The sequence below is a fragment of the Tursiops truncatus genome, chromosome 3 (genome assembly GCF_011762595.2).
Source record: "Tursiops truncatus isolate mTurTru1 chromosome 3, mTurTru1.mat.Y, whole genome shotgun sequence".
NCBI lineage: Eukaryota > Metazoa > Chordata > Mammalia > Artiodactyla > Delphinidae > Tursiops > Tursiops truncatus.
This window is the reverse complement of record NC_047036.1, coordinates 132,169,498-132,241,586: the sequence shown is the minus strand read 5'-3', so window position 1 is coordinate 132,241,586 and position 72,089 is coordinate 132,169,498. Positions and strand designations below refer to the sequence as shown.

The 72,089-nt window shown below is 42.0% G+C and overlaps 1 protein-coding gene across 1 annotated transcript; it reads left to right on the top strand.

Moving 5' to 3' along the window:
• The first annotated feature begins 14,643 nt into the window (after positions 1-14,643).
• TIMD4 (T cell immunoglobulin and mucin domain containing 4) lies at positions 14,644-50,508 on the top strand. The gene is made up of 9 exons (XM_019924884.3): positions 14,644-14,750; positions 20,445-20,783; positions 22,963-23,289; positions 24,845-24,928; positions 26,233-26,313; positions 45,148-45,194; positions 46,669-46,762; positions 48,156-48,195; positions 49,118-50,508. The coding sequence occupies exons 1-9, from the start codon at positions 14,693-14,695 to the stop codon at positions 49,188-49,190; spliced, it is 1,143 nt and encodes a 380-aa protein (XP_019780443.1). The 5' UTR covers positions 14,644-14,692; the 3' UTR covers positions 49,191-50,508.
• The last annotated feature ends 21,581 nt before the right edge of the window (positions 50,509-72,089 follow it).

The following is a 72,089-nucleotide window of genomic DNA, read 5'->3' as shown; positions in this document are numbered from 1 at the left end:
TTAATAATTTATTTGTATCTCCACCTATTTCTAAACTGTATTTTTGCATTTTGAGATGGTCATTTGATTTAAGATTTACTGTTCTTCAAAAGCATAACTTTGGTTTTTTTCCACGTTACACTGGAGATGTTGGTAAGGGGATTGGACCTGCTGTATCGGTGGAGGCATGGAGCTCATCTAAGTGAAAAAATATACCTGTTATTCAAGATACTCCAGTGATGGGTTTTGTACTTTGTCACAAGTATTTTTTTATTTGAATATGAAGAAAAAAAAAGTCTTACCTCACAAAAGAGGAACTTTGAGTAAAATTTTGGCAGGAAAGGGTCTGAAAGAACAAGCTTTCTTCAACAATGCAACTCCAGAGGTTTCACTTCTCCATCTTCCTCTTCTCTTCCCAAGCTAGAAAACTCTTAAAATACATAGACCCTGTTGAAAAGTGCTTCAGTATTAGAGTGGGGGTAGAGCTGATGAAAGGGAAGGAGCCAGTTCAGTAACCAGCCTCAATGACAGCGATAAAAATAATCCAGTTCTCTCCCCAAGCATCCATTCTCAAATTGTCTCTGTGCAGTCACATGTACTAAACTTATTCCTCTTGAGTTTCCCATAAAGAATAACTCTTCTCAGAGGGAACCCTCTTGCACTGTTGGTGGGAATGTAAATTGATACAGCCACTATGGAGAACAGTATGGAGGTTCCTTAAAAAACTAAAAATAGAATTACCATATGATCCAGCAATCCCACTACTGGGTATATACCCAGAGAAAACCATAATTCAAAAAGACACATGTTGGGACTTCCCTGGTGGCCCAGGGGTTAAGGATACACCTGCCAATGCAGGGGACATGGTTTCAAGCCCTAGTCTGGGAAGATCCCACATGCCACGGAGCAACTAAGCCTGTGTGCCACAACTACTGAAGCCCATGCACCTAGACCCCGTGCTCCGCAACAAGAGAAACCACTGCAACGAGAAGCCCATGCACCACAATGAAGACCCAACACAGCCAAAAATAAAAAAAGACACATGCACCCCAATGTTCATTGCAGCACTACAATAGCCAGGTCGTGGAAGCAACCTAAATGCCCATCGACAGATGAATGGATAACGAAGATGTGGTACATATATACAATGGAATATTACTCAGCCATAAAAAGGAATGAAATTGGGTCATTTGTTGAGACATGGATGGATCTAGAGACTGTCATACAGAGTGAAGTAAGTCAGAAAGAGAAAAGCAGATATCGTATATTAACACATATATGTGGAACCTAGAAAAATGGTACAGAGGAAACAGTTTGCAGGGAAGAAATTGAGACACAGATGTAGAGAACAAACGTATGGACACCAAAGGGGGAAAGTGGCAGGGGGGTGGGGGTGGGGGGGTGATGAATTGGGTGATTGGGATTGACATGTATACACTGATGTGTATAAAATTGATGACTAGTGAGAACCTGCTGTATAAAAAAATAAATAAAATAAAATTCAAAAATTAAAAAAAAGAAAGAATAACTCTTCTCAAAGTCTCTTTGCCAGAAAAAACAATAGAATAGGAAAGTCAATTGAGGAGATTAATTTGCACTTAAAATTATTTTTTCACTCCCAAGTTTCATTTTCTGAAAGGAATATTTTCAGAGTTTTCTTTTTTGCTCTAAAGTTTCAGTTGTTCAGTTCTTGTATTATGCAACTCTTCTTGAAAAGGGTTGTTGCCCCAGTAACTCCTTGATACACAATGACTGACCTGGGTTTTTCTAACAGAAAGGTATTTTCTTTCTTCAAGGGATGAAGTTCGAACCCATCAGGATTATTTCTATTTGAGGAATGAACTAATCAACTTCCCTCAATTAATCCACTACATTTCCCTATTTCTTTGACCTTTCTTGTGTCACTCTTCCTGATATAGAAGAAGAAATAGCCTTATTCCTACAAAGGCATACTTTTCATGTGTGTTCTTTTTCCCCCTTTTGTTTCATAAATTAAAAAAAAAGTAATCCATGTTAATTGAATGCAAAATAGAAAGTAGCTAAGATGCCAACAGCAATTCCTATCTCAGCAATAATTGTCTAGAAAATATAAGATATAAATCACATTAGCTATATAAAGTATAATGTAGTCATTAACCTAATCAAGGATGCACAAAACCTGTATGAAGAAAAATTTTAAACTCTGTCATGGAACACAAGAAAACCTGATGTACTACGTTCATGGACTGAATGACTTAATATTTATTAAGATATCATTTCTTCCTTAATCAATCAGGTCATTCAAGCTTATCAATAAAACTCTAACAGGATCTTTTTTTCCTCCAATTTTATTGGGATATAATTAACAGATACTATTGTATTCATTTTAAATGTACAACATGATGATTAGATATTTGTATATATCGTGAAATGATTACCACAATAAGTTAAGTTAATATGCATCACCTTACATTGTTAGAATTTATTTCTTGTGATGAGAACTCTTAAGATTTACTCTTTTAGCAACTTTCAGCTATACAATATTGTTAAATTTTGTCACCATGTTGTACATTACATCCTCAGAACTGATTTATCTTATACCTGGAAGTTTGGACTTCTGACCACTTTTACCCATTTTGCCCACCACCCATCTTAACAGGATCATTTTAAGTACTCAACCATTGAATCTAGAATTTTCATGGAAGTATAAAATGTAAAATAGTTTTAAAAAAATTTTTTAATAAGACCAAAGGAAGTGGGAGAGTTTAGAGTCACCCTTCTTAATATTAAGTCCTGATACAAAGCTGATATAAAAAAGAATGTACAATACCACCAACAACAAGAACAAGAAACCCCAGTGCATCAGAGTAAACAGCATAGAACACAAACACATTCACACATATTTACCTACTTGTCTAATATTCTACATAGCTTATGATAGAGATGGCATCACCAATCATTGAAGAAAGAATGGACATTTAGCAGAAGTAGTGAGAAAACTAGCTTACTATATAGAAAAAATAATGTTGAATCCCTACCTCATACCATATATATGATGAACTCCAGAGGAATTAAAGACCAATTTCAAACGTAAAACTATACACTTAATAGAAAAAACATATAGGCAAATATTATAGTAATTTTAGAGTGGAAAAAGAACTCTTAAATAAGACCTTCTCAAGGTAGAAGCCATGAGGATAAAGCTTGATGGGTTTTAATATATCATTATTAAGGTTTTCAGTTCAATGACATATTCAATCGACAAAGTTGGCAGACGGATGATGGAGCAGAAGGAATCACTTGTAATGTTCAAAGATGACAATGCACACACACACACACACACACACAGAGAGAGAGAGAGAAAGGAAACAATTAGAAAAATGGGCAAAGATAAGAGAAGTCAGCACACTGAAGGGTGTGCTGGTTTGACTCGGTTTGGAAAGTAGATGTGGAAATGGATAATCTTATGTGATGTTCTAATTACAGAGATCACATGTGCCCAGGTTGCTACTGGAGCTCAAGTGGGAACTTTGGATTCAGGAAGACTTTTTGGAGAAGATTCAGTCTGAGTGTTAAAGGGTGAACCAGTTAAATAACATTAAGGAATTCTAGACAAGTAGCTCTCTAACCTAGCTGTGTATTTGACTTAAAAAAATACCAGTGCCTAGTTACAGTAAGTGAAGAGATGATTAAACTCACTAGTAATCAAAGAAATCCAAAGGGAACAAAGTAGCACATTACATCTATCAGCATGGAAAAATTATAGAAGGATTGTATTGTTAGCACAGATGTGGGGAAACAAAATTCACATGCACATCCGGTAGGAGTAAAACTGCAGCTGTGCTGGAGAGAGATTTGGCAGTATGTGTTGAAATTAAGTGTGCGACTAGCCTATAATTTAACAATCCCTTGTCTGGATACCTACCCCTAAAAAACTCTTTCTCAGGTCCATGTCAGGACATGTATGAGGTTGTTCATTGAAATGTTTTTAGTGTTAGCCGGGAGTTGGAGGTAAACTAGGTGTTCATCATTAAGAGAACGGATGACTATAATGGGGGATATGCCTACAATGGTGTATTATGCAGCAGTTAGAAACTATAAGATAAATGCACATATGGTAACACAGAGCTCAAGAATACAGGGTTGAGTAAACAAGGAAGCAGAATGAGATCTATAACAAAACATTTTGTGAGTTTGAAACAAAGTATACAAAGCAATACTATGCATCTTTCAAGGATACTTATATATCCAATGACACACAATACATTAAAGAAAAATTGGGGTAAATGTGGAGATATAAGGGAAAATATGAGAAGGCTTAACAGACCTGAGATGATATTGTGCCTTAAACTGTACAATGAACTCAACTCTGCACCTGTGAAAAAATATACATATTCACTCACACAGAGAAGTACCTATTGAGCACCTGCTGGAAGAGGAAAAGTATCACCCAAACCTCACCACACAGAAATAACCATTTTTGCCATTTTGTAGACCTGTGCTCTTTTCTCCTCCTCCTTCTCCTATTTCTGAATCCTTGACTAACAAAAATTAAACTTTTCTGTTGAAACACACTTTTCTTTTTAAAAGATATCATTCCCAATGCTACAAAATTGGCTTTTTTCCCTTCCTAAAAATGACCCATTCTCTTGACCACCATCATCTGCCTTTCTATTTCTCTTGACAAGACAACATCATCAAATAACTTTTTAACATTCACTTCTCAGTTTAGAACGGTTGTCATTTCTTCCAAGTTCTATTAAAGCTGTTTTCTCAGAGGTTGCCATTGGTTTCTTAGTTTTAATCAAGTGGTATTTTCTCTGTTTAAATAAATAAGCATTTATTGCATATATACCTTGATATATAGCATGATGCCAGGATCTAGGTGTTGGGGCTACAGGAAGATTTTAGTGCAGTCCCTGTGTTCTGGGAGGTCACACTCTGTTTGGAAAGTAGATGTGGAAATGGATAATCTTATGTGATGTTCTAATTACAGAGATCACATGTGCCCAGGTTGCTACTGGAGCTCAAGTGGGAACTTTGGATTCAGGAAGACTTTTTGGAGAAGATTCAGTCTGAGTGTTAAAGGGTGAACCAGTTAAATAACATTAAGGAATTCTAGACAAGTAGCTCTCTAACCTAGCTGTGCATTTGACTTAAAAAAATACCAATGCCTAGCCCCACCCCCCCAAGACTAATGAAATCACAATGTCTGGTGTAGAACCTGGATATGTATTGGAAATTCCTCCTGTGATTTGAAGGTGCAGCCAGATCTGAGAACCACAGATCTAGGCTGATAGACGAACGTGAGCAAGGCTAAGGGGGTGTAGAGAGTTAGGCCATGGGACTAGTAAGTGTCAGTGCCTCCAATCCTGGACTGGCTCACTTCAAAAGATGTTTTTAACCCCTCCTTGTTGCTGTTTCCATACCACTGCGGTGGCCTTAGGGTACATGACATTATGCTGCAGTGAAACAGTTTAGTGGTTTAGAACAATACCGTCTTGTTTCTGCTTGCTTCCGTGGAGGGTCATCGGGGGAGGGGTTCCTGCTTGATGTGATTCTCACCCTGGGACTCAGGCTTGTGGAGCTTTCACTGTTTGGAGCCAGTTGCCCTTTCAGGCGAGGGAAAGTAGTGAATTGTACACCAATTCTTATAGGCTTCCACCTGCAGGTGACCCATGACACTTCTGCCCACACACACTGGCCAAATCAAGTCTGGTGGCGGAATCTGACACCATGAGGTGGGGCATGCTCCTTCACCATGTGCCTGAAGTTGGCTGAAATATTTGTAAAAACAACTACCTCTAAGCTCTATGGAATTAAATGGAGCTCGGTTGTCACAGGCAGCCAGCTATATGCATCTGTGGTTCCACAATACAGTGTAACCTGGAAGTAGTGATTTCACTATATTTGGACCAACTAGGAAATCCCCGGGGGAGCTGGATGCTGTACTTTTTCCTTCTTACATCTAATGTGCCCACTTTCAATTTCTCAACCCAAGTTCTGGACTTGCCAGAAAATAAGCGTTGGGTTTCCAACATACAAGCACTTCCCATATTATTCAGATGGAAACCATCTTTCATCTTCAGAGGGTAAAATCAACGTAACAATGACTTTTTGAACTAATCAGAATGAGTATCCACCCAGGCTCCATTTCTCCTTTTCTATTTGTGGAGGTCTCCCTTGTAAGAATGATTTCTAAGGCCTGTTGACTCGGGCCAGTTTCCTCCTATCTTTGTTTCCATTGCTTGTAAGTTGAAACAATATTTCCTAATTCTTTATGATTTCAAACAACTTACCCATAAGTAGTCTCATTTCATCCCCAAATCAACTTTATGGTGAATGGATTATTCAATCTTATTTTACAGATGAAGAAGTTGAGGTTCAGAGAGGTGAGACAAGGTCTCACAGAGATTTTTGAAATATTTGTATCTCCTGACAGCCACCATGGTCTTCTTTCTACTTTGTATGAGTTTCTCTCTTTCATGAGTCAAAATATTCATTCATTCATTCATTTATTCATTGACTCAACAAGAACATGTTATCTGCTGGAAGCAATGGGCCAGCTGCAGGGGCTGCCTATACAGGTCTCTTGTCATGGAGGAGTGTTCTGTTAGAGAAGTTGCTGTTCGTTGCTCAACTAACAGCCTTTCCTTTTCCTAATAGAACTCTACTACTTTTTCAGGAAATGAGCATACTGTGTCCCTTGATCTCAGAGACCCTAAGTCCCTACCCCAGGCTCAGGGGATGTCCCTGATTTGTCTAAACCAGTCATACACTTCTCATAGGTTGGATTTGAGAACTGGTTGGTAGCCTTGTTCTGGATAATAAGTTACAAGAGGAAGACTGCTTAGAAGGTCTTTCCTTCCTCAATGAAAGTCATGGAACAATGATGTGAGAACCCTCTGACTCTCCTTTCCCCTTCCCAAAAATGAACCTGACGTTCAACAGTACGTCAACTCTACTGTGACCATGTTGTGACAGATGAATAAGAGAGAACTGAAAGAAAAGAGCCTGGGTCCTTGATAATTTTGAATCTGTGGGTTGCCTACACCCAGATGTCTTGTTATGAGAGGAAAAAACAAACCCTTTAAGTTTAGGCTTCTGTGAATTGGATTCTCTGTTGCCCACATTTGAATGAATTCCTAAGTGATTCAGCTGACTATTTTGGTGACAAACATACGAATTCTTATTTGTGTTAGAGTTCTTAGTCATTGCTGCTTCACCCCAGCCAGTTCTGAGGGACTGTACCCCATTCATAGCCCTCATTGCTCAAATTGCAAATGGAATGATTGTATTCTGCACAGTGGGGTCTTTCTTCTCATGATCCTAGGGTGCCAACCACAGACCTGCCAGTGAACTACAACCTAAGGCCTGCCATGGGAAATGAGAAATGGAGGAACTGGAGTTCTCTTTCAGGGCTATGGAATTTATAATGGAGAGAATGAGTCAACCAACTCAGAGAGCTGAACTGAGGGTCGCAGAGAGGGCTTGGGTCTGGGGTGTGTGATGTGGACCAGGAACAAGCTGAAGTCATGAGGAAACTGATCATGGGGAGAGGTTCAGAGTTGAGCAGAAAGAGACACCTGAGAGAAGAGCAGAGCAGGTGATGTCTTGGAGGTTCTTGATAGGGTAGGCATTCCAGACCATGAGTGCCCTTGTCAGGAGTCCCCTCTTCTCTGGGGTAATATGAATGACCCTCTGTCCTTGTCCTCAAAGAAGCTCTAGCTAATATACTCGACAACAAAAGCTATATTGTGAGTTAATTTTTTTTAACATTTCCTATCTCTCTTTCCTTGCATAAGTAGTGTGAAAGATAATACTTCTTTACAGGTTTGTGGTTGGGAATATATGTGAACAACGCAGTACTTAGCACATAGCTGCAATTTAATGAATGTTAATTCCTTTCCATTTTCCTAATAATTAGGGCTGTATGGAGGTAGAATGGACTACTTGGAAGAAAGTAGGCAAGCAGACGCTTGACCACATGTATCAGGCTTTGAAAGGATGGTAAATTAATGATCTTTCGCTTGCCTTTCTTTTCCAAGGTTCATGATTCTCCACATCTCTGATTGAATTAGCTTCTCAAGGTAAACCTGTCTATTTTCTTTACCTTGTACTAGTCCCTACAAAGGAGTGGGTTAAAATTATTGGCTATACCCACCCACTCAGATGCTGGACTGGATCCACACAAATTGAGGAATTGTTGGTTCCACAAAGGAAGGGATGATTCTACAAAGGAAGGGATGTTGAGCAGGCAATGACAAGATATCCACTGCAACAGGTCATTCTGCCTTCTGTGCTCCTTCAACACTACCTGAATAGCAGCTACTTGTATAATTAACATTTGTTGGGTGTTCATTATTTGCCTGGTACGCTGCTAAATGCTTTCCATGGACCATCTCATTTAGTACTCAACAGCAATCCAACATGTAGGTACTATTAACTCCATTTTATAGAGGGGTAATTGTGCACAGAGAGGTTAAGTAAATTGCTCATAGCCACACAGCTGGTATGTGGTCAAGATGGAATCCAGGCAGTCTGATTTCCCATCCCACAGGAAATCATAGATAGTAAGGAAGCTGATGCAAGGGTCACTGGGTGAGAGGAAGCTTACTGAGTGGATCCTCATGGTTGACAATAAGCAGGAGAGGCTACCCTTCTCCTACTAAGAGAACCCATAAAATAGTCCCCTTCTCAGGCTAAAGCCATTTCCTGATCTCAAGAATCATAAGCTGTACAAGCTGGAGGAGATTTAAAGATCTTACAACGAGTCAGTTCTTGAAAATGCTCCCAATTGTGAAATTCTTTTTTTTTAATAAGTTTTACTTTCAGGTTCAATTATCATACACAAAAGATAGCAATCAACTATACTTCAATTTAAAAGAAAAAAAAAAGAGAAAAAGATGGGTTCCTTTTTGCCCTCAGGATGGTGCCCATACTCCTTCATGTGGCTTTTCAGGCCCTTGATGATCTGACCCCAGCCTGTGTTCCAGCCTCCTCACTTGGCACTTCCATTTCTTCCTCCTGATTTCAAGTCCAGCCATATTGAAATCCACACACACACACACACATACACACACACACACACACACACACACATGCACCAATCAAAATCCTTGGATCCCTACATGGTCTCATTGTTAGTCTACACATAGACCTGTTTTATTTTTTTAACTTTTTTTTTTGGAGAGAACATTTAAGTTCTGCTTTTATTTTTAAATACTATAATATACACTTTTAAATAGTTTTAATAATGTAATAAACACCTGAAAAGCTGAAATTCTTCAGTTAGTCTGAAATGCCTTGCGGCTATCACCACTGAATTTTATAGGCTCCTCCCTCTGCCTGAAATTCTTTCTACCCCACCCCAATCCTCTCCAATGTCCTTTAGGTCTAGACTTAGAAAATGTCCTTGACTCTTTTCTTCCACCTTTAAGACTGGGCTAGGAATCTTTTCCTAACACTCCCATAGCGTTCCATCCTTTCCCTGTCACATCTTATCAAAATGTGCTTTATTGCCTGTTAACTTGCTTGTCTCTCACTAGGAAACACTAGCCCATGAGCTTATTGAGGACAAGAATGGCTGGTGTAACACTGCAGCCTGGCACATTGCAAGAACTCAATATATAGTTCAGAGGCTGACAATATTTTATTGTTAAGACCGGATAGTAAACATTTTTGGCTGTGTGGACCATACAGTATCTGTTGCATTTACTCAACTCTGCCATTGCACTGTGAAAGCAGCCATAGACAAGAAGTAAACAAATGGGCGTGGCTGTGTTGCCATAAGACTTTATTTATAAGAATGGATAATGGGCCATAGTTTGCTGACCCCTGCTCTAATGATGAAGAAATGAAGAAATAAAAATGAATGAGTGGGATTATAGTTAACCAGAGAGGAATTACTGGCTACCAAAAAGACCCCTTTATCAGGAAACATGTATTCTATTTTCTTTCTATTACTTAAAAGACTTTTATCCTCTGTGGCCTTATCTGTAGAATGGGACCTGATAATAGCGCCTCTGCCTAAAGATGAACCTATCAGGTCCTTAAGGGTAAAATCTATGAACCTATCAGGTCCTTAAGGGTAAAATCTATGAACCTATCAGGTCCTTAAGGGTAAGACAAATCTTATTTGTCTTTACTCCCAGAGCCTAGAGCCTAGCAGAGTTCCCACATGCCTAGGGTATAATAGGTGGCAGACACTAGCTGGGGTGAAGTGTTTGGTGAGGCACGTAGTTGGATCAGGTAATAGTGTAAACTCTTAAGACTGGGAAAACTTTAGTCATCCAGCCAAATTACCACTATGTAGAGGTCCTTCTAGGTTTAGACTTGGGGTCTTTTGATTCCAAATGACAAAAGACTCAACACAAATTGCTGGAGCCCTAAAGGGAATTTACTGGCACATTGATGTGCCTTGATTCAGGGACTCAAATCATGGTTTCTCTATGTCTCCACTTGCCTTCTGCCTGATTGGTTCTCTTAACAGGCAGCCTTCACGCATTGGCTGTACGATGAGTAACATTGGTTTCAGGCTCATGTCCTCACAGTTCAAAGACCAGCGGAAAACAGGGAGAGTCCCTGTTTCTCAAAAGCTGTAGTAAATGTGACAAGACTGTGTATCCTTGGCTTTGTTTGGGTCACCTGTCCATCCTTGAGCCAATCACCACAAATAAAATTAATGCCAACTGCACCTTGTTGACTGAGAAAGAGGGAGAGCAGGTTCTCCAGAGGCAAACTCCATACATAGAAAAAAAAGGTGGCAAACACATGGAGAATCTAGGAATGCTATTGCCCCTCCCTGAAGAATACTATGCTTTAATACAATGATACAAATTAACCATCCAATATTAGGATGTTTGTGAATTCCCTGAAGCCTGTCCACTGATCCCATCTTAGGAAGAGAAGACAGCGAAGCTTAGTTTCTTTTTTCCAGTGTGTGACCCCTTCCAGATACCAAATTACTAGTAGCATTTTCATTTCTAAAATAAGCATATATGTACTTCTTTAATAATAAACTTTATGTATTTTAGAACAGCCTTAGATTTATAGAAAAATTGTTTTGCTAATACAGAGAGTTCCCATATAACCAATACCTAGTTTTCCCTATTGTTAACATCTTCCATTAGTGTGGTGTATTTGTTACAATTAGTGAATGAACATTCATAATTATTATTAACCGAAGTCCAAAAGTTTCCTTAGTTTTTACCTAATGGCCTTTTTGTCTTCCAGGATCCCATTCAGGATACCACATTGCATTTAGTTACCATGTCTCCATAGGCTCCTCTTAGCTGTAAGTTTTTTAGACCTTTCTTATTTTTGATGACCTTGAAGTTTTGAGAAAACACTGGCCAGATACTTTGTAGAACGCCCCTCAGTTGGGCTGTGTCTGCTGTTTTTCTCATAACTAGACTTAGGTTGTGGGTTCTTGGGAAGAGACTGCAGAGGTAAAGCGCCGTTTATCTCACATCTTGCATCCTATCAACATGACTTATCTCTGTTGACGATGATCTTGATTGCCTGCCTGAGGCAGTGTTTGCCAGGGTTCTCCACTGTTAAGTTAGTCTTTTTTTCTCCCTCTCCATACTGTATTTTTTGGGGAGAAAATCACTGTGTCCAGCCCACACTTGAGGAAGGGAGTTTTGCTTCACCTCCTTGAGGAGGGTGTATCTACATACATTACTTGGAATTCTTCTGTGAAGAAGATTTGTCTCTTCTCCCCCACATATGTATTGATTCAATTATGTATTGTATCAGTATGGAGTCATAGATATCTTATCTACTTTGGGTTATAATCCAGTACTACTTTATTTATGTTGTTGTTAAGATTGTTCTAGCTCCGGTCATTAGGAACTCTTTCAGTTGTCTCCTTTGTCCCTTTAACAGCTTTAAATTGTAGATCGCCCCCCACCCCCCCACCCCCCCACCCCCACCCCACCTCACCCCCCCCACCCCCCCACCCCCACCCCACCTCACCCCCCCCCCCCCCCGCCCCCAGCACTTCCCTACTTCCTAGCACTGCAAGATGCTCCAGACAAATCTTAAATATTTCCTGCCTCAGTCCTAGAATCAGCCGTTTTCCCAAGGAGCTGTAGTTCCTTTTGTTGGAGAGTAGTGTTGGAAACTAAGATCTGAGTGCTAGGTGTGCTCAATATGTGCATTTTAAAAAATAAATGTATTGTAAATAACAAATAAATTCTTCTAAGTTATTTAAAATAATCTAGTTATTTTAAAAAGCTTCTTACTAAAAATATAGTGAATTCCTTTCCTACTTCTTTCCATAAAATTCGAACCCCATGGGGTTTTCTTCAGCTTTTTACATCCATATTACTAATAATGGGCTTCTGCTGGTATTGTTTGATCAGTTTGGACACTCACTGTTGACCTCCTGTAATGGCAAATAGGGTTTGCCTCTAGTGCCACCACCCTACTTTCTGTCTGCCCATCTTCCCAAGGAAGTCATATTTCAATTTTGTGTTAAACCAGTAGCCAGAGTTCCTCTTATGATGATAGGACCATCATTTTCCCCTGTGAGTTTTGAAAGCATTCCTGCATTATTTTCTAGCTTGGCTATTTAGAAGACCAGTGCAATTCTGATCCTAAATCCTTTCAAGGCAATATGTTTTTGCTTGTTTTCCCTCTGGAGGTTTTTAATATCTTCTCCTTATGCCTAATATTCTTATATTTCATGATAATATACTATTTCTGTGGGGATCTTTTTATTCATGAAGTTTAGCCTTTGATTGGCCCTCCCAATCTGGAGACTCATGTTTTTGAGTTATGAGAATTTAGAAAAATATTTCTTTAATGATTTCCTCCTCTCAATTTTCTGTTTTAATATTCTGAAACACCCCTAGCTATTAGACTTCATAGATAGGTTATATTTTCTAGAAAATTTCCTTAACTTTATTTTTCAAATCTTCCATAAAATTTGGGGGTAAGTATAATCTTTTAAATTTCTAGGAGCTCTTTCTTTTTTCTCTGATTTTTCTTTTTTATAGTTTCTCTGTTTCCTTTTTTCTTGGAAGATACTAGTTTTGGGTTTTTTTGTTTGTTTGCTTGTTTTATTCTGCTCTTTCTGTTGTCTTTACATCTTTGTCGTACAGAGAACCTTCCTGAAATGTCGAGATTCTTGGTTGTTTTTTCATATCTTAAAGTGACACCCTAAAAACTGATTAGCAGTGCTGCACGCATGACTGAGACTCATGTACTGGTGACTTTATTGAAGGGGGATTGGGTGATATTGTTGGGGGGCACCCAAATATCAGTATCTTTGAGTGTTTTATTTGGGCCGTCAGTTTATTGAGAGATTAAATCACCCAGTTTCCAGGGAATAGGGTGGGAAAAGGATTCACAGTTTAGTGAACATACAGTGGAAAGACTTTCTTTGAATGCCTCTATTTTCATCCCTTCCCCCCTGTTTTCTGGGTTCTCTGATTCCAGAGCCTCACCCAAGATTGGTATTTTCACTGATCCTTCAGTGTGAGAAATTTGAAGGTTTAAGGTTCATTTGGCTGGTGACAATCAAATGAAATTTTCTAAAACAATCTAGAACATCTGTGCATCCTTAAATTCCCTCTCTGGGGCTAGGTAGGAGTTGGCCACTGATATGCTTGGTCTCATGGTGCAATGCCGTAAGCGTCACAGATCAAAGGAGGGTGTAGTGATTAAGATCACGGACTTTGGGATCAATCAGAAAGTCTTAGCTTAAGTTCTGTTTCTACAATATTTTTGCTGTGAATGTCATTTACTTAGCTCCCTTAAGCTTCAGTTTCCTCATCTGTTAAAATAGAAAAAAAATTTCTATTTCTTAGGGTGTGAGAATTCAATAATACAGCTCTATCATGTAGCAGAGTGCCTGGCATATAATTAAGCATTCAATAACTAATGATGATGATTTAGAAAACACATCTGGTTGGTGAGCATTGATTTGATTCCTCCTCTAAATGATTCTGTGGTTCTGGGTATATTGTTGAATCCATAGCGTGCAGAAGGGCCATAAATATCATCTAGTTCAAGCCCTGAAATCTAGTTCATGAATTGTCTTGCGTGCTCCTCTCCTTCAAGTGGTTTCACTAACAAGTGGTAGAATTGGGCCCAGACCTTGAGCCTGTTTGTTACCTGAGCCTGTCTGGTAACTATCACCATATGCTTCCTCTAGTGAACGTCTTTCCTTGCCCAGTAAACTCTAATGGTGTTTTTGGCTTATGTGATAGTTGATGGCAGCCCTGCTTTTATTTCTGTATTATCAGGGCGAGGGGTACAGGGGCTGGGTGAGGGAGAACCCAGAATGGGAGCAGAGCCAAATTCCCATCTAACTTGCCTTTGGCTCAGCATGAGGAGTCTGTGTGTAAACCACTGCCAGAGGGGAGAGTTAACTGCATTTTATTGTAAGCTGCATGGTAGCCAGGAGGACAAGTGCACATACACACAAGCATAGATGCTCATGTATGTGTAGGAAATCCCCCTATATGAGTGGACAACGGAGTACATGCATGCCCACACCATCACTCCACATGTTTGCACACACACTAATGGGCAGGAGAAACGGGCTCAGCACATTTTATTATACATCCCAGATTGAGGAAGGCCATTCAGGAGGGGGAAAGGGAAGATTATGAGGCAAAACGAGAAATGAAACCTGAAGGTCCCGCCCTGTCAGCATTAACGGGAGTATAAGAAATGGAATTTGGACAGACGGACAGACTCCTGGGGCCTGCCAACAACCAAAATGTCCAAAGGGCCTCTGATTCTCTGGCTGGTGATTGAGCTCCAGCGGCTGTATCTGAGTAAGTGTTCTCAGACCTTCCATCCAGGAGTCCCTGGAGGCTTGGCACCTCCCGGATTTCCATGGCTGATCTATAAAGGTGAAGTCCATTTCATTCCTGCGTCCACTCAGCTTCTCTTGTTTGGAAGGTCTCTCCCTTTCTTTGTGACGCAGGGTTTATCTTGAGACTGGTTTGGGAGTTTTAGGGCGGGGGGATTTATGTTCATACCAGGAATGGTAATTCAAGAAGAGACACAGAGATAAGGGGTCAGATAACATGGGGGAAAGAAATGTCCTTTGCAGGTCTTACTAGCACAATCAGAGCCAGGGGAATTTGTTCTGCTAAGATGCCTTATTATAATCCTTATTTTTCTCTTTATTTTTAGGAGTTTTTGTTTGCTTCTTGGTTTGTTTTATTTTGCTGGGGGTCAGGCGTCCAGGTGAGGTTTACCTTTTCTGCATATTGTTTCCAGGTTTCGGATGATGCAAATGTACACACACTAGGTGTGGACCAGTATAGACCTTCACATCCTGCTGCTATACAGGTGGAATGCTCTGGGCTGAGCTGAAGTTGCATCTTGGTCATTAACTTTTGACACTGGTGACTATGGCCCTTCCATGGAAGAAATGAGGGACTTGGAAAAGACCAGTTTTAACAATCCATGATTCTAGAACTAGACAATATCTAATGTCCCTTGCAGTTTTAACACTTCATAGTTTCTGCACATGAATCTTTCAAATGTGCTGTGTGAGAAAGCACCTACATTCCACGAAAAACAAGCCTTTGTCATACTGTTCTTTGTGCCTTTCTTTCCTCTAGAACTCCATACACCCTCAGGTCTCCACCTAAGTCAAGCTTTTCCTGACTACCCATAGCCTCCAAACTGCTTTAAGTGTTTCTGCTGTGAGTTCCTGTCCTCCCTGGAGTCCCGCCATTAGAGAACTTGTCGCCCTGTAGTAGTTGCTCATTTAACTGTCTCTCTCCCCAGATACCCTGTGGGAGTTAGTGGAATGAAAGCAGTTCCTTTCCCTTTCTTTATCATTGTTTTTGCCTGGTCTTTACCTTGTCCTGGGACCTGGAGGTGTGGAGGGTTTGGTGATGCTGAAAGTTGCTCTGGCCACCTTTCCGGCTACTGGCTGGACACTGACTGAGTGGGCTTCTCCAACCCTACTTGAAGAAGGCAGCACCTGGTGGATGAGCTGTTTGTTTTTCATTTGTGCCTTTTCTAAAATGACCTCTTTAGAAGGCAGTGACTGCTCAGACTCATTGTTGATCAGAACTGAATGTGCTCTTAAAAGATGTCAGACCAAACCCTTCACTCTGTAGATGATGAAATTGAGACCCAGACTGGGGAAAGGCCTTGTTTAAGGTCACCAGCTAGAGGAGGAACCAAGCTGGCACCAGAACCTAGGTTGTACCCACCATCCTGGGTAATTCCCCAAAAGAGAAATTGATTTAATACCAATGATTCCTTTGCTTCAGATAATTTTGCAGCTGGAAAGAAAGTTTCTTATCATATCTCTAAGATCAGAAATGCTTGGTTATTTGTACTAATAATTTATTAATTTCATGTGGCATTTAATACTCTATCTCTTGTGAACTTGAGAACTATTTCTTTTTTTTTTTTTTTTCGGTACGCGGGCCTCTCACTGTTGTGGCCTCTCCCGTTGCGGAGCACAGGCTCCGGACGCGCAGGCTCAGTGGCCATGGCTCACGGGCCCAGCCGCTCCGCAGCATGTGGGATCCTCCCAGACCGGGGCACGAACCCGTGTTCCCTGCATCGGCAGGTGGACTCTCAACCACTGTGCCACCAGGGAAGCTCTTGAGAACTATTTCTGAGGCGAGCATTATCTTCCCCCTTTGCCTTATGAGGATAATGAGGTCAGGATTAGTGTGGTTTTCCTCCAAAGAACACAAAAGCAGTAACTAGCAGAATAAAGTTCTCAATGTAAGCCTGATGGGTGTTTTTCTGCCACACCTGCTTCCTCTTTTTAACATTAATTTTTAATCCAATGAGTAATACAGAGACACCCTTGGTGGAACAATTTAAATGTTATAAAGTTAGATCCCTTTTGACTACTGCCCTCAACCCCAGTCCCTTTCCTCTGATCATGGAGCTGCTGACACAATGAGTTGGGTGTATGTCCCACCAGCCACTTTTCTCTACGTTTACTTTCACACGTCTGTGCCCACAAAACCTGCAAACTGGTTTATTTATTTTTTAAAATGGTTTTGTATGTTATGTGTCATTTTGAAATGTCTCCTTTTCATACGTTGATAAGGCTTGGAGTTTTCATGCCGATGGATATACATCTGTCTAATTCTATTAATCTTGTACATTGTGGTTCCACGGAAGGACTGTGCCATAGGTTAGCCACTCCCCATACGCACACTGTTCATTTCATTCCCACACATATGACACTGCAGTAAACATTTGCAAATAGGCTTCCTTGTGCACCTGTGCTTTTCTAGAGCAAATAACAAACCATAAAATTGCCCAGGCTTAGCGAGGTCACTTGCATGTTGAGTATTAACCGAAACTGCCGAATTTCCCCAGAGTGTGGCTGTACCAATTCACACCCCATTTCATTCCAGTTTACTCCAGTAGGCTAAGTCATTTCCCAGCTCCCAGTCTAGCCAACACTTCATATCATCAGCATTCTAGTTTTTTGCCAGTCTAATAGTTGAAGTTTACTGATCACTCATATTTCCTTGTCTATGAATTGCCTGTGTTGTCCTTTGCCCGTTTTTCTTTTTTTTTTGTTGTTGGAGTATACTTGCTTTACAATGGTGTGTTAGTTTCTGCTTTATAACAAAGTGAATCAGTTATACATATACATATATCCCCATATCTCTTCCCTCTTGAGTCTCCTTCCCTCCCACCCTTCTAGCTGGTCACAAAGCACCGAGCTGATCTCCCTGTGCTATGTGACTGCTTCCCACTAGCTATACATTTTACGTTTCGTAGTGTATATATGTCCATGCCACTCTCTCGCTTTGTCACAGCTTACCCTTCCCCCTCCCCGTGTCCTCAAGTCCATTCTCTAGTAGGTCTGTGTCTTTATTCCTGTCTTGCCCCTAGGTTCTTCGTAACCATTTCTTTTTTTGTTTTAGATTCCATATATATGTGTTAGCATACGGTATTTGTTTTTACCTTTCTGACTTACTTCACTCTGTATGACAGACTCTAGGTCCATTCACCTTACTACAAATAACTCAATTTCATTTCTTTTTATGGCTGAGTAATATTCCATTGTATATATGTGCCACATCTTCTTTATCCATTCATCTGTTGATGGACACTTAGGTTGCTTCCATGTCCTGGCTATTGTAAATAGAGCTGCAAAGAACATTGTGGTACATGACTCTTTTTGAATTATGGTTTTCTCAGGATATATGCCCAGTAGTGGGATTGCTGGGTCGTATGGTAGTTCTATTTTTAGTTTTGTAAGGAACCTCCATACTGTTCTCCATAGTGGCTGTACCAATGTACATTCCCACCAACAGTGTATGAGGGTTGCCTTTTCTCCACACCCCCTCCAGCATTTATTGTTTGTAATGATGGCCATTCTGACCGATGTGAGATGATATCGCATTGTAGTTTTGATTTGCATTTCTCTAATGATTAATGATGTTGAGCATCCTTTCATGTGTTTGTTGCCTTTGCCAGTTTTTCTATCTAGTCTTTCCTTATTGAGTAGTAGGATGCCTCTTTCTATACTGCGATACTTGGGATAATAAACTGTTGAATCTCCAGTAGAAATAATTCTGTCCCACATTTTTTATTAATTTACCAAATATTCATAGGAACAAGCTCATATTTAGAAGTCATTGGTTTTTGGTGCATGTGTTCTGCATTGCTATCACAGCTGAGGTTGAAGACAATTTTATTTTTTTCCCTGACTTCATGGGAGGCAAAATGGGCTTCCACAGCATGTACAATCTGTGAAACATCTCCATTGTGGCAAACTAAAGAGACGATGAGTTTAGGGAAGGCTCCAGGCGGGTCTGAATTTGGAATGACCTTTCATCATGAGAGCAAACTTTGCAAAACCCAGCAAGTACCTCATCTGGCTTACTACCTGGGCAACTACTAGGGCTCAAGCTCACCTTCTCCCAGAGAAGGATAGCTGGAAGTTGCTGCCGCCTAGGGTCAGGGAGGAATACGGTGCTACTGGCCATGTCTTACACAACTTAGCCAACGGGGTTAACAGAGTTAGCGAACGGAGAGTCTTACAGGAGGGTACCTTGACGAAAACCATGAGCAAAGAGATATGGGGATATATGTATATGTATAGCTGATTCACTTTGTTATACAGCAGAAACTAACACACCATTGTAGAGCAATTATACTCCAATAAAGATGTTAAAATAATTTAAAAAATATAAAAGGGATCTAGGTACTCAAGAAGGAGCAGGATGTCATCCTGACACTGGAGCTATAGCCTGCCTGGCTCTCCTGTCAATAGCATGGTTTGATTGAGAACAATCACTGATGCTCAGTTAAATCAGAGGGCTTAACATTTGCAGCAGTGAAAAACTTCCACGGACTCTCAGAGATGGAAGTTATCTTAGAAGAGGCTGTCCAGTGGTCCTCAAACAGAGTGGGTGGTCAGTGACATCAGAACGACCTGGAGGCCTCGGTTATGTACATTTCCATGGGCCTTGGCCTCTAAGATTCTGACTCAGGGTTGGGTAAGAAAATAGGTATTTTTAGCAAGCTCCCCAGGCCATGCTGATGAGCAGCTGAAGTTGGGAAACACAGATACTTCATTTTAAAAATGGTGCTATGTTCTATTTCGTATAGCTAACATGGTCAACCTAATCACCAGCATCTTTATGTCACAGCTGCCACTCCAAAGAATTCCTGTGATTCCTTTCCAGTTCTAACATTAAAAAAAAAAAAAAATCCACAAACTCCACCTAAGTTCACGTTCTCTAACAACAAACAAACGGTCCAGAGCAATTAATTTCTACCTCCAGTACTAAAAGGAGAAGAGGACAATGGGATATAGTTCAACAGCCTGTCTCCCTGCCATAGCAACACTCTGGGGTGGAAGACAGACAGAGACCCATTTGAGGCATTCAAGTCAGCAGTAGGTGATCACTGCCTATTAAGATACACTGGGTAGAGTGCAGTTTTGGACCTGTTTATATGAGTTAGTGGAATTGGATTAAAGGGTCAGGATTTTCCATGGAGAATTTATTGTTTTATTGAATGGTACTTAAGGTCAGAGTTTTTTTTAGTTGTTTGTTTGTTTTGCGTTACTTGGGCCTCTCACTGTTGTGGCCTCTCCCGTTGCGGAGCACAGGCTCCGGACGCGCAGGCTCGGCGGCCATGGCTCACGGGCCCAGCCGCTCCGCGGCACGTGGGATCTTCCCGGACCGGGGCACAAACCCGCGTCCCCTGCATCGGCAGGCGGACTCTCAACCACTGCGCCACCAGAGAAGCGCCGGTCAGGGTTTTTTTAATCAGCAAATCTGCTGTGGAGATGTGAGCAGACTCAGGCGGTCAGCTGTTTCCACTTGAGGGATGGAGGGGTGTGGAGTTAGGAGCTCAGCAGCAGCTAAGGGCAGGCCAGAATTTGGGCTAAAGAAACATATTCACTACGACCCTCTTCATCTTCCTGGAAGCATCTATCTGCACAATCCCTGTAGAGCATATTTGAGAGATTTCAGTACGTTACAGCCTAGTTTTCTCATCTTTCCTCGCAGCTCCAGCTGTATCAGAGAGTGTCGTGAGAGCGTTTTGGGGTCAGTCGGTGACTTTGCCCTGTACGTACTCATCCTGGTCTCCTAAGAGCAACAGCATGTGCTGGGGCAAAGGCCAGTGTCCCAACTCCAAATGCAACGATGAGCTTCTCTACACCGATGGGAGAAGGGTGGTCTCGAGGAAGTTGCCAAAATACCAACTTCTGGGGAATATCCGGAGAGGGGATGTCTCCTTGACCATCTTCAACACCAACGAAGGTGACAGTGGTGTGTACTGCTGCCGCATAGAGGTGCCTGGCTGGTTCAACGATGTGAAGAGGAACATCCGCCTGGAGCTGAGAGGTGAGCACGCAGGGACTGTGTCTGGGGATGGAGAGGTTCACGAGTCATGGGTCATAGAGTCAGTGCATGGTGGTGGAGAGGCCGGAGCTGCTTAAGCAATGGGTGGGCAGATTACATCTGAGACATGTTGATGACCAGAGGAGCCACAGCCTGGAGCAGACGCCTGTAGGAGCCAAAAATCCCACAGAAATGAGGGAGGGGTAGAGGGTGGGGGGTAGGGAACCAGTGAAATTCAGGGTCACTCTGAAGAGGGCAGCTGCTGCTTCTCTAGGGAATTGCAGAAATTTGGGCCCAGTGCTTTCAGATCTCCCACTTATCATGTGAAGTATATTGACTTTTGCCTGTTGGCAAAGATTTCACAATTTTAAAAGATATTGGATGAATGAGATAAAATGTGTGGTTCGTGGATCAGCTTCAGTCCATAAGCCCAACTTCCAGCAGAGGGGAAAGGGCAGGGGATTTGGAGATAGTCACAGCAGTTTTCAGGTGATCGTTCCTTCTGTTACCATCAGTTGCTTTTGATGACATTTGAAATATGGTGGAACTCGTAACGATTTGAGCTGCATGGAGTGCAGCCTGTGGTTGAATCATGTGAACAATAGCCACTGTTCCTGCTGGTCTGGAATGGAGCCTCTCGAATTCAGCCCTGTGTTCAGCCTGCACCGAGGACGGAGGATTCTTGGGCTCTGTTCCTAACTGGACTGGCGTCTATGAAGGCAGGTTCTGGCTAGCCAGGCAAGTCATAAGCTTCTCCGATGACTCTCATGTGCTCTGAAATTGAGAACAACTGATGGGGATGCCTCTAATTAGAGAACTTTCACAAGCATATATGAAAGTATACTTTTTATATACTGAATATATATATCTAGTATATTTTTCTCAACTCTGTGAGATAGAGGTATCATTAGGATTTGTTAAAGTTAAATGATGCCAATCCAAGTCTTTGCTTTTCAAGCCTGATATAACCAGCTCTTACTCTATAAAATATTGGTTGACATCAGCACTCTATGAGGACATTTCTAAGTTCACTTGAAACTAATAATGTCTTTCTGGTCCATTAGAGTTAGTGGAAAGTTGGCATATTTAAGAGAGGGTGGTATCTGTAGAATAACTGTTGCTAATGAACTCAGATTCAGATGTTTAGGGGGTGAGTGGTTTGGGCATGAACCAATCTTTAATATCTGAAAGAGATTACATTTTCACCCTATGTTACACTCTTTGGACTCGCTCTTTTTAGATTTTAATTTTTATTGTAGAAAGAACACCTAGCATGAGTTCTACCCTCTTCATGAATTTTCAAGTGTACAATATACTATTGTTAACTATGGGTACAATGTGTGCAGCAAATTTCTAGAGCTTATTCATCTTGCTTGACTGAAATGTTACGTTTGGGCTCACTTTTGGTGGGATCATTCATTTACTCATTCATGCATGTTTTTGGAACACCTATTATGTACCAGACACTGTGGTAGGTATTAGATTTGTAGCAGAGAACAAAATAAATACCAGCCATTCCCTCGTGGAGCTTACAGTGTACTAGGAGAAACAGACATTCCATAACAATCAACAAACAAATGTGTAGTTAGGAAATGCAACAAATGCTATGAAGGTCAAGTATGAGTGTGCAAAAAATGTCGAATGCGGATGACCTCCTTGCAGAAGCGTCCTTTTAGCTGAGACATGAGGGTTAAGGAGGAGTCCATCTAAGGAAGAGAGAGTCTAGGAAGCAGTAGGTACAAAGTCCCTCAGATGGAAGGTCACTAATACTGTGGAAGAACTGAAGAAAGGCCAGTGGGCTGGGGAAAAGTGAGGAGAATAGAGTGGAGGCCCGAGATGGGAAAGAAAGAGCAGATCAGGTGGGGCCCTGAGGGTGAGGTTGGGGGTTGGGTCTTCATCTTAAGGGCATGGAGAATCCAGTAAAGAAGTGTAGGTAGGGGACTGACATAATTAGATTTGTCATTTTCAAAGATTACTCTGGCCAGTGTGTGAAGAACAGGTTGGAAAGGCCAGGACTAGAGTTAAGACACCCAGTTTTCATGGGCATTTTAGTGGTCCAGGCTCGTGGGCCGGGTGAGGCAGCAGAAAGGCAAGAGAAATGGACGGATGCCGGCTACATCTGTAGGGTTTCTGTCTTCCTCCGTCTCCACTTGGCACCAGACGTATCTTCTATTGGGTACAGGTCCCACAACCACGCGCTCAACAACCACCCATCGCTCAACAACCACCCATCGCCCAACCACCGCCGCCACCACCGCCGTGACGACAACCACAGCTGTGCTTCCAACAACGACAGCTGTGCTTCCAACAACCACAGCTGTGCTTCCAACAACCACAGTCGTGCCTACACCTGACCTGCCAGCCACACCACCGCTTCAGATGAGAACCGCTGCTGCACTCACCACCACGGCAGCCACATGCCCTCTGACAACACGGGAGTCCCTTCGTGAGGAAGACACGATACTTCTGACCCTTGAGCCTTCCACAGAAGGGCCCATCCTCACTGCAGGTGCCTGGTTCAATGGGCCATTCTTTCCCTTCTTCTGGTCAGATGTACCTTGGATCCCTTGGAAGAGGGTTCTCCTGCTGAATGGGGCAGCCCAGCAACTTACTCTTAGGTCTATGTGTGTGTGTGTCTGTGTATGAGTTTGCCAGGGCTGTCATAACAAATTCCACAGACTGGGTTGCTTAAACAACAAAAGTTTACTTTCTCACAATTCCGGAGGCTAGAAGTCTGAGATCAAGGTATCAGCAGGGTTGGTTTCTTCTGAGGCCTTTCTCCTTGACTTCTAGATGGCCGTCCTCTCCCTGTGTCCTCACATGGTCTTCCTCCTTTGTGTGTTTGTGTTCTAATGTCCTCTTTTTGTAAGAACACCAGTGATATTCTATCAGGGCCCATCCATGTAACATCATTTTTACCTTAATTACCACTTTAAAGGCACTATCTCCAAATACAGTCACATTCCAAGCTACTTGGGCTTAGGGCTTCAATGTATGAATTTTCAGGTAGGGCTGGGGCAGGGGTGGGAGGGGACCACACAATTCATCCCAAAACTCTGTGTGTGTGTATAGTTTCATTAAATTGTTTCTTTTCATTGTTTTATGATTTCCTTTTTTGTTGCTTTTTTTTTTCCTTTGGGCTTTTGAAAAGTCAGCATTTTTGGTTCTCCAGTTGACCTCCCAGGAGTCTTGGGGACACTGTAAAGAACCAGGAAATGTGAACCTGGGTCAGACACCAGTTCCATCCTGCCGGGGCTTAAGTCCCTACTCAGGCATTAGAGATTGGCTGAGGAAAGGCCTCCAGATGCCTTAAAATATCCCGTGATGAACTGGTTCTACCTTTTCTTTCTTCCTTTCTTTCTTTTCCTTTCTTTTCTTTTCTTTTCTTTTCTTTCTTTTTCTTTCTTTCTTTCTTTCTTTCTTTCTTTCTTTCTTTCTTTCTTTCTTTCTTTCTTTCTTTCTTTCTCTCGCTCTCTCCCTCCCTCCCTCCCTCCCTTCCTTCCTTCCTTCCTTTCTTTCTCTCTCTTTCTCTCTCTCTCTAGCTCCCTCCCTCCTTTCCTTCCTTCCTTCATCCTGAATCCTTCTTGATCCTATCTTGGAACTCTCACTGAATTACTAGCTCCATTAATTATGGGGGCTTATCAAAGCTCCCACCACGTTTCAACCTCTGATTCTGAGGTAAGAATATTAGAAAAGAATCATGAGATAGCTTGAAAGCTTAGGTGTTTCAGCTGCCTCAATAAGGCCTGGATTAATTTAAACAACTTTACAGTATCGAATTGGCTAATTCCATTATACTCTGTGTAGTCGCCTAAGGTCCGTGAACCCTAAGCCAATTTTAATATGTAATTTTTTATTCCTTTGGTCTTTAAAATAATCATCTTAGAATTACTACGTTTACAGTTTTTCCCCTAGATTCTAAAAGTTACTTACAATCCTTGGAAGAAAAACTGAAAGAAACATAGAAAAGTACAAAGACAACTATAAAAATAGCCCCAAATCCCACCACTCAGCACAAACACCTATTTTTAGCTGCCTTTTACCAAACGTTTTTTCTCTTCCAGACTCAGAAACTGTCCTTCTCCCTAGGACCTCTCAGAGAAGCACTGAGGCGACTTCTGCAGACACTGCCTTACTCACATCCAAAGGTATGTGGCCGGGGTTCTTTCTTTTTCTTTTCTCACCGCTTAGACTGAGGGAAACACTGAATAGAGTGTCACCAAGTCAGATGACTAGAGATGACTGTTGGGTCCTGTGTGCCATGAAGTCCACCTGGGACAAATTGGTATCAATACTGCATTTGTGGCTCATTCCTCCCTATGGATTTGAGAGAGTGAGAGAGACCCATTGACCTTGATTTGTTTGTGCGGTTCTCCACGGTAGCACATCTCTAGAATATCTGCCTTTCCACTCTAGGTTGGGTGGCGCTCGGCTATCACATCCCCCAGTTCCAAGCATACTGGTCTTCTGTGTTGAAACCCCGGAGGGTGTACTCACTTGACTCCTTGGCTGTTTATAGTGGAGGGAGAGTTCCTTCATTCATTTGTCCTTTCATCCATCCAGCCAGACTTCTTTAGGTATTTACTAGTGCCCAGGGACAGAGAACACCCTGAAAATAATTCACAGCCTTGCAGGTGCTAGAGGGGCCTACCTGGGCTTGGTTATCAGTTGTACTACTTTCCCCTGGGGGCCTCTGCCCTCCATTGTGTAACTTCATGCATATAAAATTTGGACGAGTGCCTGGCCTGTTAGTAAGCGTGCAAAAGGTAGCTGTTACCTTAGTGGAGCTTATAATCAAGCAGAGGAAAACAGACATCTATGAGGTAAATAAATCAATGCTTGTGATAATAGAGTATAGGGGGGCCGTAAAATAGAGTGGTTCATGTGTGCGTTCTGGTGTCACACTGCCTGGGTACAAATCGTGCCTCCTCTCTGCTGTGTGACTTTGGGAAAGTTCCTTAATCTCTCTGGGCCTTGGCTTCCTAACTGGTCAAATGGGAATAATGAAGCACTTACCCTGTGTCTCTTTCTGAGGATTAAGTGAGAGAATGCAGGTAGATGACTTAGAACAGCGTCTGGAATGTACTAAATGCTCAGTAAACATTAGCCCTTTTTTTTTTTCTTTTTTTTTGCGGTACGTGGGCCTCTCACTGCTGTGGCCTCTCCCGCTGCGGAGCACAGGCTCCGGACTTGCAGGCTCAGCAGCCATGGCTCACGGGCCCAGCCGCTCCGCGGCATGTGGGATCTTCCCAGACAGGGCCACAAACCCATGTCCCCTGCATCAGCAGGCGGACTCTCAACCACTGCGCCACCAGGGAAGCCCAGCCCTTTTTTTTAATGACAGAAGTCAGTTTAGGGGAAGAGTGCCCCCCCACCCCACCACCTCCCCACAAAATAGGAAGACAGGCATCTACCTAAATTTGTTTTCTCCTTTCCTTTGTATATTTTCCAGGGTCTAAAAGTTGGGTTCTCCAGTCAACACGCCAGGCATTGATGCGGGAAGCGAGTGACTCGGTGGTTTCTCAGCCAGGAGGTAGGGGGGTTGTGCTCCTGTGAGTGGTTTGCCTTTGGACTTGGGAACAATCTGTCATCTGCCTGCTTGTCTTGGAAGTCTGCTCTTTTGATTGCACTGTGGTCACGTCCTACATCCTCCCACCAGCTAGGATGAAAGTGAAACTTGCTAAAAGCATCAGTGTTGGCTCCATCCCTTCTCTGCCTCAGTTCTGAAAACCCTCTGTTGGGATCTGAAGCTAGGAATGCTAGTAGGAAAAGTAACCATTCATCTTTCAAAACATTACTAATTTATTTTAAATTATGCAAATAGTACACCAGTGTAGTTTTGTTAGGGATACATTTTTTAAAGCTATTTATTTATTTATTTTTATTTATTTATTTGGTTGCTCTGGGTCTTAGGTGCAGTGGGTATACTCCTTAGTTGCAGCTCACCGGCTCCTTAGTTGTGGCATGCATGTAGGATCTAGTTCCATGACCAGGGATGGAACCCGGGCTCTCTGCTTTGGGACTGTGGAGTCTTAACCACTGTGCCACCAGGGAAGTCCCTAGGGATACATTGTTTTGTAATATCACTGATATTAGTTGAAGATGATCATTCTTCAGATCTTTTTCTATTCCCTTATGAGTGGGTATAGATATAGAAATATACAGTTGTGTTTTGTGTGTGGATTTTTTTAAAAAATGCTATCATATTGTGTGCAGCCTTCTGCATTTTTATTCACCTAACATTATACATTGGACCACTTTCTTTTTTGGTCCATGTTGATCTCCATTACTGTGTTAAATTGCTGTATAGTATTTTCTACTATGGGTACTTATAGTATCCATTCCGCATTGAGGGGCACTAAGGTTGTTCCAAAGCTTCACATCATAAATATTCTGCAGTGAGGATCCTTATAGGTGTCTCCTTAGTGTTCATGCAAGCGTTTCTTTAGCTAGGGTGGTGACCAAGAAGGAGAAATACTAGGTTCAAAGAAATGTGTGCTTTTATTTTTTTATAAATTTATTTATATTTTATTTTTGGCTACATTGGGTCTTCATCGCTGCACACGAGCTTTCTCTAGTTGCGGTGAGCAGGGGCTACTCTTTGTAGTGGTGCGCAGGCTTCTCACTGCGGTGGCTTCTCTGGTTGCAGAGTATGGGCTCTAGGCACGCAGGCTTCAGTAGTTGTGGCACATGTGCTCAGTATCTGTGGCTCGCGGGCTCTAGAGTGCAGGCTCAGTAGTTGTGGCACATGGGCTTATTTGCTCTGCGGCATGTGGGATCTTCCCAGATCAGGGCTCGAACCCGTATCCCGTGCATTGGCAGGCGGATTCTTAACCACTGCGCCACCAGGGAAGTCTGAAATGTGTGCTTCTAAATTTTATAGCTATTACAAAATTGTCCTCTGGAAAGGCTGTGCTAATTTATCTTCCCACCCACAGAGTATCTGCTTTCCCATATCCTCCCCACACTCGATATAACCATTTGTTTAATTTTTTTCAATCTCCCGAGAAGAAAATGTCATCTCATTCTTCTGTTGTTCCGATTAGCAGAGAGTTGGAGTGTCTTTCTCTATGTTTATTAGCCAGAAAACAGCCATCCTTTAACTCTGTGAAGGAGGCAATGTAACATCACTGACAAAGGCTCGGAAGATGGAATTGGAGGGTCCAGACAAGAGTGAGCGGAAGGGAGATAGGTTTTGAAGGAAGACTGTAAATCAAGATGAAATGCAAGGGTGATCTCATGTTGAAAAGCTTTGTCATGCACTAACTCACACAGTGGGAGGACGGGAAACCTGGACTGGATGTTGATAACAAGGTGCCAGTGATCCAAACCTTCTTTGTCCATGGGATGCGGTAGGGTGGGGGCCTATTTTCTGGCAGAAGAGAAGGCAGCAACTAGAAAAGTGACAAAGGATGGTCAACGAGTTTGCAAAATGTTTCATTTATTCCACTTAAATCTTGGACTATTTTACACTGAATGCAAGGGAACAGAAGGTCATCTGATGTTTTACCGTCTTTTATAATATCCCTGATAATTTCATGTCACTTCTGCTTGATAAATCCTGGGAGAGAGAACACTTGTGCCCATACCCATAGGCGGCACTGCTGAAGAGGAGCTGGTTATAGGAAGGTCTGTCAGTCTCTGTGTAACATCTGTTCGTTGTGGAAGAAGCCAGGGTTTATTGAGCACATATCATGTGCCGGCATGGGGTCAACTATTCTCCTGGGCCACTTAGTTCAATCCCTCTTACCAGATGCTCCAATCTCTGTCATAGCTTTTTCAAGCCCACACAGCTGTTGGGTGCCAGAGCCAGGAAGTCTAGCTCTGATTCCATACTCTTAGGTATTAGTTTATTTTGCCTTACCTTCCAGTCTGAAATAAAATATCATGTTCTTGTCATTTACCATCCTTTTTTTCCATCGGTTTTTGTAATGAAACATTTATAATACATACTGAGGATTTAGCTAGGTGTTAGGTGCTGTATAAGGGTTTTAACTTGTATTGTTTTATTTAAATCTAACAATGACCTTCTAGCCAGGTATAGGTATTATCCCCATTTTACAGATAAAGAAATGGAGGGTCAGGGAGTTTATTATAGAAGCTAACACCTACTGAGGTCTGTCTTTGTTTCAACGCTCTGCATTTTACATGCATTACCTCATTTGATTTTTCACAAAATCCTATGAGACAGATACCATTATCACCTCCATTTTAGAGTCCATGAATGTTATATATCTTGTCTGGTAGATGATGGACCTGGGCTTAACCCTTCTCTGCTCAACTCTGATGCCATTCTGACCCCATGGTAGGCTGCCCCCGCCCCATCTACCCTCTGGAAGCACTTAGAGAATAAAACTACTTCTTCATTTGCATAAAAATGCTTTCAACCCATTTCAGAGAACCTACATGCTTCTGTGGGCTTTTTCTTACCTTGGCTAAACATTCCCAATTCCTTCCTCATGTCTTCATGTAATTTTTGGATGGCCAGGCTGCCATGGTTGAGGGCTGCTTTAAATTGTTCAAGTGGATCTTGCTACAATTATTATTCCCTAAAATTAGCATTACCTGGAATGGCAATTCTTTACTTCCTCTCTTTGGCTGCCTGGAACAGAGTTCAGAGATGTGGAGTGATTTGCCCAAGATCACACAACACAGCAGTGCAGAGAGAGAGGTGGGATCACACCCAGTTTCCAGGGGTATTATTAAAATGTGTACATGGACTCCTAAATGGAGTTGTCTGTGGATGAACTTGGCAGGGGGACAAGAACCCCCCTGAAATTATATATATATAGTTGTGTTTGTATATGTACACACACATTTTCCTGGGGAAAAAAGTATAGAACTTTTATTAGATTCTCCAAGAATTCTGCAAAGCTCCAAATGATTAGGAACCATAATTCAAACAAACAACAATAACAATAAAAATTCTCATAGGTTTCTTCCCCCCAGCTAAAGGCAGCCTGTTAGGGGAATACGAACTCTTACGCCTCTAGGTATCTGGGAACTCAAATCAGTCCCTCTAGCCTGAGGATTAATTTCATTTCTTGCTTGGCCACAGGAATGTGTGAAATGGTCCCAAATTGCTCCAGAGTGACCCAACATCTCTATTGGGTAAGGACTCTGAAGCTAAGGTGAGGAGACCCACATCACCATGTCATTTCCTAAATAAAATCGGGTGGCTTGGGATTAAATCCTCTGCAGATTATGCCTCAGCCTCACTTTTAGTGCCTCAGTAACATCCCAAATCCTTTTTTTCTAGTCCTTTCTCCTCACATTCTTCTCGGTAGCCTGAGGTGGGGGTTAAAACACCTCATTTGGGGAATGTGAAGGCTCAGGGTTATATACCAGCTCTAACGTTTTATGCTTTATTTTTTTCTTTTAGAATATCAGGTTCTTGTTCTAGGCTTTTTGAAATCTCAGTTTCCTCAAAATGTACAATGGAGATAATAGTACATGGTTCATAGGGCTGTTAAGTGAGGAAATGCATGAGAAAAATGTCTGGTCCATAATTACTGGCTAGTAAATGACAGTCCTCGTGACAAATTCTGATCCCCTCTGCTCACTGGATCTCTGCTGATCTTCCTACTAACACATCTTCATTCTCTGGCCAGGCCGGCTGGGGAGCAAGAGGCCACATCTACCAGCTCCCAGCTGACTCACTTTCTTCCAAATACAGAGACACTTTTTTTTTTTTCCTGATTTCAAAACATATTAAAGAGCTACAGTAATCAAAACAGTATGGCGCTGGCACAAAGACAGACATACAGACCCATGAATACAGTAGAGAATAAACCCTCACATACACGGCAGAGACACTTTTTGGTTTTATGATTTTTTAACTGCTAATTGCACCAGGAAAACAGCTGATGAGTGACAAAATTGCAAACTTGGGGAAATGATGAAAGCTTTTTAAAAAATCTCATGGCAGTCATTCTCGACTCACTGTTAAAATAAATCTGATTCTGAAAGCTTTTCACTGGCTGCTTATTACATGCCTCTATGGAACTCTCAGTTATGGGTTTTGTTCCTCTGGTGGACATCTTTAATCTTCTGATGCCTCTCAGTTGTTTTGTCCTTCTCACATCACTCAATCTAGGGAGGCTTCACTCTATAATTTAGGCTCAGAAATCAAGTTTTGCTTGAAAAAGAGCTGTGATCGAGTTTGCCATGCAAGGGCTTCCTGATTTGTATTATTTATTTGATTAGACACCTCCAAGTATGTATCTCCTGCTCCGGTGCCCTCCTCTGCTTTGAAGGTATTTGGTCCGCAGACATCATCTGAAGAAGCCCTAGTCAGGATGTCAAATCCTCACCTCCACTCTGTGGCTGCCTAGAAATAGAGTTCAGAGATGTGGAATGACTTTCCTGAGATCACACAGTGAGGCAGAGGGAGAGCTGAGACTCTTACCCAGGTTTCAGAGGTTTGAAATTTGGGCCCACGAACTCCTCGGGAGGTGTTGTCAGTGGAAAACAGATGGGAAATTGAGGCCCAGCAAAGGCCAGTGAGTTGAGAGAGGGCTTGCAGTGATAGGGAGGCTGCTGAGACCAGAGGCCAGTTCTCCTGATCCCACGTACAGTTAACCTTTGTCCCAAGACTGGCAGCCACTATCTCTCAACAGAGCTTCCCTGAGGGCAGATTTTCCTATTTGCTCCTCAAGTATTAGGATTCACTTTTTCTCAGCCCCCCAGTAGATCATTATACTCATCAACAGTATGAAGTCCAAGCTGTGAAATAATTTCAAATTTAATGCCCCCAAATATGCATGAGGGCTTGGCTGTCAACCCAGGAAAACTGGGAAAAAATGAACATTCCTCTGGCAATAGTCCTAATTTCCTTTTCTGAGATTCTTACAGTAGTGTTTTCTCCATCCCAGGGTTGGATGGTGGGGGAGTGGGGATAGGGTGCTTTTAGGAGTTCTTGTTCTCTTACTGTATCTTTCTGTTTTACAAAACCAGCCCAAGCTTCATGGTCCAGAGCAAGCTGGCCTGGCCATGGAATCAAAGGATTCTCAGAGGGAAGAGTGGTTAGAGATGAGATTTTATATCTTTACCTTGGCATTTGGTTTGGATATATGGAAATAGGTCACATGATATTTGGTAAAGGCCTTTCAAATCTGTCATTCATTAAACATGGCTTCCCTGGGTGCTTCCCTGTGCAAGACCCAGAACATATAAAAATGAGGAAGTCTTGACCTCTGTTCTTAAAGGGGTGGGACACACAGGCTTGTGTAGAGCAAACAATTATCCAGTGAGCTTGGTTTTGGGATAGAAGTATGAAAAGGTGCCCTGGGGACCCAAAGAAGGGAGAGAAGGATTCTAACTTGGAAAGAAAGGCCGGGATGATTTCACTCAATGATCCTTGAATTGGTTCTTCATGGATGAGAACATCTCATTGAGCAGAGAAGAGTGAACAGGCAGGGAGAACAGCATGAGCAGAAATAGGGGGACTTATAATAGCACGAAATCTTTGGCGATTGTTTAAGAGTCTAGTTTAATCTAATGAAGACAGGAAGCTAGGAGTGGCCTAGGTTCTTAAAGGACTTGATTGATGGGCTGAAGAATTTAGATTTCGTTCCGGGGTCACACAGGTCCAGTCATGTTTTTGGAGTCGGGAATGGCATTTTCAGCTCTGTTTTAGGAAAAATTGCTCTGGCAAGAGTGTGGAAGATGTATTCGAGGGGAGTAAGCCTGGAGGCAGAGAGCCTCCTGCAATAACTCAGGCAAGAGGTGAGTGTCTCCACCAGGATGATGGCAGCAGTGACAGCAGCGAAGGGACAGAGTCAGAGCCATTTAGGACTTTGAACTGAGAGGACTTGGTGACTGGAGTAAGAAGGAAGGATGACTGATTCTCCGCACTTGGGAGATCAGCTCGATGTGATGGATTCACTGGTAGAGGAACCCCAGGAGGAAGAGTGAAATTTATTTGGGCGATCTTGACTTTGAAGTGCCCCTGGGAAATGTCTAACAGGCCGTTGGAAATGTGGGGCTGGGCGGACTTACGGATGCCTCGGTGGGGATTGGGTGTCTGATGATTGGCACCTCCTGTGATCCAAGAATCATTACTGTGCTGAATAAGGAGTTGCCCCTATACCAAAACTTTCATACGTACTATCTCATGAGGGAGAGTTCAGGCCTATCGATATAATATGACAGTTACTGAGTGCTTATTATAGGACAGGGCTGGGCTCCATGCTTTCAGTGCATTATCTCATCATGAGGCATCGTCCAGATCTGTGAGGAAGATTCTATTATTGCATTCGTTGTAAAGGAGAAGAAACAGGTTTGCAGAGGTTAAGACATTTGCCAGAGTTGGAACCCCAGGTCTCTTTACTCTTGAAAATTAGCTCTTAAACACTTGATTCTATTGTCTCATTAGCAGAGGGCATCATTGAAGCTCCTGTGGTATCGTCTGAAGATATTGTGGGAGAGGAAGGGTGGGATGAAGGCAGACACCCCACCTCCTTACAGGAACGACTCCATTGGGAGAGGGTGTAGTAGAGGCAGAAAAGCTGGCCCAGGCGGCCAGTTAGAGAGACAGCAGAGGTAGGAAGTGGTCCAGGAGACAAAGATTATGGGATGTGTACTTAAATATGAGGGAATTCTAAATACCGGTCAGATGTGGCATCTAGATAGGTGGCTGTGAACTGTGGCAGGAGGACCACTAAGCGAACAGGGTGAGCATTGTGGATGGACACCCTGAAGTCCAGCGCTGAGCCATTGTGAGAGAATAAATGCTAGGCGTTCTTTCAAGGAGTTGGAGAGTGAATATTTAGAGGGGAGGCAGGGTAGAGGGAGGAGACTTGTACTGTTATAGGAGGAGGGGAGGCCATCAAAAATGGGAGAGGAAGGGTTTGGTCTAGAAATGGAGATAGGAGACAGGGGAGTTAGGTTGGCATCAATGAAGGTGGGAGAGCAATCAGACCTCATGCAGACCTCCCAGGGAGGTAGGAGACGACTGGGGAACCAAGACCTTGAACTCTGAGATCATCCAGTCTGTCTATGCCAGACCTGGCCATGGTCTGGAACCACAGAGAGCTTAGTCAAAGCATAGGTGGCCCTACTCTATCCAAGACTTGCAGAATGAGGACCTCTGGGGTGGGTCCAAGAAACTGAAGCCCAGCCCTAGCCCCAAGAAGGCATTTAGGAATTGCTGGTGTGGTCGACGCTCCTTATTCTACACGGAAGGAAACTGAAGCACAGAAGCACAAAAAAATTTCAAAGAGACGAGGAAGTAAGTCCTACGTAGGACTCTCTTCTGGGTCCCAAATCAGAGCTCTTTCCCCTGCGCTGCACTATTTCATTGAAGTCAAAGTTGAGTCCTGTCAGAACTTGACACTTCCTGGGTCCTCAGTTGATCAGGGGCATAAAGAATTTGTAGGAGGAGTTGCCATTCTCAGTGCAAGTTCAGCAGAAGGAGCAGAGGAAGGCAGGGGAATGAAGCAAAGCTCATTTTCACTCACAAATGCCGTTGTTAGGAGGAAAGAAATTGGATGCAGTCGATTTCAAAGTCAACATCTTTCGCGAGGCGGTAGCCTGTTTGTTTTATCTTTCATGCCCAGTGCTGTTCGCAGGCTGGAATCAGTTGGTAGGCTGGCAGTCTGGGGATGAAGGAAAAGGACAAAAAGTGGATTCTTATGATGCTTCTCACAATAGTCTTACATCTATCAACCGTACAAATGTTTTTTTTTTTTCCATTAAAGTTGGGATTGAATCTGTGTAATTCTAGCATCTAACAGCTCACCTTCAGAAAGGTCAACCAAATAAGACGAAAGAAAGTTGCCAGGCTTTAGGAGAGGCATGTCCATGGTAAGGTGAACAGAAAGTGAAAGTGAAGTAAGGTACCATCCACTGAAAATAGAACTCGGAGCTGGCCCTAAGATGGGTCCTCACTAACAGTTACCCAGGTGAGCTGGGTGACCGCTCTGCAGACCAAAATGTCCCTCGGACACCAAGTCAGGTGCTGGAGACATCTCCAGTTTCACAGGAGGGTAGGATCAATAGATAAACCTCAGTGAGCTCTGTGATGAGGTGAGGTAGCTGTTCTCCCCACTACGAACAAGTCAATGAATAAAGGTACCAATGCCCTTTGGCAAGAACCTACCCACACTTGTGGACTATTGACTCCTGTGATGCCCAGAAGCAGAAGAGGGAAACAGAAGTGAAATTTGGAATCAGACATCATTGCTCTACCATTTACTAGCAATCAGCACCAGCTTTGCAGCCTTGGGCAAGACACAAGACCTCTCTGGGCTTCAGTTTCCTCCCCTCTCAATAATTCCGCCCAAGTTTATTTACCTCATAGATTCATTTTGAAGTTCAAATGTGATAATAAATGTGAAAGTACTCTGTGCATTTTTAGCTGCTTCCATTATGCTTAACATTGTCATCAATAATAATAATTTTTAGAATGTCTTTTCAGAACCTGCACCCACCTAGGCAGTGGAGGGCTAGGATTCCATTCCAACAGGACCACTTCCCACTGTGCCATGAAATAGCATGGTCATGCAGCCTCCAGCACTGATCTTTTCAGAGCAAGTGTATGTGAGCTCTTGCTACACTTCCCAAAGGCCATAGAGCCCAGAGGATAAGAGCTTGGGCTCTACAGATAGGTAATCCTGCCTCTGAGGTTTGCTCTCTCCCTTGCTAGCTATGTCACTTGAGCCAGTTGCCTGACATCTCTAGGCCACAGGACTCCCGCTGTGAGATGAGGACAGTAATGGTACCTAGTGCAGAATGCTCTGAGATCAAACATGGAAAACACTTTGCACTGTGCTGGGCATCGAGTAAGTGCTTGGTACATGGTGTCCATTTATTATTGTTGTTGTTGATAATCCAGAGGTTCTTTGTGAAATGTGCACCTTGCCCCCTCCCTCAATTAAAACGTAGGGATTGGCTGGTGCGTGCAGAGCAGTGCTAGGCGTTGCCCCTCAGAGAGGAGTCCAGTGGGGAAGGATTAGGGATGAGGTCGTGTCTGTGCTTCACCGAGACGCGCAGAGATTGGCACGCGGGAGAAGTAGCCTGAGGTGGTGACTCTGAGCTCTCACAATGATGAGGACATTTGTGCTGCTGGGCATCCTTGAAGGCAGTGGAAGGCTGAGACACTGTTTAGAACTGGGTGACTCTCAAACAATGGTGTTCTGAGTCTCTGGTTTCGTTCTGTTACCTCACCTGTGTAAGACGTGCAGTCATCGCATCATTCCTCCCCCTTTATGAACCACTTTGGGTGCCAACACAATTTACTCTCTGGTTCCTTTCAAAATTAAATGGACCCTACCCAATTTTGCTCTTGGGGCTAAGGAACACCTGATTCATGTATGTAATGCTCTCTTGATTGATTGATTGAAGTGCATCGTACTCTTTTTTTTTTCTTTAAAAAACCTTTTTTTTTAATATATGATCCAATTTATTTTTATTTAATTTTATTTGTTTATTTATTTTTGGCTGTGTTGGGTCTTCGTTTCTGTGCGAGGGCTTTCTCTAGTTGCGGCGAGCGGGGGCCACTCTTCATCACGGTGCGCGGGCCTCTCACTGTCACAGCCTCTCTCGTTGCAGAGCACAGGCTCCAGATGCGCAGGCTCAGTAGTTGTGGCTCACGGGCCCAGTTGCTCTGCGGCGCGTGGGATCTTCCCAGACCAGGGCTCGAACCCGTGTCCCCTGCATTGGCAGGCAGATTCTTAACCACTGCGCCACCAGGGAAGCCCCATCGTACTCTTTTTGATCGTTCCACATATCAAAAACATGCAGGGGTCTCCAAAATTTAAAGGAAGTATGTGAATTCAGTAAATGCCTGTTTCTATTTTCAAAAGGTATTTTGAAATTCCAGAACTGCGTTAGTGCTGCTAGGTGAGGTCAGGAAGTATGGGTTCTGGTCACTTCCTTTGTTACTTATTACTGTGAAACCTTGAGCACATGAAACTGTCTCTCTAGATTTTAATTTTTCTCTTGATTAAAAAAAGGGCATCAGAGGAGATAATTCTGAATTCCTTTCAAATCTAAAACATTCAGACTTTTGGATCCTTTTGCTGTTCTTTGGATTTTTAAGACCATACCACAAGTAAGCCACAAGGGGACAGCATAAGCCGACTGCTACCTAGGAAAGGAAAGAAACTTCTCTGAAGGCTTGAAGTTCTGACTTTTAAAATTCTAGGTTGTGTTAAGATTGTATCATTGAATTGACTTATTTCAAAACTAAATTTGTTTTAGAAGTAGAGACCGATGAGTCCCAGTGTCTATGAATTCAGTGATGAGTCAACATATGTAATATGAGTTTTTAAATGTACCCACTGAGAAGATAGTGCTCTTATTTCCAGGTGATTTCTGGCCTGAAACCCATTGGTTAGAGAGTTCACGTTTTCAAATAGGATTTTAATATGCTCTTTCTCTTTTCTCTCAGAGAGGTTACCATCATGATTTTTTGAGTCATTCCGAGTTGAGCTGAGTTCAAATTTCCTTTTATTGTCTGTGTTGCCCTGGATGAGTGATTTAAACTTTCAGCCTCAGTTTATACATCCGTAAAATGGGTTTTGTAAGCATTAAAGTGAAATAATTTACACGAAGTGCTCATCACTATGCCAGGCATGTGATAGATAGATAGAATCAGTAAACTGATTCTGAGAGGGAGGTTCTAGGAGTTTTGAAGCACATTTCTGTTAATGGGCTGGAAACGGGCAATATTCAAAACAGATTCTTAAAAGATTTTCTACCCTAAAAATTCAGTGCCATTCCAGAATTGCACAAAGCACATGGTTTTATTTGAGTAAGAGAATGAGGTCCAGTCCACTCCCTCATCACCCTAGGGTGTGAAGGTCTGAAGGTTTTCAAAATTGTACTCAGATAGAACACATTTAATTCCCTGCCTCCATGGGCATTGTTTCTGCATGTAGACTCACTTACCAGTAGTCAGCAAACGTTTTCTGTGAAGGGCCAGATAACACATCTTCAGGCCTTACAAGCCGTGCTGTCTCTGTTATAGCTAATCAACCCTGCCCTAACACTGCAGGAGCAGCCAGAGATAACACACATGCAAATGGTGTCTCTAGGCTTCAATAACACTGTACTGATGGACAATGAAATATAACGTATCTGCAGTTTTTATGTGTTATGAGTTCTTCTGCTTCTTTTGATTTTTTCCCAACCATTTAAAAATCTAAAAAGGATTCTTGGCTCTGAGGCTGTGCAAAAACAGGCCAAGGCTGGATTTGGCCCCTAGGCTGTCATTTGCAGCCCTTGATCTATACCATCCAGATACTGGATGCGTTCCTTAGAAAGGGCAGATGTGAATTTATTTGGATAGGTTTGTCTTCCTGAGTGTACACTGAACATTGCCCCCTACCCTACTAGATGAGAAGTCCTCTGAAGGGAAAGATGGTGTTTTCATGCCGTACTGTTAACATTTAAACTTTAGTTTTCATGTTATGAAATAAATAGATGCTCTTGTAAAATAAAAAGTTAAAACACTATAAAGTTGAAGTTCCTTGTATTCCAAACATTCCACCCAGCCCCCGCCCCAAATGATTGAGATGAAGAGATAATACTGTAACAGTTTGGGCTATATCCTCTCAGGTCATTTTTTGTTGTTAATAGCATAGTCACATCTATTATTATTTTTCATAAAAATGGTCAAATTGTTTACAAAATCATTCTCTCTATAGTCTTTTAAAACTTGCTTTAAAGTTCATTCAACATTTTTGTTCAACAAGTCTTTACTGCAAAGCTACTACGTGTCATGCATAGATTAGATTGAACTATATGAAATGGCTGATATTTAAACTAATTTTTAAAAACTTTCTATTTTGAAATAATTGTAGACTTCCACAAACTTGCAAAAATAGTACAGAGAGAGCTACACATTCCTCCAGCTTCCCTCAGTGGCAACATCTTACACTATAACCGTACATTATCAAAATGAAGAAATTTACATCAGTACAATACAATTAACTAGACTACAAATTCTACTTGGATTTCACCAGTTTTTATATGCACTCATTATATTAAAAAAAAACGTTTTTGACCTTTAAAAATGACTAATATATATATCCTGTTATATCATCATACCTCAGTACTCTTAGATCATGGGAGGTGCCTTTTTCTAATAGCACCACAAAACCCTTCTTTGGCTGTGGGTGAATGAGTTTCTAACAGCTATCTTCAAAGTTTCACTTAGAATGTCACTGTGGCCTTGCTTCAGAGAAATGACACACCCCTAACAGTTAGCCCTTGACTAAGTCATCCTGCAGAGTTTTCAGTAATTAACACATGATACACGGAATATTTTACAGTTAAAGTTTTCACATTTGAGAAAATTAGAAATCATACAAAAGTATTAATAAAAAAATTGAATTGCCTACAATATTTCCACTCAAAGTCAGGTGTATTTAGCCTGGATTTCTTTTTAGTTTTCTTTGGGGAACAAGAGGTATGCATGTGTTTGTATATATATTTTGAAGTATTTACATATTCATTCCCTACACTAAGTACAGCTTTATATCCTTAAAAAAATTACTATGTAATGATAATTTTCTCAGGTCATTCAAATACTTTGTAAAAAGTTATCCAGAGACATAAAGGTTAAAAAAGACATAGGCGATCAGTTGGTGAAATAGCAGCATTTTCAGATGAATAAACTGTGGCTCAGAGAGAGGAAATGTCTTGCCCAAGGTCACAGAGCCAGGAAGTCTCAGGGAAATACTTAGTGGTGGTAATGCATGAGGGAGGCCAACTGGCAGCCTCACTGTGATCTGAGGTCTGGGGTTAATTTTTTACAGAAATTCCATTTTTCAGAGTACCCATGTATACCCAGAACTCAAGAGCCTAAAATTAAACCAGCAAGCCAATTTACTAATTTACAGTGTGAACTCTAACTGCTAAGGGGTCCCTATTTTGGGTTTTTTTTTTTTTTAATGTAAATACATTCTCACCTTGTAGGAAAATCTGATATTCATCAGAAGCATTGGTGAGTACGTGGACCTGGGAAAAGCATGGTTAATCTTAAGATTCTTTTGTTGTTGTTCTTGCAATTTAACTAATTTTTTTTAAGATAGATACTACACCTGCATGACAAAACTACAAAGCGTACAAAAAACTTTTAAATAGAAAGTCAATCTGCCTTTCATCCCATGTGCCCATCCCCAGAGCCACTGTTGTCTTGGAGGCTAGTGTCTCTGTGTTAGTTTTCTGTTGCTGTTATTACCTGAATAATTAAAATAAATAAATAATAAATTAATAAATAATAATAATAATAAATAAATAATAAATTAAAATAAATAAATTAAAATAAATAATAAATAAAAAATTACCTGAATGGTAGTGTCTTAAAATAGCACAGATTAATCTTATAGTTCTGGAGGTCAGAAGTCCTAAAATCAAGGGGTTGGTGGGGCTGTATTCCTTCCGAATTGTCTGGGGGGGAATCAATTTCCTTGCCTTTTCCAGCGTTTGCATGTCACTTGCTTTCTTTGGTTTTCAGCCCATTACCTCCATCTTTAAGTCGGCAACATAGGATCTTCAAATCTCTCTTTCTCTCTGGCCTCTTCTTCCATCCTCACCTATCCCAGCTTTGACATTTTGGCCTCCCTCTTATAAGGATCCTTGTAATCACATTGGGCCACTGGGTAATGCAGGATAATTGTATTGGGCCACTGGGTAATGCAGGATAATCTTCCCATCTCAAGAGCCTTCACTTGATCACACTGCAAAGTCTCCTTTGCCATACATATACATATCACAAATTCTGAAGATTAGACACAGACACCTTTGGGTTTCATTAATTTGTCTACCATAGTCTCCAAGTGACTCATTCTTCCTCTCTTGACCAGGCTAAAAATGTATTATTAGTGGTAAAACGCTTATTGGTAATTTGTTCAAATACACCTCCATACTAACATGTACATGTTGGAATATATCCCTCCCGAATAAATGTTGCAAGGATTCAATTTAATTAAATGTAAACAGAAGCTCTCATTTTCCCCACTCCCAGTGGATGGCCTTGCACAGTCCAGGTGAGCGCTGAGCCCTCTCTGGAGACCACGGCTCTGGACCATCACTTTTCTAGATTCAATGCAAATCATTATACCCATTTAGTCATCTTATATGTGCTCAGCACCCATTTCCTTTTTCTTTCTTAGGCTGGTTTCCTCCATGGAAGGCCACTCTCGTTCTTCATATGTCAATTTCCTTTAATACCTATATCTGTTTCCCAGGGCTGCGGTAACAATTATCACAAACAAGGTGGCTTAAAACAACAGAAAGTTATTCTCTCATGGTTCTGGAGGCTAGCAGTCTGAAATCCAGGTATCAGCACAGCCTTACTCTCTCTGAAGGCTCTAGAGGAGAATATTTCCTCGCCTCTTCCAGCTTCTGGTGCCGCAGGGATTCCTTGATTTATGGCAGGGTCACTCTCGTCTCTGCCTGCGTGTTCACATGACCTTCTCTGTGTGTGGCTCTGTGTGTCCTCTTCTCTTCCTGTAAAGGTACCGGCCATTGGATTTAGGGCCTATCCTAAATCTAGGATGATTTCATCTTAAGATCCTTAACTAATTACATCTGTAAAGACCCTATTTCTAAATAAGGTTGCAATCTGAGGTTCTACTTGGACATGATTTGCAGGGGGTGGGCGTGGGGACAATATTCAACCCACTACAATTCCTCTCTCACAGAATTGCTTTTCTTGCAAGTTCTGGGAGGCTCTGCCTCTGCCTGAACGTGCTCGTGGCAGCGTTCAGGGCCTTGAGAATGTAATGGCCAGCAGAACACAGAGGACACGAAAACCAATAGCCTGGACTTGTCTAACTCCTATCCCCCAGCCGCAGGCATTGCTACTTTTCACAAGGAAGAAAAGCCAACCACCAATGTGTACTTCTTGTTGCTCTTTGGTGTATAACACTGCAGCCCTATGAGTACTTCCATTTGGGCTTCTGGCATTTTCAGAAGGGAGAAGGAGAAGAAGGAGAAGAAAAAGTCCTGTCTGGTATCACTCGGTAGTGTTTGTGTTTGCAAAATGTGTCTCCCTTTAGACACCTCCAATTTAAAATACAGATTAGCTCTGACAAAAATGACCCAGGCTGGCTTTTCTCTTTGATGGTTTCAATTTCAGGCTTACCCATCACAAATGATTTCAGCAGGATTTTGACAGAACAGGGTAGGAATTTTGAATACTTACATGCAGTTTCCAGCTCTAGGGGATAATAGCTGAGAGAAAAACAACATTAACTAAGATGTAGGATATGAAAACATGCTGAATATCCCCCTCCGAGTTTTATGCTCCTAGGCATTCAACAAGTCACTTTCCCTGTAGAACAAATAAGCTGTCTTGTACCAAATTATGAACCTTACAAAACCTGTCACGTTTCTCCTTTTGCCTTGAGTGCAGAGAAGCTTGGGGGAAACAGCGATCAATTTCAATAATTATTACCCTATTTGTTCCATTCGGGCCTCCTCTGTGTGTGGCTTTGTGTTCTGCTTCTACGGGAAGGTTTTATTGCACATACGACTTTGCATCCCTCCTGGACATTCTCCCCTGCCCTGGCCCCGGGACACTGCTCTCACTCGCTGCCCCCTGCCCTGTCTCTTCTTCCTTCTCCTCCACCTCCTCTCCCTACCTTTTTTTTTTTTTTTTGCGGTACGCGGGCCTCTCACTGTTGTGGCCTCTCCTGTTGCGGAGCACAGGCTCCGGACGCACAGGCTCAGCGGCCATGGCTCACAGGCCCAGGCGCTCCGCGGCATGTGGGATCTTCCCGGACAGGGGCCCAAACCCGTGTCCCCTGCATCGGCAGGCGAACTCTCAACAACTACGCCACCAGCGAAGCCCCTCCTCTGCCTACCTTTTAAGTGCTAGGATTTCTCAGGGTTCCTGCTCCCCCGTTTCTCTGGACATGTAGCCCTTGGGTTTCTTATACACTCTGAGGTTTTTATCTGCTGCCTGGATCCTGATGTCTCCTAAATCAGTATCTCCAGCTCCAACCTTTTCCCGACTTTGATTCAGATTCAAATCAGTCAACTGCTTATTATGCAAATAGCGTTTGCAGTGTCCCTCTGGTGGCTTACACTCAGCGACTCTAAATCTGAGCTCCTTGCCTTTTGCCCACTGCCTTGCTGCTGCTTCTCTTCCCGATCCTAGGGGACAGTTCAGGCAATGGCCCGCTTTCTCAAGGAGGAAACTTCGACTCAGCTCTTTCCCACCCCCCATTCAATGTCCGTATCCTCTTGATCTCCCTCCTAAGCATTTCTGGAATCTGTCTCTCTCCCTTCACTTCTAGCTCTGAATTTCAGACCTGGAATCAGGTAGATAGTAATCTCTTGGCTGTTCTCTTATCCTCCTAACTGGATCATAACCTGCTTGAAACGTTTCTGTGGTTTCCCACTGCTTACAGAACTAAAGGGTGACTTAGCAGCATGAAACAAAAGGCCTTCCGTGACTGGTTCCTGCCCATCTCCGTGCCATCCCCTGCCACCCCCCACTTCTCATTTCACACCTGCACAGACGCTTGCCAGTTGAACGGGAACCATCCTGCTTCATGTTTCCATAGCTTTGCTGATGTTCTACCTAAAATGCCTTTACCATCTTGCTTTGTTAATTGTTACACAACCTTAACTCAGTTCAGGTGTTAACTCATTCAACAAACATCTATTGAGCACCAAGTATGTGTCAGGCAGTGTTGGAGTCCCACTGTTGAGCGGGCACAGAGGGACAGTGTCTTCACGGAGCTTAATTCTGATAGCACTCACTGAACTACCATGGGGCTAAGTACCTCTCCCTCTGCCCACCCTCCCCAGCGGCCTGTCCGTCCTGCATCCTTACCTTTGGCCCGTTAGGCTGAAATAAGCTTCTGGTCTCCCTCCTCTAGTGTACTGTAAATTTCATGAGGGTGGGACCATGCCATATTCATCTCTGCATTCTTGGTGCCCAGAACCGTGCTTAGTACTTGGTAGATTCTCAGTATGGTTCCCTTGTTGAACTCAGCTATCAGTTATAAATCCATGACTCCGTGTCTCAGCTTAAATTTCACATTTTCAAGGATGTGACCCTCTAGAACCGGTCAGCCATCCTTATGATGTACCTCTGACACCTTATACTATTTCTTCCCAGAATTTTGCACAATTGCTTTTTTACAACTATTTACATTATTTGTTTAAATTGGGTTTTCTGTACTAAGTTGTAAACTCCATCGAGAAGGTCGATGGTACAGCTAGAATAGTGCATGGCCTATAATAAATGCTTAATAAATATTTGTTGACTGATAGACTGACAGGTTTTCTTGCTGGAGAAAAGTCCTGAATGCATTACTGGGGCTTAAAGAAAATTTAGATTCAATTGCCTCCTGGCCTAATGCCTCACTCTACCCATCTATAAAATGGAGATGCTCCTGTGGGATAATACTGGACAGCAGATGAGCTTTAGATAAAAACATACCAGGAGAGGGTGTGGAGAAAAGGGAACCCTCATACACTGCTGGTGGGAATGTGAATTGGTTCAGCCACTATGGAGAACAGTATGGAGGTTCCTTAAAAAGCTACAAATAGAACTACCATATGACCCAGCAATCCCACTACTGGGCATATACCCTGAGAAAACCGAAATTCAAAAAGAGTCATGTACCAAAATGTTCATTGCAGCTCTATTTACAATAGCCCGGAGATGGAAACAACCTAAGTGCCCATCATCGGATGAATGGATAAAGAAGATGTGGCACATATATACAATGGAATATTACTCAGCCATAAAAAGAAACGAAATTGAGCTATTTGTAATGAGGTGGATAGACCTAGAGTCTGTCATACAGAGTGAAGTAAGTCAGAAAGAAAAAGACAAATACCGTATGCTAACACATATATATGGAATTTAAGAAAAAAAAAATGTCATGAAGAACCTAGGGGTAAGGCAGGAATAAAGATGCAGACCTCCTAGAGAATGGACTTGAGGTTATGGGGAGGGGGAAGGGTGAGCTGTGACAGGGCGAGAGAGAGTCATGGACATATACACACTAACAAACGTAGTAAGGTAGATAGCTAGTTGGAAGCAGCCGCATGGCCCAGGGATATTGGCTTGGTGCTTTGTGACAGCCTGGAGGGGTGGGATAGGGAGGGTGGGAGGGAGGGAGATGCAAGAGGGAAGAGATATGGGAACATATGCATATGTATAACTGATTCACTTTGTTATAAAGCAGAAACTAACACACCATTGTAAAGCAATTATACCCCAATAAAGATGTTAAAAAAAAATACCAAAACAAACGTGCATAAATAAATTACGCAAAAGAAGGAAAGTTGGGATTGAAAGATTAAACACATCAACTGAAGGGTCTATTTCAGGGTGTTGCATTTTATTCTCCCACAGGAAATATAAACATTATCTTCTCTTTCTCCTTCCCAGCATCTGAGACGCCATTTCTTGTGCAAAATGGATTTGAATCAGAACAGGTAAAAATTTTTGTGAAGTATTTTGAAGTATATAACCTACAGTTTTAAAATCCACAATAAAGTTTTGTGGAAATGGACTGGGAGAGCAGATCTATCTAAGGGCAAAATACATTGCAACTGTTATGAAACAGTGAAGGAATTCGTAGACTTGTACTCTTGGCAGAAATAATGTTGATATCGTTACTTCTATATGTACAGACGCTTTGAAAAGAAAAAAGAAGTATAAACAAAAAACATTGAAATTATTCTGTGGTCCCTCTGCTGCCCCAGAATGAGTGACATTCTGCAGAATCAACACCTGTCACCAGCGTTCCTCTTATTTTCTGAGCTTATCCTTCATTCATTTGTATTATTGTGAAAATGACTCAAGCTGCTTCATGTAAAACCTTCAGGTAGTATAGACAACCTATAAGGGAAACGTGAAGGTCCCATTCATTCTTCCTTCTTCCCCTTCTCTCTCCTCAGAGAGAGATTATTGCCCTGCCTCTGCTGCCTTGTAAGAGAAGGGACAGGAAGCTGAGGGGATGGAGCCTGGCCTGGCCAATGGGAGATGGTGTAGCCCCCCGGGAACTAGATGCTGCCCGTAGAGCGGTGATTCTCAGGCTGTTTGGTGTCAGGACCCCTTTATATTCATAAAAATTAAAACTGAGAAGTTAAAAACAATGTGAATTCATTTAAGAAAGTATAACAAACCCATTACATGTTAACATAAATAATACTTTATGAAAAATAACTACATTTTCCTGAATGAAAAAATATTAGGGAGAAAAGTGGCATTGGTTTACATTTTTGCAAGTCTCGTTAATGTCTGGCTCAATAGGAGATAGAGGTTCTCGTATCTTGCATATTATGTTATCAGAGCACTGAGACCTTCACATCACATGTCACATAACTGTAACCTCTGGCAAACTTCACTGTACGTCTCATGAAAGAATGACAGTAAAAATGGCAAATAATGTGTCCTGAAAATCATTTTGATCTCATGGGGGCGTCCCCTGGCTACACTTTGAGAACCACGACTGCAGAAAATTTGATATTGAGTTTCACCTTCTCTTTCACCTTATTGCCTCTAGAAGTCTAAGTCAGCCAGGAAAAGAACTAACACACAGGTGTAGGTAGAGCTGAAAGGATTTAGGCGATGGCCGGTAAAGAGATCTGACAGTGGAGGACACAGCTTACAGGACAGTTATTTTTTTAATCTTCACACCCCACAACTCAACTGCCTGGTGTTTAAGACTTAGGAAAATTTGAGGGAAGGGTCTGGGTAAAATGTTTCAGATTTTCCACTTTTTTTTTTTTTTTTTAAGTCTAATTCATAAGGCTGGCTTTGTTTTGATCTTGAGACACATTGGGCAAAAGGTGGTGAGCTGCGGTGAAGCTGCCAGTCACTGGATGGTGTGCTAGTGATGGGAAACTCACAGGAGGATGCTGTTCGGAAATGAGTGACCCAATCGCCTTCCCTGTGTCTCACCAGATAAAAATGACCAACAACTACAACCTGCTCATGATCATTGCTCCCTCTCTGGGATTTGTGCTGTTGGCATTGCTTCTGGCATATTTCTTTCGAGGTAAGGAGGGCAGGACCAGGTGGGATGAAGCCCTTCAGAGCTTTGGAAACTCCAGGGGGATCTGGGAGTGGATGGATTCTGCTTCCTGCCTGTTTTCCCCATTCCTTAGAGTCCCACTTCTATCATTGCCCTCATCATCCCCGTCAAGGAGCTTAGAGGTAAACTCATTCTCCCCAAGATGCTAAAGGCTTTGAGCATCATGCCCCTGATAGAGTTTACATTTTGGGAAAGAAAAGCACCTTTATTTATTGGACACTTATTCTGTGCCAGTCCTGATGCTATATTCTTGACATATCTAACTCATTTCATGTTCCTGACTGCCTTAAGTGGGAAGTACTATTCTTATCACTGTCTTGGGGTGGAGGAAACCCTGACCCAGCCTCTTCCTCTGGCTAGGAATGCCCCAGGAAGAGAGCCGTGAATCACCCCAGTCTTCTTATTTGTTCCCTTAAAGTAAAACTTCTTAACCTAGGGTCCACAGATGGACCTCAGGGGACCAGTGAATCCCTTAAAATTGTGTGGAAAAGCACTTGTACGTTCATATCTGCATTTTTCAGAGGACAGGGTCCGTAGCTGTCATTAGATTCTTGAGCTGGTCCATGACCTTGTGGCTGCCCTCCCCTGCTTTCAAAAAAAAAAAAAAGTTTTAAAACATTGCAAAAAGAAATCATGAACCGGGGTTTATAGTTTTCATGCCAAGTATAGGCACGTAGCACCCGGTCCTGTAAAAATGGGGAAAAAATTGTTCTGTAGTCATTAACAGAAACTGGTAGTAAGTGAGGAGCTCTGACTAGTAGTAACCATCTCAGCCTGTTTGAGCAACAACAGGGAAACTCGTGTGTCTCCACATCTATCCCTAGTGAGCACTACAAAAGGAAGTGTGGAGCTTAGTGGAAGTTTGTCATTAACCTTCATACAAAGGCATGTTACAGTTTGGGAAATTATGGGTGCATGTCCTAAGGAAGTGTTTTAAAACCCAAGTGAGTACTTGAATTCAAATAACTCAAGAATAAAGCAGCTTAGGGAATTCCCTTGCCCTCCAGTCGCCCTCCCTTTCACTGCCGGGGCCTGGGTTCAATCCCTGGTCGGGGAACTAAGATTCCTCAAGCCTCATAGCCTGGCCAAAAACAAAACAACAACAAAAAAATAAGAATAAAGCAGCTTAACGCCATTGCCCACAATGTTGGAACAACTCTGTGATTGATGAGCAGTAACTAGGGGCCTAAAGAAGCAATCATCTGATCTGGGGAAAGGAGTGGCTTTCTCTACCAAATCCAGTTCCTAAGTTCCCACCTTTGGACCACCTCTGCTCTTCATAATGTTGCTCTGTCCTTCCCCCAGCATTTCACATAAGCACAGCTACTCTGCTTCTAACCTGGCCTTGTCTTTTCAGGGAAAGTCATGAAAACCAATTGTGTCCAGAAACACACCAGGTAATTCATCTTGCATGACTGACTGTTGTAATGATTGTACAAGCTGTTACAAATGATTAGATACTACTCAGTGGTTTAATGACTTGTGTTTGTATTCGGATTAAATACACGGTTGGAGAAATGTGGCATTAGAGGTGGAAAAGATGTGGGGATTCAGCTCACGTTAACCTCTGTCTTGGTTAACACTGTGATATTTGTCCAAAATGCAAATACAGTGGCAGGTTGCATTAACAGAAGTATGACATGCAAAAGAAAGAAGGTGATATGTCATTCTACCCATTAGTTGTTCCACTCTGGGTGACTCACTTTAAAAGGTCATTGTTAAACTGGAGTTCACTGAGAGGAGAGTTGGCAGTATGGAAAATGAAAAAGCATGTACAGTATCATTCCTGGGATTTAATTCCTCTGGCAAATTAGACCATGGGAGCAGGTTTTTGTTTTGTTTTTTAAATAATTTGAAGAGTCTTTGGAAAGGGATTTTGGATATCTGTCCTGTTAAATAGCTTTTTGGTAAAGAAATGAAAAGATTTGGTGTAAACTGTGATGAAGACCTTGCTTTCACCTAATAATTGCATCAATACCACAATATCTATATTAACAAGTAAATTTTAACAAGTAGGGAAACTAAAGGTTAGCAAGGTAACTTTTCAAAGTCATACTTGGAGATCCTCTTGGTAAATTTAGATCATGATTTTATACTTTGCTAATACAGAAACTTTAAATCCCCTTATTATAATAGATTGGCAAAAGCCCTTTATCCCCTGTGGCCTCAGTTTTCCCATCTGTGAAATGTGAGGCTTGGACTGGACTCTGAGCCCTTTTAACTCTAACAGCCCTTGATTAGGTGTTTTATAATCTACCAGCATCCATTCATTCCTGGTCTTGGTGTTTCTCATCATCAGCCTCTCTTCTCTCTTTACAGGCTAGACAGTGCTGGAGAAGGTAAAAATGTACTCGACGAAAGAGAAAATGAAGATGGTCTTTTCACACTCTAAAGTGCCCCTTTCTCTTAGGATTGAGGATGAGGATATGATGTGTGAATTATCAAAATAAGTCTTAGAATTTTTTTTTTTAAAACCGTCTGTTGCCTTGGTGTCACTGATCCAGTCTTGCCTTAGTTTCACAAGTGAAAGTTACCTTAGAGACCACACCTTCTCATGGTTTAATCTCTGTAGCATCACTGCTAAGTGATCTTCCACAGTATAATTGAACACCTTCAGGGATGGTGAACTCACTATCACACCCAAGGAAGTCCATTCAATCTCAGGGCACTTCTGAGACTTCGAAATATTTAGAACAAAGTCTGTGTCCAGATAGCATCTGCCTGCTGGTCCTAGTTGAACTTGTGCTTACACAGAACAGGTCTAAACTCTCTTCAACCTGGTAGCAGTGCTCCAGATACTGAAAGGAGAACCTCATGTTTCTCTAAATTGCCTTGTTTCTGGAACATGATTTCTGGTCCCTTCCCTACCCTAGTTGCCTTTGCCTTGCATGCATTTGTATCTCTCCTTTTATGCCCAGCTTGAAGAATTCAGGGCCCCACTCTGGGTATGGTATGAGCATCCCTGCGTTATTGATTGTCATCAATAACATATTGATGATATATTATGTATTGACTGTCATCAATAATTCAGGAAACGACATGGAATCACACCATCATTTTGACTCCCCTCTAAAATGTCTAGGTTTTCTATTATTTTCTGTTCACACCTGAGTATCTTTAGAGGCGACCATAGTGTCACATCTTAATTCTTGCTTGGGGAATTTAATGTTGGAAACAGCCAAGAGTTCATCAGAGTAAATTGTGGCGAATGACATGGATGTTCAAACAGGGCGGGCACATGGATGTGACAGTGAGTCGGTCCAGATCAGTTTCTCTAAATAAAGTTCATGGGAATTGACTCCTCAATAAGAATAGGTTTATTTAAACCTACTTTGAGAGCTAGTAGCATGAGGAACCATGGGAGAGAGGTTAAAACAAGCAGTTGATGACTGAATGGAAAGAATGTGCACCTGAGTGAGAGGCCTCTGGTTGGGCAGAAATGTGGAGCGTCAGCCAGAGCTGAAAGAAATTTGTCTGAAATACTTCCTGGTATGTTTGGGGCAGTAACCGCCTTAATGAAATAAGTGCACAGTCTTTCCAGGTAACCATACTTTATATTTCGACTCTCTTGACATTACTTTTAAGAGAGGGGGAAAAAAGCAGTCTTATGACTTGACTGCCACAGCCTCTAGATTCCTCGAACTGTTAGTTCACACGGATCCAGCAGTTAATAAAAACATCCCGGAGGGGTGGGATAGGGAGGGTGGGATGGAGGGAGACGCAAGAGGGAAGAGATACGGGAACATATGTATATGTATAACTGATTCACTTTGTTATAAAGCAGAAACTAACACATCCTTGTAAAGCAATTATACCCCAATAAAGATGTTTAAAAAAAAAAAAAAACATCCCCCTCTTACCTGAGCACTTGGAGAACTACCTGCCCAGGGCAGCATGCCTTCTGCCTCACTCTTTCGGTGCCGAGGTGAGTGGCAGGTTTGGACTAAGTGAAGGAAATAATTAGCAGAACGCTGGTTGCTTCTTTATTTAGCTTGACTTTCTCCTCTGTGCTAACTGAAAATGCTGGAAATGACTTGACCAGCCTGTTACATTCAAATTTAGAAACTGGGGGTGGGTGGGTGTGGGGCAGTAGAGACAGGTGCAGGGCTCCAGTGTCCCCATCTGGAAAATGGAGTGGGACTAGGTGACCTTGTACAAACAGGTTTTAATATTTCATGGGTCACTGAGACACCCCATCCTAACTTAGCTCATGCTGCCTGCCTACCCACCTTCCCAAACGACCACCACCAGTGCCATGACCAACTCGGGTCTGCCTAGAAAAGCCGACAGCAAATACCATACCCCCTAAACAGAACATGTCAGCTCAATGAGTATCTTTGTGTTTTGCAAGGGGCCATCTTCAGTCTTTTCCCAACTATATTTCTGCAGCTCCTTGGTCAGATTCAGAAACATCTAAATGAGTAGTTGTAGTATTTTACAACTGGTAATGGCCTCCAGGACCCTCTAGCCTAGTAGCTCTCAACCTTAGCTGAACACTGCAGTTATCTGGGGAATATTTTAACATGTCGATTCCTGAGTCCTACCCTTTAGAAGATTCTTTTGTTATTGGTCTAGGGTGTGGCCTGGGCATCTGAATTTTTTTTTTTTTTTAATGCTCCAAGTGGCTCTAATGTGCAGCCAGGGCTGAGAACCACTGCTGTTGCTGCGTGGTTCTCAAACGGGGCACTTCAGACCAGCAGCCTGAGTATCACCTGGACCTTGTTAGTCATACACATTCTCATCCCCGCACCACACCTACTGACTCAGAAACTCCCAAGTGGAGCCCCGTGATCTGTAGTTGAACAAGTCTTCCAGGTGATTATGATGCACCTTAGAGTTTGAGAACTATGGAAGCATAATAACCCCTAATAGGAGGATGGAGATTGTAAGAAAATACTCTCCTGTAACCAGGGCTCTGTGCTGGTGGGTGTGGCCATCGGGGGGGGCGCGGGGCAGTGGGAGTTTCCAGCAGCCAGTGCCCAAGGTCTGGGTGGGCTCCTTGTCAGCCCTCGGTTAAGCTAGCATTACTTCCTGCCTGGACTCTTAGGGTAGCTTCTAACCACCCTCACCAACTTCACTCCTTTCCGTCTCCAATTTGTTCTCCATGCTGTGACAGAGGAATCTTCCCAATGCAGATGTGAGATTCCTATCTCCTGATTTCCACCCAAGGGGGCATAGAAGAAGCACCCTTAGGCTCTGCCCAAGGCTGGGGTGGCAAACTCAGGATGGGCAGCTGATGCGGAGGAGTGAAGCAGGGGGAAGTGATGTGGCCTCTACTGAAATGGAAGTTTGTGTGTCCACTTACAGGCACTAACACTCACACTTAGTATTAAAATAATGTCCTAGGGCTTCCCTGGTGGCGCAGTGGTTGAGAGTCCGCCTGCCGATGCGGGGGACACGGGTTCGTGCCCCGGTCCGGGAGGATCCCACATGCCGCGGAGCGGCTGGGCCCGTGAGCCGTGGCCGCTGAGCCTGCGCGTCCGGAGCCTGTGCTCCACAATGGGAGAGGCCACAACAGTGAGAGGCCCGCATACCGCAAAAAAAATAAAAATAAAAAGAATGTCCTAGGCAAGCAGAACATGGCCAGGAACTAGAACAAGGCAGCTAGTTTGAGACTCAAAGGTTTAGGGGGTGGGGAGTGGAAGTCACAGAATGACGAATTAATAAATATATAATTCTTATACTGAGACTCTTTTTTACATCTTTATTGGAGTATAATTGCTTTACAATGGTGTGTTAGTTTCTGCTTTATAACAAAGTGAATCAGTTATACATATACATATGTTCTCATATCTCTTCCCTCTTGCGTCTCCCTCCCACCTACCCTCCCTATCCCACCCCTCCAGGCGGTCACAAAGCATCGAACTGACCTCCCTGTGCTATGCGGCTGCTTCCCACTAGCTATCTACCTTACATTTGGTAGTGTATATATGTCCATGCCTCTCTCTCACTTTGTCACAGCTTACCCTTCCCACTCCCCATATCATCAAGTCCATTCTCTAGTAGGTCTGTGTCTTTATTCCTGTCTTACCCCTAGGTTCTTCCAGACTTTTTTTTTCCTTAAATTCCATATATATGTGTTAGCATATGGTATTTGTCTTTCTCTTTCTGACTTACTTCACTCTGTATGACAGACTCTAGGTCTATCCACCTCATTACAAATAGCTCAATTTCGTTTCTTTTTACGGCTGAGTAATATTCCATTGTATATATGTGCCACATCTTCTTTATCCATTCATCCGATGATGGACACTTAGGTTGTTTCCATCTCCAGGCTATTGTAAATAGAGCTGCAATGAACATTTTGGTACATGACTCTTTTTGAATTATGGTTTTCTATACTGAGACTCCTTGATCCGAGGAGTTTGCTGGGGCACTTGTTCCTCTTTCCCTCTCTGTGCAATCAGGATGAATTGGTAGCAGTCTACAAATAACTCCCTAGTATCTATTGCGTAGGGGGCCCAGAAGAGAGAATCACTTCCCTTAAGGAGCCTAAAAATCTAACTGAGACAAAACCCACCGGGGAAATGCAGTAGAAGGGAATCAGAGTCGTGTTTTTATTCCCACAGGGAAGGAATTTGATGGCGACAGGGCTCTTACAGTTGATGTTTACATGGTGGGACCACAGTCAAACCTTGAGGATTTAAAGCAACCTAATTCTGAAACCTCCACCTTGGCCTTTCTAGACTAAAAGAAATGGATAACATCCCATCCTTAAAGAGCGTTTGCTATGTTCTGGGTGCTCCTCTACCAAGTGCGTCAAGGCAGTTTCTCATTGAATCCTCACAGCTGCCCCATGAAACAGTATATTACTCCCGAGAAGCAGAGAGAGGTGAAGAAATTTGCTCAAGGTCACATAGTCCTACCCGCTGTGACAGAGCCGTGTCTGGAAACCAGGCCTGAAGGACTCCAGGCTCTTCACCACTACCCCATACTTCACAGGGATGGCCCTCGTTTAACACTTCAAGCATTTGAAACTGAGACACTGACCCGTGTTGGTCCGAAATGGGTTTTAGTTTACTCAGGTCCATGGCAACCTGAGTGTTGGGATGCTTCTCCAATGCCAACCCCTTTAGAGCTCAATCTTCCCTTGCCCCCCGTATTAGTTACGCAGGAGCTTATCTGCATTTGCGGAGGAAGCTGCTAGTAGAGAAGCTGGCAGGAACCTTAATGAAGCCAGGTGGACCCACTGAAATGGGAATGTGTTGAACTAAGTCATGAAGAGCTGAAGTCAGGTGTCAGCGGGCTTAATGAAAGGTTAACAGGAATCCGGCAGTGGGTGGCTGGCAAGGCTCTTTGTCTCTCTAAAGAAAAACGAAAAGTTAAGTGGGCTCCCTGCGTGGAGGGAGGAAACCACTTGTACCCAAAAGGCTGGATCCGAAAGAGTTTCATTTAGATTTGTCCGCATGTTACAGTCTTAAGGAAAAAAAAACAACAACAAGCACCGTGAGTTCTCGGCTCTCTGAGCACTAAAGGACAGCAAAGGGAAGTGTTCCCGGAATATGATGAACGCTCATGCTGCTGTGGAGGAGCCTGGAGAGACCTGGGGATGGCTGCTCGCAAAACAGAAGGTGGGTTCACTTTCTAACTGCGCTGAAAGGTGTACTTCTGCTGTAGCTTTATCCGTGTTGCATAAGCAGTCGGGGGACGGGGAAACAGGAAAGACGCTACACACCCTTCGATTCAACTCTCATTTCTTAGCTGATGAAACTGAGGCCCAGAGAGGGGGAATGAGTTACCCCAGGCTACACAGGAAACCAGTGCTAGAGCAGAGACCTAAACCATGTAACCCTAGATTGACCTCTACGGCCCTGGTATAACCTTGTTCTTGGAATTTTCTAATTTCACCTGCCTGATTAGTTACCCTTTGAAGTCACATTCTTTAAGTTCTTGTTGGGCATGCAACTCCGCATTTCTTTTCCATAAGCTATCTTTCCCGGCACACACGTGACCCTGAGGTGGACTCCTTTTCTCAGAAAGAGGAATCGGAACGCTGAAGTGCAAAGCTCGGCTGTTGCTCTCTTAGGGACGCCGCCATTAACTAGGGTGGCCAGCTTGTCCCAGTTTTTTGTTTTTTGTTTTGCGGTACGCGGGCCTCTCACTGTTGTGACCTCTCCCGTTGTGGAGCACAGGCTCCGGACGCACAGCCTCAGCGGCTATGGCTCACGTGCCCAGCCGCTCCGCGGCATGTGGTATCTTCCCGAACCGGGGTACAAACCCGTGTCCCCTGCATTGGCAGGCGGACTCTCAACCACTGCACCACCGGGGAAGCCCTGTCCCAGTTTTAACACTCAAAATCCTTGCAGGCAAGAACCTCCCCTCGGTCCCCGACAAACTGGGATGGTTTGTCAACCCAAGTCCATAACTAAATTAGAGATCAAAGACAACAACTCTCTGAGTTCTTTCATTCACTGCCCCAGCTCTTGACTTTATTGCAGGGATTATTTTTTTTCTGTGACTTTGCAAATTGGACCCAAGGGGAATTTAATTTCAGATCCAGCATTAGAATAGACTGCAAAATCTAGTTTCTAGCCTCTTGCCATGCAAACTGTGGGCCTCAGACAAATATTGTCATCACCTGGGAGCTAGTTAGTAATGCAGAATATCAGTCCCACCCCAGACCCTCAAAATCTGCATTTAAATAAGGCCTCTGTGTGATTCACATGCACATTAAAGATTGGGAAGTCCTTGTCTAAACCACTGATTTTCAAACTTGGCTGTACACTGGAAACTTGTGGGGAGCTTAAAAAAGTCCTGAAGCTGGACTCCCCTCTGCACTCTTGGTTTAATTGGCATGGGGGAGACCTGGGCTTCAGGAGTTTTTAAAGCACCTCAGGTACTTCTAATATACGGCCATGTTTGCAAACCACTATTTTAAAGGGAGGACAGCTTTGCACCAGAAAGTAATGATGCTAATTAATCAGGTTAACCCTTGGTCTAAATTATAGGTTTATGTGAGTCTAGTCCAAGAAATGATCAATAAAATTGTTCAAGAAGAGCTGAGGAGACAGGATAATGACCTCAATGTCCCAATTACTGTGGACATGAGGCCCATTAAAGTAATTAAAAACCAAGATGTACTATTTGGTTTGTGGAAAGCGATAATGAGAAAACAGAAAAGATAAACAGAGAAGGAATGTCTGGGTGGGGGACAGGGCAGTGCTGTGAATCTCTTCAGAGGTATCAGAGGCATAATGAGGAGAGGGCACCAAGGTGATAAGAGAAACATGGAGGATGGGCTAAGTGGAAACCTTTGTTGCAGAACAAGGAACTTGGTCAAAAGGCAACTCTCTGCCCTCCGGTACCTAAATATAATGGGAGACCCTGTATATATGTGAATTTGGTGAAGGGCGTATGTTCATCCAAGGGAGTACATTCACATCTCTGTAGAAGGTTGCTGCTAGTCACAAGGAACAGACAGTTAATGGTTTTAGTGCTTTTCTAAGTATGTGAAGATGCAAGAATCCAGGTTCATAAAAGTTTTCTTCTGAAAATATCTAACTGTCTGAAGGACTGTTCTGCCTTTTCCCCCAGAGCACAGAGTTTCTCACTCCTGATCTCCGCCCTGAACTTCTTTCAGGGTGTGTTGAAGGTTGGCTGCTACGGTGGCTCATCACTCAATCCTTGTAGAGCCAGGTGGTTAGTGACATCCTTTAGTTGGCAATGAGATATTAGAGTCTCTGTGACTTCCCTTGACTCTTCCTGCATCCCAGGCAGGAAGGAAGGGGTAGATGGGAAATGGGACTTTTTCCCTAATATGACACTTATCTTTTGTCAAAAAGGGAAATGTTTCATAGAGTTTACCAGAAGACCTCCGCATACATTTCACTGGGTCACAGGCCCACCCTTAGGCAAGAGGGACTGAGGCTGGGCACATTGCCGTTCAGCCAAAACTTAGGATCAGTCAGCATGGGAGAACCTGGGAACGGCTGTTGGGCAAACAGTCTTGATTTCTACCACATTCACTCATCTAACAAAAGCGTATTGGGTGTCTCCTATGTGCCAAAGGGCCGTGTTGGGTGCTGGGGTATAACGATGAACTCGACAGACCTGCCTGGTCCCTGTTCCCAGACAGCTTACAGTCTACAAAGCCATTTCCGTCTTTATTATGCTAAATGCATAGTACAGAAATTTGAATCATTTCTAATGTACCTGAGAGGCAAAAAGAACGAAGAGAGAAAAAAGAATGAATGTTTGGAATTCTGCATGCACACTTCCTGGAAGCTGTGGAACTGTGCCTTTGATGCAAGTGTCCGGCATCAATGCAGGATGGGGGTAGAAACATTCTGCCCTAGGAGGTGATGGCCAATTAGAGCGAAAATTCTTAGCTACCGTGAAACTTTGTAAGCTCGGTAGAGAGTGGTCAGCTTGGTAAAAGTGCAGTGTTAGAGTAATGGAAATGACCACTTCTGTATTTCTATGCTGTTTCATACTTTTCTAAGCATTTTCAAACACATAGCAGTCTGTGTCAGAGGAAGGGTGCATCTCCATTTTATAAAGGAGAAAAAGGGAAGCACAGAGAGGTCCAGTGACCTTCCAGGTTCCCTCTATCGTGAATGAGAGCTAGAATCAAGCGCCCTCAATCCAGGAGTCAATATCATCTTCATGGGGTGCCTGCCATGTGCACCTAGCTTTGCACTTGGACCTACTCACAGGGCCAGCAGTCAGCACCAACATGATTTCAGCACTTCTGTGTGCCAGGCACTACCCTAAGCACTTTATTTATTTTTATTTTTTTTACATCTTTATTGGAGTATAATTGCTTTACAGTGGTGTGTTGGTTTCTGCTTTATAACAAAGTGAATCAGTTATACATATGTTCCCGTATCTCTTCCCTCTTGAGTCTCCCTCCCTCCCACCCTCCCTATCCCACCCCTCTAGGTGGTCACAAAGCACCGAGCTGATCTCCCTGTGCTATGCGACTGCTTCCCACTAGCTATCTACGTTACGTTTGGTAGTGTATATATGTCCATGCCTCTCTCTCGCTTTGTCACAGCTTACCCTTCCCCCTCCCCATATTCTCAAGTCCATTCTCTAGTAGGTCTGTGTCTTTATTCCTGTCTTAGCCCTAGGTTCTTCATGACATTTTTTTTTCTTAAATTCCATATATATGTGTTAACATACGGTGTTTGTCTTTCTCTTTCTGACTTACTTCACTCTGTATGACAGACTCTAGGTCTATCCACCTCATTACAAATAGCTCAATTTCGTTTCTTTTTATGGCTGAGTAATATTCCATTGTATATATGTGCCACATCTTCTTTATCCATTCATCTGATGATGGACACTTAGGTTGCTTCCATCTCCTGGACCCTAAGCACTTTAAATGCACTATTTTATTTAATCATAGCAACGTCTCTCTGAGGGAGCTGCCAGTTTTATCCGTTTGATAGATGAGGAAATGGAAGCTCAGATTCAAAAAGTAGCTTGTCTGCAGTCGAGCTGGATTCAAATTCTGGAGCAGCTCCAAAGCCCAGGGCCTTCGCCCCTGTGCCCTGGCCCCTCCAGATACATAAAGTACCATGGTGATCTCTCAATGATTATACTAGTGTGTGAGGTGGAAAGGGCTATTCAGCTGGAAGTTGTAGGTTTCCCCCTAATAACCTCAGGAAAATCAGGTGTTCTCCCTGCCTACGTCTGTCTGAATACAACAGACCTGGAAATGGGAGTGGGGGGAATGTGAAGGACATGAAGCCAGAAGGTCTTTGGGCCTGGGCCTCACATTCTTGAAGAGACTAGAGTTTAGATTTACCACCAAATGTGGCTATGTTTTCAGGCATAGAGATTGAATGATCAGGATTGAACATTTAACATATGCTCCAAAATGGCCTCCTCCCTCCCTTTGAAGATATAACCTGAGAGGCAGAAACAAAACAGAAAGAGAAAGGAAGTGGCCTGGAGAGCCTGCCGTCCTCCTCCCTGGCCTTGCCCGTAGGCTGCCTTTTATCTCTGTTCTCCACCCGGTTATCTCTCTTCCCTGGGCTCTGCTCTCTTTCATTCCCCCTGCTCTTCTTCCCTCTGAGATGCCTTCAGCATCTTATCTTCCTTCAGCAGCTCCATCAACAAAGTCCTATCATTTTTTTTCTCCTGATTCAGGATGCCTCTGCATCATTTTATTCTGTTCCTCTGAGCTTTGGTTTTCAATCTCTTCCTAAACTTAATCTCAGATCCTTCTTCACTGGGATGAAAAAAAACAAAACAAAAAAACAAACGAGATTACACAACCTGACAATACCTTCTGACTGGGGGATCAAGATAATTAGAAAAGACAGCAGAGTCTTGCTTCCCCGTAATGCCCTGGACATGCCATGGTGAAATAAGTTTTTAATTAACCAAAGACTCACCAACAGCTAGTGCTACAATCTCCTCTTCATCCACCACCTTTTTAAAACAATGGTTGAAAAATTCTGTGACACATTGGTATATGGAAAGAGCACAGGTCTTGGAGTCAACCTGGCCCAGAACCTGAAGCTGCTCTTGCCCGGCTAGGTGGCCCAGGACAAGTCGTTTGGTTTCTCTTAGTCTGAGTTTCATCACCTGTAAATTGGGAATAATAATGGGACCCTCCTCATAAGTAAGCATTAAATGTACCAATGCTAGGAAAGCACTGGCACAGGGTGGGTGCCCCATAAATAGTTGGTGCCGTTGTCGTAGTTCCCTCTCCAGCCCCAGCCAGTTCAGAGTCTATGTTTACTAAAACTTGCTGGCAGGACCTGCATAGCCCCCAGTGAGGATAGATCTTGGGCATGATGTTGAACCTGGGGGCTTCCAGTCTATCTCAGAAGCTGTGTGAATGATTTGTGGTTCTCATACTTTAGAGAGCCTAAGAAGCATCTGGGAACATGTTAGAATACGTATACCTGGGTCCAACCCCCAGGAGATGCTGATTCAGTGAGTCTGGAATTGGGTCCTACTACTTGCGTTTTTATAACCTCGCTTGGTGGAGTTCTGAAGCAGGGGGCACAGACGCTTTGAAGGTGTCTCAGAAGCTCACGATCAAACCGCGCTCCTGTTAGCCATCCCGATTCCTGACCCCTCTGCCTTGCCATCCTTTTCTGAACTCTGACCCTGCTTTATCTTTTTTTGTCTCTGGGCCCTGTGCTCAGCTCTGATTTTGCTCTTTTGTGGTCCACTGTGGTTGACCCCAGGGCATTGCCCACTCCAGCTGTGGTTCTTACTCTCAGCTGTTGCTCCTGGTTCACAGCTAATTTTCATGAACACCTCTAAGTTTTGGCTTTTGGTTTAATCCTGTTTTCCATCCTAAATTCCCCTAAGGTGATGCTGATACTCTTGTGGCTTCTGCACATCTGTTGACAGTTGTCATTTGCTGTCCTCTCCTGACTCTCATTTGTGTCTTTGGTACCAGCCACCCCTTTGGATTTCCAGTATGATGGAGAATCTTGGACCATGGCAAGGGCATCATTTCAAACTTGAGTCATGACTTAAAAACACCAGGAATGTGGAATGTAGACAATGCATTGAATGTTTATGTTAAAGTAGGCTGGGTAATTTTCTATTTGAATTTTAAATCCATCTTATCTATCTTGGTTCATTGTGGGGCTTTTCTACCCCCAGCAAATGATGAAGCCTATAAGAAAATGCTCTGGTTTCTGCCTGGATTCTTTTTTTAAAAAAAAAATTGTGGTAATACATATATACCATAAAAGTTGCCATTTTATCCATTTTTAATGTACAATTCAGTGGTATTAATTACATTACAACGTTGTACAAAATTATGTACGTTATCTATTTTCAAATCTTCTTCATCACCCGAGGAGAAAGTCAGTAACAATTAAGCAATAACTCCCATTACCCCTTCCCTCAGCCCCTGGCAACCACCATTCTACTTTCTGTCTGAATTTGCCTATTCTAGATATTTCATATAAGCAGAATAATATTTGTCCTTCTTTGTATGGCTTTTTCATATAGTGTAATGTTTTTAAGTTTCACCTATGTTGTACCATGTATCAGAACTTCATTCCTTTCTATGGATGAATAACATTCCATTGTATGTATACACCACGTTTTGTTTATCTGTTCATCTGTTGATAGACACTTGGGGGTGTTTCCACTGTTTGGCTATAATAGTGCAATGATCATTGGTGTACAAGTATCTGTTAAAGTCTCTGCTTAAGATTTTTGGGGTATATAACTAAGATGAAATTGCTGGGTCATATGGTAATTCTGTGTTTAGCTTTCTGAGGAACTACCATGCCGTTTGGCTCAGTGGGTTCACCATTTTATATTCCCACCCCCAATGTACAAGCATTCCTTCCAAGTGTTCTACAACCTCACCAACAATTTTTACTTTCCTTAAAAATGGAAAAAAAAGAAACCACTTAGCCATTCTAGTAGGTGTGAGGTGGTATCTGCTGGCGAATGATGTTGAACCTATTTTCATATGCTTGTTGGTCATTTGTGTATCTTCTTTGGAGAAATATCTATTTATGTCCTTTTCCTATTTTACAATTGGGTTTGTCTTTTTGTTGTTGAGTTGTAGGGATTCTTTACGTTCAATATATTCTGGATATTCATTTCTTACCAGGTACATGATTTGAAAATATTATCTCCCATTCTGTAGGTTGCCTTTTCACTTTCTTGATAATGTCCTTTGCACAAAAGTTTTTAATTTTGATAAAGTTCATTTCGTCAGTTTTTTCTTTTGTTGCTTGTTATCTTCGTGTCATATTTAAGAATCCATTTCCAAATCCAAGGTAATGAAAATATACCCCAATGTTTTCTTCTAAGGGTGTTTTGGCTTAGTCTTTTGCTGTTGTTGTTGAAGTATAGTTGACTTACAACGTTGTGTCAGTTTCAGGTGTACAGCAAAGTGATTTAGTTACATATATATATTCCACTACTTGAGGTCTTTTCAGCTTTGTTTCTGTTGTCCCTTGTCTCCATAGGTTCTTACTCATGTTGTCTTAATTTCTTGTATGCCTGGCTATCTTGAATGTATGGAGGTTATTGCATTTGGAAATTATTGGTATAAATAATTTGAGTCCCAGTATAATGTGATCTTCTCCAGAAAGAACCTTTTGAATTTGCTTCTGCCAGGCATTTTGTGTGTCACCAGTCTAAGACTACCATAATTCAAGTTCAATGCTTGAAGGTTTATGGATTACTTAGATCACTTGTTGTGAGGTTGCAAGCCCATAGGACAACAGGTTCATCCTTATCCTGAGGGTACAGCCCTTTTTGTCCTAGCTTATACTGGATAGTGGTTTATCGAAGTCCCTAACTTTGGTGAATTCTAGACCTTGACACTTTTCCTCTAACTTCATCAGGCAGCCCAAACCACAGTTTTGCAGATATCCCTTCCAGATTGGAAAATGCCTTTATGGCAAAAGAAACTTTGAGTTCTAGACTTACTTCTCTGGTTTAGCATATTCTTTACTTTTAGGCCTAGTGATTTTTCATTGTTTTGTTAGCCCTTTGGTAGTTGAAAGAATATTTTAAAATATTTTGTTCAGGTTTTTTGTGTCTTCGATTGGATGGTTGGCCTAAATTATCTAATCAATATTACCTAATCCACTGATTGTCCTTGAAAATGTTTATTTCACCAATAGCCTTGCCAGTGCCAATCATTGTCAAATTTATCATTTTCTTTGAAACAAAGAGAAACAGAACAAAAAGTTATATTTAGTTCCACAATAAGATTCTAGTGTCTGCTTAATAGCCTACCTTGATTTATTTTCAATCCAAAAAGTCTATTTCCTCGTATGTTGATATATTTAACCTGGAGGAGACTAGACCAAAGGGGATTTGATGTCTGTATACAAACAGTTGAAGGACTGCCATTGGGAAGAGGAAGTAGTCTTGTTCTGTGTGATTCTGGAATGCAAAGTTAGGACTGGGAATGGAAATTCCAAAAATTAGTTTATATCTAATGAAAGGAGTGCTTTACTAGAACAACTTAGAATAATGATCAGTGGTGAATATTGTGGAGGGTAGGATTTTGGTCACCAAACATTCATTTGTTCTGCTTTTCCATTTGGACTGATTCCTTCGATATCTCTCTTCTTCCCTTTCATTATAGTTCCACGGCAGCTGACTCATCCCCCCGCAACCATGGCGTGTAAACCGAGCCTGAGGTATCAGAACACTGCGTAGACCTACCCCACCCCTCTCAATCCACTGAGCAGGGCTGGATTGCTGCTGGGTTTTTTTTTTTCCTTTCTTGGGTATTTGCACTATTCGTGGAGCAGGTTTTTCTATGCGGGAGCCACTTTTTTTTGTACAGGGGTAAGCTGGGGTTTTTCAGGGAGCCCTACTTGGTGTCTCCTTCCTTATTTTCTTTTCTCAATCTATGCAAGCGGCTCTGGCCTCCATCATCTCCTGAGAGGCCAGAGGGCTGCCACCCCAGCTCTTGGGCCCAGGGGTAACGCTTCCTAGAGGGAGGGCACACTAGTTCTCTGGTGTGGCCTGAGGCATGGGTGTGTGTGGGCAGGGGTAGGTGCAGGGGAGAGATGGCGAGGACTATTGTTGTTCTTTGGAGCTTGGTAAGGAAGGTGGGCCTAGGGCTTGGCAAGTGCCACTTCTGGCAGGTTTGGAAATTTCCAAATAAATCTTTGTTTATTGGTGGTTAAAAAGAAAAAAAAGTTCGAAGATGACGATTCCAACGAGAAGTTGTTTGATGACGATGCCAGTGACAAGTTGTTTGAAGATTCTCATGAGACAGGGACTGTGGGTGAATTAGGGAATGTTAAGGAGGAAGGGCCCCTGTCCACAGGCAGCAGCTTTGTCCTCAGTAGTGATGACGACGATGACGACGCTGTTTAATCCCTTAAACTTGCTTTGTAGGGTGATTCGTCCATCTCCATTTTGCCTCTGCTCCAGGGTAATTACCAGTAGTGTTACGTGAACGTGTGCATAGAGGTAGGATGCCCTCAGATTAATGCAGTGAAGTGTTCATGGTTACCTGTACTTAACGATTTTAAATATATGTGAACAAGTCAACTGGATTCTTATCTTTTGTCAGATTTGTTAAGTGCATGCAGAATAATATTTTTTAAAGTACTCTGATTGAAGTCTGTGATATTCAAAAATTTAAAAAGCCACAAGTTAGGCCAATTAGAGCCAAAAAGAAACAATTCTGAGTTTCCTTTGAGTTATCCAGGGTGATGGTCTTTACCTGCTGGCCCTGAAGGACGGAATAGAAGGCTGCAGCTGCCATTGTGCCACCACAAGGAGCGTCTACTTGAGAGAAAGAGGAGCTAAGAATAAATATGGGAAAAAAGAACAAACCCTGGTGACATTGGTTAAGTCTCGATTATGCCAAGACTGAAAGTATGGACTTAGACTCTTCACGCTCCAAGATATGTAGCAATAAATTCCCATTTTGCTTAAGCTAGTTTGGATTGGGTTTTCTGCCATTTGAAATGGAAAGATCTTTAACTAAAATGGGTAGTAAACCCCCCATTCGCAGTAGTGTTTACACAGAAGAGGATGACCAGCCTTCAGAGTAGGGATGGAGGGGATACCCAGATTATGTAAAAGGTTGGCTTTGAGGACTTCCGGTTCTCAATTCTTGGCTTCTCCAAAACTCTCCTTTATTTGCTTTTGTTCTGCCCAGTGGGCTGGTAGATTCAAAGAGACTCCAAGAAGACTGTGTTGGCTCTCCCTCAGGACTGAGCAATATAGAAGTAAATACATGTCCAGGCCTGGGATGCATATTTAATGGAGAAATACATAATGTTTAATCCTGAAATGAATGATTTATAGAGAGTTGGATTATTCACTTTGCACTTAATTTAGTTGTTTTGTTTAGCCAAAGCAAGCCTTCCTGACAGGAGTTTCATCATAGTCTCGGCTGAGTAATGAGTTTCTTTGCCAAGATGAATTATTGATTAGACCTTTGTATCAGCTGCCTGGCAAATTAATGAAAACCGTTTCATTTTACAGATGTACATATTCAGACATACGTGCACAAAAGAAGTTTTGAGTACTGTATTTTAACTCTGCGTTGGTTAATCATCCCATGAGTATTTATGGATCTGAGTTATATCATGGTGTTGGGTTATTTTTAGACCCCAATAAGTAATAGTTCCCATCTGTGGATATAAATATTTTCTCTCCTTTTGTTGTTATAATTATATATATTTTAGGTCCAGCTGTTTAATTTCTTTTAAAAAATTTCTTTTCAAATAAACTGACATACCAAGTACTTAATGATGACTTAACGTTTATAGGATGTGTTTAATTTTGTAAAATGTTTTATCTCAACTTCCCCAATGTATCATAGTTAATTAACACTTAGAATGTACCAAGCATTTTGCTAGGAACATTACATGGGTTATATTATTTAATTCTCACACCACCCTACAAACTAGCTACTATTATTATTCCCGTCTTATAATTGAAGGAGTTAAAGTCTTGGGAGGGCAATTAGCTTACCCAGAACTACAAAGACTCACATAGGCATAAACCAGGGCAGAAACCCAGATGTTCTGACCCTGGAAGCCAAGCTTTTAACCCATATCCTAAATAAATGCTACAAATCTCATGGGTATTACAAATTTAATATCGCCATCTGCATGGGAATCTCACATTCTATCAGTAATCTTTGTGAAGTTATGTCATTATTATCCCTGTTTATCAGGGGAGGAAATTAAGACACAGCGAGATAAAATGACAAGGCAAGTAGTCACATTGCTTTCTATTTGGCTATAATACCTTTCATCATCAAGAGAAATCAAAGTATTATCTCTAGATTAGATAGGACTTTCACTGAGGCAAGAAATCATTCTTTTGAGTCCCTTCACAATACTTCATACAGTCATAATGGAAATAAAATGTAAACAATAAGGCAAATGTAAAAAAAATTATTTCTTTTTCTCTAAATCAGACTGTAAACCTATAATCTGGGAGGCTGTAGGGAAAGTAAATTTCAATCATTTTGGGAGGCTCCCCTCCCTTTCCCAGGGGTCACATCCAAATTTTGGAGACATGAGTTGTTGCCAGAAAGTGGGGGAAATATTCTTTTATTTTTAATCCATCACAGCCTCCACTGAAATCTCCATTACCAAACCTGAGTGGAGAGAGTGGGGTCTCTTGAATACAAATGTCTCAGTTGCTTTTGTGCCAAGCTTGTTCTGAGAATATTTGTTTACCCAGGTGGGATCTCCAACTCATCTGGTCCCCCCAGGCAGGCATTCCCCTCTCCAAGAACAGACCACATCTCTTAAACCTCACAGGGCAAAGGTCTCCACAATTTTGTGGATTTTTTCCGTCTCCTTGCCCATCTTGGGGCATCTCATCTTTTTTTCTCTTGCTTTAACCTTTCTGTTGCATTGACACTGCCCCCTCTCTGCCCTTATTGCCGCCCTCCAAATTTGAAAACAAGTACAAGATCCAGGAAAAGAGAAGTTAACAATGTTCTAAGGACAACTTCTTCTCTTAACTTTGCAACACAAACTTCCCCAGAAGCATGGCAGCACACAAGTCCCACCACCTGCTCTGGGTGTCATGATAAGACAAACAGAAAGAAGAAAACATGAACATTCTCAATAAACATTCTGCCATGTGATGCGATCCTTTCACTTCCTTCTCAAAGAAGAGAACCAGCCAAACAGCCATGATTGAGTCCTGCCCTCTTCCACATCCAGAATACTGATTTCAAGTCCATGTGCTGCTCTTTATTTTTTTTTATTCATAGATTTTTATTTATTTTTTAACATCTTTATTGGAGTATAATTGCTTTACATTGTTGTGTTAGTTTCTGCTGTATAACAAAGTGAATCAGCTATATGTATACATATATCCCCATATCCACTCCCTATTGCGCCTCCCTCCCACCCTCCCTATCCCACCCCTCTAGGTGGTCACAAAGCACCGAGCTGATCTACCCCTGCCATGCAGCTGCTTCCCACTAGCTATCTATTTTACATTTGGTAGTGTGTATATGTCCATGCCACTCTCTCACTTCATCCCAGCTTAACCTTCCCCCTCCCCATGTCCTCAAGTCCATTCTCTACGTCTGCGTCTTTATTCCTGTTCTGCCCCTAGGTTCTTCAGAACCTTTTTTTTTTTTTAAGATTCCATATATGTGTGTTATCATACAGTGTTTGTTTTTCTCTTTCTGACTTACTTCACTCTGTATGACAGACTCTAGGTCCATCCACCTCACTACAAATAGCTCAGTTTCGTTCCTTTTTATGGCTGAGTAATATGCCATTGTATATATGTGCCACATCTTCTTTATCCATTCATCTGTCGGTGGACACTTAGGTTGCTTCCATGTACTGGATATTGTAAATAGTACTGCAATGAACACTGTGGTACATGACTCTTTTTGAATTATGGGTTTCTCAGGGTATATGCCCAGTAATGGGATTGCTGGGTCATATGGTAGTTCTATTTTTAGTTTTTTCAAGAACCTCCATACAGTTCTCTATAGTGGCTGTATCAATTTACATCCCACCAACCGTGCAAGAGGGTTCCCTTTTCTCCACACCCTCTCCAACATTTATTGTTTGTAGATTTTTTATGATGGCCATTCTGACCGGTGTGAGGTGATACCCCATTGTAGTTTTGATTTGCATTTCTCTAGTGATTAATGATATTGAGCATCCTTTCATGTGTTTGTTGGCAATCTGTATATCTTCTTTGGAGAAATGTCTGTTTAGATCTTCTGCCCATTTTTGGATTGGGTTTTTTTTTTTTTTTGGTATTGAGCTTCATGAGCTATACAAAAAACTTGTATATTTTGGAGATTAATCCTTTGTCAGTTGCTTCATTTGCAAATATTTTCTCCCATTCTGAGGGTTGTCTTTTCGTCTTGTTTATGGTTTCCTTTGATGTGCAAAAGCTTTGAAGTTTCATTAGGTCCCATCTGTTTATTTTTGTTTTTATTTCCATTTCTCTAGGAGATGGGTCAAAAAGGATCTTGCTGTGATTTATGTCAAAGACTGTTCTTCCTATGTTTTCTGTAAGAATTTTATAGTGTCTGGCCTTACATTTAGGGCTTTAATCCATTTTGAGTTTATTTTTGCGTATGGTGTTAGGAAGTGTTCTAATTTCATCTTTTACATGTAGCTGTCTGGTTTTCCCAGCACCACTTATTGAAGAGGTGTCTTTCTCCATTATATATTTTTGCCTCCTTTATCAAAGATAAGGTGACCATATGTGTGTGGGTTTATCTCTGGGCTTTCTATCCTGTTCCATTGATCTATATTTCTGTTTTTGTGCCTGTACCATACTCTCTTGATTACCGTAGCTTTGTAGTGTAGTCTGAAGTCAGGAGGCCTGACTCCTCCAGTTCCATTTTTCTTTCTCAAGATTGCTTTGGCTATTCAGGGTCTTTTGTGTTTCCATACAAATTGTGAAGTTTTTTGTTCTAGTTCTCTGAAAAATGCCATAGGTAGTTTGATAGGGATTACATGGAACCTGCAGATTGCTTTGGGTAGTCTAGTCATTTTCACAATGTTGATTCTTCCAATCCAAGAATGTGGTATATCTCTCCATCTGTTTGTATCGTCTTTAATTTCTTTCATCAGTGTCTTATAGTGTTCTGCGTAAAGGACTTTTGTCTCCTTAGGTAGGTTTATGCCTAGGTATTTTATTCTTTTTGTTGCAATGGTAAATGAGACTTTTCTTAATTTCCCTTTCATATTTTTCATCATTAGTGTATAGGAATGCAAGAGATTTCTGTGCATTAATTTTGTATCCTGCTACTTTGCCAAATTCCTTGATTAGCTCTAGTAGTTTCTGGTAGCATCTTTAGGATTTTCTATATATAGTATCATGTGATCAGCAAAAAGTGACAGTTTTACTTCTTCTTTTCCAATTTGGATTCCTTTTATTTCTTTTTCTTCTCTGATTGCTGTGGCTAAAACTTCCTAAACTATGCTGAATAATAGTGGTGAGAGTGGGCAACCTTGTCTTGTTCCTGATCTTAGTGGAAATGGTTTCAGTTTTAACCATTGAGGACGATGTTGGCTGTGAGTTTTTCATATATGGCCTTTATTATGTTGAAGAAACTTCCCTCTATGCCTACTTTCTGGAGGGTTTTTATCATTAATGGGTGTTGAATTTTGTTGAAAGCTTTTTCTGCATCTATTGAGATGATCACATGGTTCTTATCCTTCAGTTTGTTAATATGGTGTATCACGTTGATTGATTTGCATATATTGAAGAATCCTTGCATTCGTGGGATAAATCCCACTTGATCATGGTGTATGATCCTTTTAATGTGCTGTTGGATTCTGTTTGCTAGTATTTTGTTGAGGATTTTTGTATCTATGCTCATCAGTGATATTGGCCTGTAGTTTTCTTTCTTTGTGATATCTTTGTATTTCGTAGAATGAGTTTGGGAGTGTTCTTCCCTCTGCTATATTTTGGAAGAGTTTGAGTAGGATAGTTGTTAGCTCTTATCTAAATGTTTGATAAAATTTGCCTGTGGAGCTATCTGGTCCTGGGCTTTTGTTTGTTGGAAGATTTTTAATCACAGTTTAAAATTCAATGCTTATGAGTGGTCTGTTTTTATTTTCTGTTTCTTCCTATTTCAGTCTCAGAAGGTTGTGCTTTTCTAAGAATTTGTCTATTTCTTCCAGGTTGTCCATTTTATTGGCATGTAGTTGCTTGTTGTAATCTCTCATGATCCTTTTTATTTCTGCAGTGTCAGTTGTTTCTTCTCCTTTTTCATTTCTAATGCTGTTGATTTGAGTTTTCTCCCTTTTTTTCTTGATGAGTCTGGCTAATGGTTTATCAATGTTGTTTATCTTCTCAAAGAACCAACTCTTAGTTTTATTGATCTTTGCTATTGTTTCCTTCATTTCTTTTTCATTTGTTTCTGATCTGCTCTTTATGATTCCTTTCCTTCTGATAACTTTGGGTTTTTTTGTTCTTCTTTCTCTAATTGCTTTAGGTGTAAGACTAGGTTGTTTATTTGAAATTTTTCTTGAGGTAGGATTGTATTGCTGTACACTTCCCTCTTAGAACTGATTTTGCTGTATCCCATAGGTTTGGGGTCGTCGTGTTTCCAGTGTCATTTTTTCTAGGTATTTTTTGATTTCCTCTTTGATTTCTTCAGTGATCTCTTAGTTATTTAGTAATGTATTGTTTAGCCTCCCTGTATTTGTATTTTTCATAGATTTTTTCCTGTAATTGATATCTAGTCTCATAGCGTTGTGGCCAGAAAAGATACTTGGTATGATTTTAACTTTCTTAAATTTACCAAGGCTTGATTTGTGACCCAAGATATGATCTAACCGGGAGAATGTTCCATGAGCACATGAGAAGAAAGTGTATTCTGTTGTTTTTGGATGGAATGTCCTATAAATATCAGTTAAGTTCATCTTGTTTAATGTGTCATTTAAAGCTTGTGTTTACTTATTTATTTTCATTTTGGATGATCTGTTCATTGGTGAAAGTGGGGTATTAAAGTTCCCTACTATTATTGTGTTATTGTCAATTTCCCCTTTTATGGCTGTTAGCACGTGCCTTATGTATTGCGGTGCTCCTATGTTGAGTACATAAATATTTACAATTGTTATATATTCTTCTTGGATTGATCCCTTGATCATTATGTAGTTTCCTAGTCTCCTGTAATAGTCTTTATTTTAAAGTCTATTTTATCTGATATGAAAATTACTACTCTAGCTTTCTTTTGATTTCCATTTGCATGGAATATCTTTTTCCATCCCCTCACTTTCAATCTGTATGTGTCTCTAGGTCTGAAGTGGGTCTCTTATAGACAGCATATACATGGATCTTGTTTTTGTATCCTTTCAGCCAGTCTGTGTCTTTCTGGTTGGAGCATTTAATCCATTTCCATTTAAGGCAATTATCGATATGTATGTTCCTATTACCATTTTCTTAATTGTTTTGGGGTTTGTTTTTGTAGGTCCTTTCCTTCTCTTGTGTTTCCTGCCTAGAGAAGTGCCTTTAGCATTTGTTGTAAAGCTGGTTTGGTGGTGCTGAACTCTCTTATCTTTAGCTTGTCTGTAAATATTTTAATTTCTCCATCAAATGTGAATGAGATCCTTGCTGGGTAGAGTAATCTTAGTTGTAGTTTTCTCCCATTCATCACTTTAAATATGTCCTGCCACCCCCTTCTGGCTTGCAGAGTTTCTGCTGAAAGATCAGCTGTTAACCTTATGGGGATTCCTTTGTATGTCATTTGTTACTTTTCCCTTGCTTCTTTTAATTTTTTTTCCTTGTATTTAATTTTTGATAGTTTGATAAATATGTGTCTTGGCCTGTCTCTCCTTGGATTTATCCTGTATGGGACTCTCTGCACTTCCTGGGCTTGATTGACTATTTCCTTTCCCATGTTTGGAAGTTTTCAACTATTGTCCCTTCAAATATTTTCTCAGACCCTTTCTTTTTCTCTTCTTCTTCTGGGACCCCTATAATTTGAATGTTGGTGCATTTAATGTTGTCCCAGAGGTCTCTGAGACTGTCCTCAGTACTTTTCATTTCTTTTTTCTGCTGTGTGGTAGTTATTTCCATTATTTTATCTTTCAGCTCACTTATCCGTTCTTCAGCCTCTGTTATTATGCTACTGATTCCTTCTAGAAAATTTTAATTTTATTTATTGTGTTTTTCATCATTGCTTGTTTGCTCTTTAGTTCTTCTAGTTCCTTGTTAAATGTTTCTTGTATTTTCTCCATTCTAGTTCCAAGATTTTGAATCATCTTGACTATCATTACTCTGAATTCTTTTTCAGGGAGACTGCCTATTTCCTCTTCATTTGTTTGGCCTGGGGGGTGTTTACCTTGCTGCTTCATCTGCTGCATATTTCTCTGTCTTCCCATTTTGCTTTGTTTGGGGTCTCCTTTTTGCAGACTGCAGGTTCATAGTTCCTGTTGGTTTTGGTGTCTGCCCCCAGTGGGTAAGGTTGGTTCAGGGGCTTGTGTAGGCTTCCTGGTTGAGGGAACTGGTGCCTGTGTTCTGGAGGGTGAGGCTAGATCTTGGCTTTCTGGTGGGCAGGGCTGCATCTGGTGGTGTGTTTTGGGGTGTCTGTGTACTTAGTATGATTTTAGGCAGCCTCTCTGCTAATGGGTGGGGCTGTATTCCTTTCTTGCTAGTTTTTTGGCCTGGGGCATCCAGCACTGGAGCTTGCTGGCCCTTGGGTGGAGCTGGGTCTTAGTGTTTAGATGGAGATCTCTGGGAGAGCTCTCACCGATTGATATTACATGGGGCCAGGGGGTCTCTGGTGGTCCAATGTCCTGAATTTGGCTCTCCCACCTCAGAGGCTTAGGCCTGACACCAGCCCAGAGGACCCTGTCAGCCACATGGCTCAGAAGAAAAGGGAGAAAAAAAGAAAGAAAAATAAATACACAAATAG

Excerpts from the sequence above, each read along its gene's own strand:
- TIMD4 (XM_019924884.3), top strand. The coding sequence starts at position 14,693 with ATGTCCAAAGGGCCTCTGATTCTCTGGCTGGTGATTGAGCTCCAGCGG. Across the intron at positions 23,290-24,844 it reads AGGGCCCATCCTCACTGCAG|ACTCAGAAACTGTCCTTCTC; the intron begins GTGCCTGGTTCA and ends TTTCTCTTCCAG. Across the intron at positions 46,763-48,155 it reads TCTGGCATATTTCTTTCGAG|GGAAAGTCATGAAAACCAAT; the intron begins GTAAGGAGGGCA and ends TTGTCTTTTCAG.